At 43.8% G+C, this 72,089-nt stretch overlaps 1 non-coding gene across 1 annotated transcript; it reads left to right on the forward strand.

The window, feature by feature from the left end:
• The first annotated feature begins 31,244 nt into the window (after window positions 1–31,244).
• Window positions 31,245–31,329, forward strand: TRNAQ-UUG (transfer RNA glutamine (anticodon UUG)). Its single transcript has one exon. It is a non-coding gene; the product is annotated as a tRNA-Gln (tRNA).
• The last annotated feature ends 40,760 nt before the right edge of the window (window positions 31,330–72,089 follow it).

The following is a 72,089-nucleotide window of genomic DNA, read 5'->3' on the forward strand; positions in this document are numbered from 1 at the left end:
GGATAAAGAAATTGTGGTTTATATACACAATAGAATACTATGTGGCAATGAGAAAGAATGAAATATGGCCCTTTGTAGTAACATGGATGGAACTGGAGAGTGTTATGCTAAGTGAAATAAGTCCTACAGAGAAAGACAGATACCATATGTTTTCACTCTTATGTGGATCCTGAGAAACTTAACAGAAGACCATGGTGGGGGTGGGGGGAAGAGGTTAGAGAGGGAGGGAGCCAAAGCATAAGAGACTCTTAAAAACTGAGAACAAACTGAGGGTTGATGGGGGGTGGGAGGGAGGGGAGGGTGGGTGATAGGTATTGAGGAGGGAACCTTTTGGGATGAGCACTGGGTGTTGTGTGGAAACCAATTTGGGGTGCCTGGGTGGCGCAGTCGGTTAAGCGTCCGACTTCAGCCAGGTCACGATCTCGCGGTCCGTGAGTTCGAGCCCCGCGTCAGGCTCTGGGCTGATGGCTCGGAGCCTGGAGCCTGTTTCCGATTCTGTGTCTCCCTCTCTCTGTGCCCCTCCCCCGTTCATGCTCTGTCTCTCTCTGTCCCAAAAATAAATAAACGTTGAAAAAAAAATTAAAAAAAAAATAAAGAAACCAATTTGACAATAAATTTCATATTTAAAAAAATAATAAATAAATAAATCTTTAGCAATTAAAAACAGAGAGAAGTCCAAACCCATGGATGTCCAAACCCATGGAACCTGTGGATGTGACCTTACTGGGGAAAAGAGGCTTTGAAGATGCAATTTAGTTAGCAATCTTGAGATGTGGGACCATCCTGGATTACCTGGTGGGCCCTACATTCAATGACAGGTGTCCTTAAGAGAGACAGAAGAGGAATATGGCACAGCAAAGAGGAAAGACCACGCGAACAAGGAGCCAGAGATTGGGGTGAGGGATGCCACAAAGGAGGGAGCAGACACCAGAAACAAGAAGAGGCAAGGAAGAACTCTCCCGAGAGCCTCCAGAGAAAGCACAGCACTTCTGCCTCCAGAGAAGGGAGAGACTGAGTCTCTGGTGTTTGAAGCCACCACGTCTGTGAAGTGTTTTCCAGTAGCCTCAAGAAACTGACACGGGCACGCACACTGGGTTTTTATGCCACTGAATCCTCTGAACGCTTAGTGTTTTCACTGTTACACAGGAGGAAAGTGAAGCATGAAGAGTGAAACAACACTGGTGTCATAACCAGTCAGGAACCGAACTGAGGTTTCAAACAAGGCTGGCCTTGAACAGCGATGCACCAGACCTTCATTGAAATGGGGCTTTGCTCCCGGCCCAGGTGAGGCTCTGGGAGTACAGACCACACAAGATAGGAGATCTACTCGTGAGGGGCTTCCAGGGGAGGTACTACCTTCAAGCCCAAGTCCTTTCCTCTGTACACGTTGTGAAGAGAAACCTCGTAGCACCACCTTACACACCTGTCCATCCTTGCTTCCACATGTCCCAGCAAGTCATCCACGAACAGTCTACCCAGGGTCTGAGACACAGGAAAGGAAGGGGGGGAAGAAGAAAAAGTCAATTGACCAGGAAGGGGTAGTAGCATGGGAGTTGTTCTAGAATGAAGGACACTGGCTTACCTGATACGCACCTGGTTGCCAGTGCTGCCCTTGGGAGTGACAGAGACAGAAAGAAAGCCCCTTCTGTCTTCCCCTGGAATTCCTTCAGACATTTGAGAATAGCTGCTGTGTGCTACCCCTGCGTACTCTTTCTCGGGCTAAATCTATCCATGGCGTACTGCTTTGTGGTTTGTGAAACCTATCACCACCCAGTACCATGTTGAACTTCCACAGTCTAAGGAGGTAGGAATGGTTGTTCTCGCTTTGTAAGAAAGGAAGCAGTTGCATAGATGTTCAGTGACTTTCCAGGTCAGAGACAGGATCCAAACCCAAGTATTCTGAATATGGATTCCCCTGTATCTACGCGTGAAAATTTATGAACAGAGACGCTTTCTATCAGGGAATGCTAGTCCCCTAGTATCTACTCTTGCTTTGGATTTTAGCAGGGCATCGGGCCACTCAAAATAAAAGCAACATTTCCTAGCCTCCCTGGCAGTTAATTATGGCATGTGGCTGAGTTCTAGCAAAGAGACACGTGCAGAAAGTTGCATCCAATTTCCAGAACAAATCCATACATGGAGGAACTGTCTTTTTTATTTCTCTGTCCTTCCCACTCCTGGCTGGAATGCTGATGTGCTGGCAGGACCTGAGCAGCCACGATGGACTACTAGCTGAATGTTGTTTTGAAATGGCAAAATAGCTGCTAGAAATGATCTGGGACCCAGTGATCAAGTAACTGCCTCATCCACCCAGCATTATCTATATTTACCTATATTTACATGGGGGAGGGGGAATGAATTTCTCCCCATTTTGTTTAATTCTGTATTGCCTGGAGGGTTCCGTTATTTATCAGCCAAACCTAATTTTAAGTGATACGGTGCCTAAACTTTCAAGGAAACCAAATAGTTTAAAATCTCTTGGTTTTAAAGGCTCAGGTTGGGGGGGCACCTAGGTTGCTCAGTCGGTTAAGTGTCTGACTTCGGCTCAGGTCATGATCTCTGGGTTTGTGGGTTCAAGCCCTACCTCAAGCTTTGTGCTAACAGCTCAGATCCTAGAGCCTAATTCAGATTCTGTGTCTCCCTCACTCTCCCCACCCCCACTCTGTCTCTCTATCAAAGAAAATAAATAACATTAAAAAAAACTTTTTTAATAAAATAAAAAATAAAAATTCGGGTCATTTGCTGGTTCTTGTAAGTTTCCTAAAACTGCTTCAGTATCTGAAGATTGTGAAGATGGGGGAAGTTAAAATCAGAATTACACCAAAGCCACAGAACAGTTAGGAGGCGTCAGGATTATATTAAGAAAGAATTACCTACATCAATACCAAGGCATCTATTCTTTTAGGTCTTACTACAGGTTGAATTATTGCCTATTATAGAGACCACTTAAACAATTACATTTTTTGTAGCCTGCTTATTTCATCCTTTTCTTGGTACCAGCTTTATAGAGATATAATTCATGTACCATTCAACTCACCCATTTAAAGTGCACAATTCCATGGTTTTTATAGTCACAGAGTTGTTGCGACCATTGCAACAATCAACTCTAGCACATTTTCATCATCCTGGAAAAGAAACCCCCTGCACCATAACAGGCACTCCCCACTCCCCCACCCCTCCTCAGCCGTATGTAATCACTAACCTACTTCCTGTCTGCGTGGACTTGCGCAATCTGGGCATTTCGTGTACAGATCTCTCTTGATGTGCGATGGGGTCATGTTCCGATAAACACATCACAGGTTGAAAATGCATTTGCTACACCTAACGTATCAAGCATCCTAGTTCAGCCTAGCCTACCATAAATGTCCTCAGAAGGCTTCCATTAGCCTACAGTTGGGCAAAACCATCTAACACAAAGCCTATTTTATAACAAAGTGCTGAGCATCTCACATAATTCATCAAATACTGTACTGACACTGAGAAACAGAATGGCAGTCTGGGCGCAGAATGACTGTCAGTGTCCAGGTTGTTGACCCTCGTGATCACATGGCTGACTGGGAGCTGTGGCCGCCTCTGCCCAGCATCAGGAGAAAACCATCCTGATATCACTAGCCTGGGGAAAGATCCAAATTCAAAATTCTAAGTATGGTTTCTACTGAATGCCTATCGCTTTAACACTATCATAAAGCCAGAAAACCCTAAGTCAAACCATCCTAAGTTAGGGACCTTCTATAAATGGAATCGGACAATATGAACTTCTGTGCCTGGCTTCTTTCATGTAGCACAATGTAGTTGCAGATTCATCTATGTTGTCATATGTAACAGTACTTCCTTTTATTGCCAAACAATATTCCACTCTATGGATATACCACATTTTATTTATATAATTGTCAGCTGACGGACATGTGGGTTGATTCCAATCTGGGGCTATGATGAATAATGCTGCTATGAACATTCCTGTGCTATTTCATCCTCAAAGAGTTCTATTACAGGGCTCTTTTTTTAATTTTTAATTTTGTTTTTAATTTGAGAGAGAAAAAGAGAGCATGAGTGGGGGCGGGGGGGAGAAGAAAGAGACAGAGAGAGAATCTTAAGCAGTTTCCATGCTCAGCACAGAGCCCGACACAGGGCTCAATCTCACAACTGAGAGATCATGACCTGAGCCAAAATCTAGAGTCAGACACTCAACTGCCTGAGCCACCCAGGCACCTCCCCAAAAAGCTCTTATTTATATAAACCACATTCTAGCATTCTCTAAGCTACAACTTAACGTTTATTCATTTTTTGATAGAGACAGAGCATGAGTGGGGGAGGGGCAGTGAGAGAGGGAGACCCAGAATCTGAAGCAGGCTCCAGGCTCTGAGCTGTCCACACAGAGCCCGACACGAGGCTCGAACTCCTGGACCGTGAGATCATGACCTGAGCTGAAGTCGGACGCTTAACTGACTGAGCCACCCAGACGCCCCACAACTATTAGTCTTAATTTAATTTTTTGATAATTATTTTAGGACAAAATATGTTTTGTCTGGTAACCTGGTGTTATAATCACAGTACTCTGGGAAAAGCAACCTGTTCTTAGCATCAGAGGTTAACAGCACCAAAGTTACTAACATGTTACTAATAACAATAATAACAGCAGCTACCAGTTGTCGAGATTCTTCTATGTGTTAATTACTTTCCATTCATTCAGTTCAGGCACCTAATTTATCTAATAAATCTCCTATTGCTGATGAATTTGGGCTGTTCCCATTATATAACTAAGGTTAACACTTCAATAACCATTTCATGCAATTTTTTTTCCTTCTTCCTGAAGAATTTTCTCAGGATAAATTCATAATCCTGGTAAAAAGGATAAACCCTCTTCTAGTCCCCATGCTTAATTGCTGTATTGATTTATAAAAGTATTTAGAAATACCTGTTTCAGCACACTTCACCAGGGACAGGTGCTGACTTCCTAAACTTTGACAAATGTTGTCTGTGAAAAACACAAACTCCTCCATAATGCTTTAGTTTGATTATCTTTGATTACTTCTTTGTTGTTTTGTTGAAGAGTAAGGCTGGGATACCTCATGAAGTCTTTGTCAAAAGCTAAAATTAAATGAACACAAACTTTGACCCAAGAGCCTATGAAGCCTGACTGAAGGGGTGATGACATAGTTAAATTAAAGATGATTATTTGGCACAAGAGCGAGCCTCAGTGGAATTACCCAGAAATGGCTGCAAAACTCAATTCAATTCAATGTTTTATCATCATTAATGATTTGGAAGAAAAGAGTAAACAGCACTGAAATTAACTTCACAAATGGCTCTAAACTGAGAGAATTGTAAATAGCAATGAATAATGAGAAATTTCCCAGGGACCAGAAAGGTGAGAACTCACAATATATAAAAGCTAGTCCATACTGGAAAACAAGGCTGCCAGGTCAGGAAAATAGAGCATCCGGTACAAAAGTAAGGAGGTGCCATAGGCCCACATCCACCGGTCACCCACCTAGCACATGACAAGTATCAGGGCCTCTCATATCCCCCAGGTAACTGCCTTTTCAACGCCCTGACCACTCACACATGCTGTTCCTTTTGCCTGAATATATTATCCTCCCTTATTTACCCAACAGACTTCTCCCGGGACTCAGTTCAGACAGAAGTTACCTCTTCTAGCTGACCTCCAAACCAGCCTCCATCCACCTTTCTTTGCATCTCATGGGCATCCTGTGCCTACAGCCTTTTTGGCACTTTTAAGACCACATTTTGGAGTAAAAAAAAAAAGATGGCTACTATGGTATACTAGATTTTTAATCCCTTCCCATAAACACATACAGAACACTTGGGATAGCCAAACTGAAATTCCACAGACAATATCTACAATACAACCAGATGACTAGATATTCTCATCAACACCATAATAAGACCCAGTGAAGACAGACCACTGCCCTTCATCAGCATGTGTATCTGTGTGTAACGTAGGAGAGGGAAGCAGAGCGGCATCTGACAGACTGGGACTGGAAGAACTCTCAAAAGAGCATCCCATATTCCTCAAACACATAAGTCAACTTAAGAATAATAATGGACACTAGGAGAGATTGCCAACATAATCTGTGAGTGAATGCCAGGGGGTTCACGCAACACTGGAAGGGCTGAAACCATCTATGCCGTATCAACACCCCAAATTAACTGGTCGACATAACATGCCCTTTAAAACAAAGTTCCGGGAGCACCTTGGTGGCTCAGTTGGTCAAGAGTCCACCTTCAGCTCAGGTCATGATCTCATGGTTTGTGAGTTTGATTCCTGCATCAGGCTCTGTGCTGACAGCTCAGAGGCCTGGAACCTGCTTCAGATTCTGTGTCTCCCTCTCTCTCTGCCCCTTCCCTGCTTGCATCCTGTCTCTCTCTCTCAAAAATAAATAAACATTTTTAGAAATTTTTCTAAAAAATAAAACAAAGTTCCGGAGTGATGACAACTTCTGTGAATAGAGGTGAAATTAATAGGATGAGGAGACAGGAGAAAGGACAAAGACATCCAGATAAAAATGGAGGAAGGAAAAGGGGCCAGGAGATGTCAGAATTAATAAGGACTTGATTTTTGAACACTTCACAAAACAACAGAAGAGAGAAGTCCAGAGCTAAAGGTAGAAAGTCTTTCCTACCATCCCCACAAAGGGTGCCAGAGAATACATTCATGTAAAAATGACCATCAGGAACAGATTATGCACAAATCCCACACAAAATTATTATGAAAACAGCCACATGAGCACAGAAAAATGTCCTCCCATACCAAGGACAAAAGAATGACCAAAAATTGAATGTTTTTAAAGAAACAGACGAGGGGCACCTTGTTAGCTCAGTTGGTTGAGCGTCTGAGTCTTGATTTTGGCTCAGGTCATGATCCCAGGGTTGTGGGATGCAGCCCCACATTGGGCTCTGCTCTGTGCTGGAGACTACTTAAGATTCTCTCTCTCTCTCTCTCTCTCTCTCAATCTCTCCCCCTCTGGCTTTCTCACCCACTCATGCACTCTTGCTCTCGCTCTCTCTCTAAAATAAAACAAAATTGAAAAGAAAGAGAGAAAGAAAGAGATCAAACTGTTTATAATCTAATATTTCCAATGATCTAACAGAAACCAGAAGTGATCATAGAAGATGTGAACTAACAACATAAGTCAGAATAAGAAATACTAAAAACTGGGATAATACTCAGGAAACCATAGGAACAAAGGCAAAAGAGCATTTTAGAAGTGGAGATTCACACTGAAAAAAAAAAACACAAGAGGAAAAGAAACACAACAGATAATGCCTTAAAAGAAATAGAAGATGTAAAGGAGGAGTTTTTAAAGAAAAAAATAAATAAGGAGAATTGAACAAGAAAGTGACAAATGCAGAAGATAGTCAAAGACAATCCAGTACATGTATAATTAGAGCACTAGAAGAAAAACAACCAAAGAAAAGTAACCGAACAAACTCCAAAACTATAGCTTAAAAAGGCTATCCAAAAATAGTTTTTTTAAATTTGAAACCACAGTTAAAATGCCACATCCTATATCTGGGTACAATCAACCCAGGACAACCAGTATAGAGACATATTCTAATAAATAGCTTGACTTTGAAGGAAAGAACACCTTAGGGCATCCAAGTACAAAAACTAAGTCACTTCCAAGGGAAAGAATATCAGATTGTCATCAAACGTTTTGAAAGTAGTACATACAATATGCCAGAAGACAAGGGGCAAGAGTTGGTATACTCAAAGAAAGAGAAGGTGAATGTTGAGTGAATGAAGCCAGTCCTAAAATACCACACTTGTATGATTCCATTTATTTTAATATCTAAAATAAGCAAATCTACAGAGACAAAAAGTACATGAGTGGTTGCCAGGGCTGCAGGGAGGAATTACTGCTAACAGATACAGGGTTTCTTTTGAAGATGATGACAGAGTTCTTGAAATAGACAGTGGTGGTAGTTTCACAACTTGGTGAATATATTAAAACCATTGAATTGTACACTTCAGAAGAGTAAATGTTATAATATGTGAATTAGATCTCAATAAAGCTGTTAAATTTAAAAAAATGAAAGGAAAGACAATGTGAGCCAAAGATTTTATATCTAGCCAAACTAACCTTCAGGTATAAGTGCTAACAAATGGTTCTCATCAAGAAAGTACTCAAGGAGGAGCACCTGGGTGTCTCCATCGGTTAAACATCCAACTTTGGCTCAGGAAATGATCTCGCAGTCTGTGAGTTTGAGCCCCATGTCGGGCTCTGTGCTGACGGCTCAGAGCCTGGAGCCTGCTTCAGATTCTGTGTCTCTCTCTCTCTCTGCCCCTCATGCATGTGTGCTCTCTCTCTCTCTCTCTGTCTCTCTCAAAAGTAAATAAACATTTTTAAAAAATTTTTTAATAAAAATAAAAATAAAGAAAGTACTCGAGGAGTACTGTTCCCAAGAACTCTTCCAAGCATCCACTTGAGTGTGAGCTTCAGCTTGCCAAAATCACTGGAATATTAAATACATATAAATATAAATAGATAAGTACTTGTACAAATATATGTAGTAGAGCTAAGACTTTTAGAAGGGAGAGTATGCAGAATGCAGTGACTATATGTGTGACAGCATAGCTACCAAAAATGGGTGGGAGAGACAAATAAATAAAAAACAGATTCTCAAATATAGAGAACAAACTGGTGGTTGCCAGAGAGGTGGCGGGTCGGGGATGGGTGAAACAGGTGATGGGGATGAGGACTACACTTAATCATGATGAGCACTGAGTAATGTACAGAATTGCTGAATCATTACATTGTACACCTGAAACTAATGTAACACTGTATGTTAATTATACTTGAATTTTTTTTTCAACGTTTTTTTCTTTTTTTTATTTGTTTATGGGACAGACAGAGACAGAGCATGAACGGGGGAGGGGCAGAGAGAGAGGGAGACACAGAATCGGAAACAGGCTCCAGGCTCCGAGCCATCAGCCCAGAGCCTGACGCGGGGCTCGAACTCATGGACCGTGAGATCGTGACCTGGCTGAAGTCGGACGCTTAACCGACTGCACCACCCAGGCGCCCCTACACTTGAATTTTTTTAAATGGGTGGGCGATGAGGAGAGTGCCTAAGAATTCAGTTAAGCTAGTTGATTTATAATTTTTAACTGGGTATAAGAAGGTTTTACTTGGGGGGAGAGATGAGCAGAGGAAGAAGAGGTTACTCACTGATTTCAATAATGCTCATTGCAAAGAACCAATAGACCATAATTAAGAATGAGGAACTGAAGATATTATGTAAAGCTATTAGTATACAGCTGGAAAAAAAAGAAATGAAGTGTATCTCTATATACCCCTATGGAGTAATCCCAAAATATATGCTTCAGAGAAAATAAGAAAGAAGAAATAGAAAAGCACATATAATATGCTCCTGTTTATTGAAAAAGGGGGGTATACATATTTGCTTCAATTAAAAAATCAATGAAAGATAAACCATAAATTTTTAATGGTTGCCTATAAGGGAGGAAAGGAATAAGGTGAAAGGTACAGAGACAGAAGCTAGACTTACTTGAATATATCTTGTTTTGTAGATTTCATTTGGAGTCACGGATTATTTTATGGAATTGTAAAGTAAAATGAAAAGCAATGACTAAACGTTAAAAATAAAGAAGTTTAACAATATCAAAGATCTCCAAAAGCATATCCAATTGTCAGCAGAGCCACACAGAGAAGAATTATTCCAAATAACTTTAAAGACAGTAATTTTAACTGTAAATCCTTAGTAGACTATACACCAAGATCCACCACATTATTGGAGCAACTACTGGTATTGTTTTTCTGTTCAGGTGTGTAATCACAAAGCAAATTTTTATGATACTCTCATTCTATTATTCCCAATTTTCATGAGATCAATCCCAGAATAGAAGAAATACAAATGTAATAGAGAAAAGATTAAGGGAAAGCTCTATATTCCTGACATTTGATTGTAAGTACCATGAATTCAAGTATTCAAGTATAAATTCATGATGTATATTATCTGTTAAAAATGTCTTAGCACAGTCCACTGAAAACACCTAAAACCCCAATGAAAACCCAACAGCAATGAGCATTCCTAAAGTACAGATTGTACTCTTGAAATTTCATTTACCAGTAGAAGAAATCAGTACTCCTTGGAGAAATGACTGATTCCGGATCTGGAGCAGGAAACACACAAGGCGAGCCTAAAATAGATTGCCATACTAAGATCCTAGAAAACTATCAAATATTACTAATGTCAAAACAGATCAGGAACCAAACTGAAGAGACTCCCCCTGGCCAAAAATAGGACATTTTGAGCTTCAGTGGATTGAAATACATGGAATTTATTTACACCCACGAATAAATAATGATGCTTTAAAAATTTAAACTAATCGGTCACTGTTGGGATGATATAAGAGAACTCAATTTACTATTTTTAAATACCTACTTTCCTTTATTTCTAGGCAGCTAAATAGAATTACAATGTTGCCATTTTATAACTTCTAATTCATTAACAAACGTAGGCATTGATCATCACCAAGATCACAAAAAGAGACACTATTGCCTCCTGATGGAAGAGTCTTGCTAATAATAATAATAATAATAATAATAATAATAATAATAGAACCTGAATCTGATCATTGCCAGTTTATAGGAAGTAGAAAGGACAGAGAGATAGTTTAAAATATAACAGTTGGGTACAATCACTCAAATTCAGACCAGCCACAAAGAACAAAATACATACTTGTAATGGGGTAGGGAAGAAAGAGAGGAAGAAAGAACACATTAGATTTTAAGAGTAAATTACATATCAAACAATCACAAGGTATTGACCTTATTCAAAGAAGTTATTAAAACTGACACTTAGGAAAAATGGAAATTTGACCAATATCTCAGTGTTTGATGGTATTAAAGAATTGCTGTTAAATTTTTAAGATATGAGAATGATATTGTGGAATTTATTTCAAAAATAGTCCTTATTTTGTAAAGCTATATAACTATAACAATTCTGGGAGCAATTACATAATGTCTGAGATTTGCTTCAAGATGATATGGACAAAACACATACATACAAAGAAGTACAAGAATACAGGAAAACCTGGAGAAATCTGAATAAGACAGCAGGTTGTATCAATGTCAATATTCTGGTTGTGATATTGTACTATAGCTTTATAGATATTCCCACTGGGGGAAACAGGGTGAAGCATACACAGATTTCTCTGTGTCATTTTTTTTTAGGTTTTTTAAATGTTTATTTATTTATTTTGAGAGAGAGTGCGCATAGGCAGGGGAGGGGCAGAAAGAGAGGGAGAGAGAGAATCCCAAGCAGGCTCTGCACTGTGTATACACAGCCTGATGCAGGGCTCGATCTCCCAAACCATAAGGAGGTCATGACCTGAGCCAAAATCAAAAGTCAGCCACTTAACTGACCGAGCCACCCAGGCACCCCTCTCTGTGTAATTTTTTATAGCTTTGTGTAAATCTACAATTATCTCAATAAAAGTTCCAATTAAAAAAAAAACACTAATATGGAAGATGTTGGTGGAGGTAGAGACATAGTAAGATTAGTGAGGCTGGCAATGAATTGAGAATTGTTGAAACTGAGTGATAGGTTCAAGGGAGTGCATTATATTATTTTATTCATACTTGTATATGTAATTTTCTATAATCTAGTTTTTGTTTGTTTTTAACGTTTATTTTTGAGAGAGAGAAAGAGGGAGTGTGAGTGGGGGAGCGGCAGAGGGAGGGAGACACTGAATCGAAGCAGGCTCCGAGCTCTGAGCTGTCAGCACAGAGTCCAACATGGGGTTCGAACTCACAAACCGAACTGCAAGATCATGACCGGAGCTGAAGTTGGACACTTAACTGACTGAGCCTCCCAGGCGCCCCTATGATCTAGTTTTTAATGCTCTTTTTTTCATATATCTCCATCTATGTACTTCTGAAGACAGGATTTGTGTATTATGTATCCCGGATTACTTGCGGAGGACTTGGATGAAAATATGTCAGTCAGATAAACTCATGAAGAAATGGATGGAAAACTAGTTATGAATGAGTGTATAACCAGCTGGAAAAATACATAAAACTGGTGAAGCCTTCAGTCCCAGATCTGATGCCAAAGCCTTCTTGTTACCAATCAGTGCCAACCTAAGGACCAAAAAACACCTATATGGTAGACTAAACTGCTTACCAACATCTGATTCCCCACCTTGGCAGCGGATTATAATTCCACGGAAATCAGATTTGTGGTATGACTTCCTCTGGTCAATTAAAGATGATTAAAAAGTCATTTGTGTCATTTGCAGGAAAATCTTCAAGAGACCATTCACCATGTTCCCTCTCTTTGTCGTGGGCAGGGACTCCAACAGAAAGTGGCCGCGCCATTCCAGTGTGTGGGCCCCCTGAGTAACATGAGGAGGAGATACAGCTGGTCAGTGCTGAGTAGGTAGTATGTGCAAAAAGTAAACCTTGGCTGTTCCACACGACCGAGATTTTGGAGCACTTTGTTATTACACCATACAGTAGCATAACCTGATAGAATTACCGGGGTTTGCTTTGTTTTGGTAGAGCAGGAGCAAGGAAGGTAAAATCCGGGCTTGCAGTAGCCCAGAGCAGGTAGTGAGAGTATAAACCAGAGCAGAGGCGACAGAAAGAGAGCCGAGATGCTATAGAGGGAGGATCCACAGGGCTGGGAGGATGCATAGCGGGCATGAGGGAGAGAGACACAAGGATGTGGAATGAATGGCGTCACGGTTACTGAGGAAGGGAGGACTAGGAGTCGAGGGGCAGGCTGTTACTGAAGGGGAAGAGGCAGATGACTTTGGTCTTAACTTGAAAAGGCTCAGGCAAGACGGCGAGTACGTTTTGTACATTCCAGCTGCACAGTAAGCAAGGCAGAATCTCAACACCGACTGCAGGAATGGGAAGACTGGCAATGTGAATAAAGGCCCCCCGCCCCGGCCTCCAAGCTGGGCTGGGCTCGCAAAATCCCTGACAGATGGGCACGTTCCCGCTTCTCAACCTTTGCCAGGAAAGGCGAGTTCCCTGACTTCTCCAGGAACCCGGCAGTGTCTGACAAGGCCAGCGGTCAGCAGGCTTTCCCCTTAGTAAGCAGGCAGCATTCACCCCTGGGGGAGGCAGACCACAAGCATTAATCAATAATCACTTCAATCGGGGCTTTCAAGAATTGGCTTTGGAGGTAGGGTTCCAGAATTTCTGAGCTTTAACCTTGAAATGACCTCTTTCCAGAAGTCTCTTCTTGTCAAAAGTGAAACACACCATGAGAGATCTAAGTAATACATCTTTATTTGGTAGTTTCCCACAGTAGCAGTCTCTTATATACAGAGACTTTATATATATTACATATAAAGCAGGCTTTATGTACATTACCTCACTCATTCATGTAGCCCTCAAATCAACTGTACGAAGTTATAAAATAATGTGATAGAAAACACAGACATGGCATGCTGACCAAGTAAGGCAAATTCTGGAAGTATGGCTTTTCTGTTTGCTGAGCAAGGTGACGGTTGTGGGGATGTAAGCTTGGAAGAACCAGAGGTAAATTATTGTATCTAATCAGAGGACAGGAGGATGCAAGAGACAGAAGAAGAAGGTGGAGGAGCTAGAGGACAATGCCTAGAAGCTGCAGCCCTGAGTAGGAGAAAGAACAGTGCATGCACACGCAGGCACACGCACAAACACACACACACACTTGGTGAGGCGTCTGGAAATATCAAACAACTTGATGTTTGTTGCAGTGCATAGCAGGTGAAACATCTCTGAGTTCCCTCTACAAAATCGTTAATGAAATATACATTGCACACTAATGCTTTGAGAGGAGGATTTTGTTGGGGGGATGGTTATAAAGAGGTAATAATGCCTGCATGAAGGTTAAGGAAAAGCAAAACCAAGGATGCTCAAGGCATTATTCTAAGTGAAATAAACCAAAGATAAATACTGTATGGTATCACTCAGCTGTAGAATAAAAAAAAAAAAAAAAGACAAATTCATAGAAACAGAGTAGAATGGTTGCCAGGGACTGGGGAGGGAGGGTAGAAGAAATGGGAAAATATTGATCAGAGGGTACAAACTTCCAGTTATAAGATGAATAACTTCTGAGGATCTCATGTACAGCATAGTGACTACAATTGATAATACTGTATTGTCTATTGAAATTTGCAAAGAGTGGATCTTAGACATTCTCATTATTAAAAAGGTAATTATTGGGGCGCCTGGGTGGCGCAGTCGGTTAAGCGTCCGACTTCAGCCAGGTCACGATCTCGCGGTCCGTGAGTTCGAGCCCCGCGTCGGGCTCTGGGCTGATGGCTCAGAGCCTGGAGCCTGTTTCCGATTCTGTGTCTCCCTCTCTCTCTGCCCCTTCCCTGTTCATGCTCTGTCTCTCTCTGTCCCAAGAATAAATAAACGTTGAAAAAAAAATTAAAAATAAAAAAAATTTTAAAAAAAGGTAATTATATGAGGCGATGAATATGTTAATTAATTGGGGCAAATATTTCACAATGTATACATATATCTAATCACTTCATTGTACATGTTAAACATATATAATTTTATTTGTCACCTACACCACAATAAAGCTTGGGGGGTAGGAGAAAGGATGCTCATGAGTTCTTTACAGTAACAATGACAGCAACATTCATATTAAGCTAAAAAAAATCCAAAACTCTAAATGGACCCATCAAACTGTGGTACATCCATACAGTGGAATACTACCCAGCAGTAAAAACGAGTAAGCTATTGATCCAATAGCAACAAAGATGCATCTTAAATACATTTTGCTAAGTGAAAGAAGTTCAGACCCAAAAAGCTTAATGATATATGGTTCTATTTATATGATAAAATGAGGGGCACCTGGGTAGCTCAGTCACATAAGCATCCGACTTCGGCTCAGGTCACGATCTCATGGCTGGTGGCTTCGAGCCCTGTGTCGGGCTCTGTGCTGACAGCTTAGAGCTTGGAGCCTGCTTTGGATTCTATATCTCCCTCTCTGTGCTCCTTCCCCGCTTGCACTCTGTCTCTCTATTAAAAATAAGTAAACAGGGGCGCCTGGGTGGCGCAGTCGGTTAAGCGTCCGACTTCAGCCAGGTCACGATCTCGCGGTCCGTGAGTTCGAGCCCCGCGTCAGGCTCTGGGCTGATGGCTCGGAGCCTGGAGCCTGTTTCCGATTCTGTGTCTCCCTCTCTCTCTGCCCCTCCCCCGTTCATGCTCTGTCTCTCTCTGTCCCAAAAATAAATAAAAAACGTTGAAAAAAAAATTAAAAAAAAAAAATAAGTAAACATTAAACAATTTTTAAAAATTATATGATAAAATGGAAAAGGCAAAACTAGAGGGGCAAAAATCAAATGAGTAATGGCCAGGGGTTGGGAGAAGGGGAGGGGTTGACTCTAGTGGAGCACATAGGGGAATTTTTTAGGGTGATAAAGCTGTTCTGTGTGTTCTGAAGTGGTTAAATACATGAATCCACATTTGTCAAAATCCTTACAGAGTAAACTTTATTGTATGTAAAAAATGTTTAAGCAATCAGAATGTCTAGGGATCTCAGGATGGAATGCAGATCATGAAAAATAAATCTATCTGTATAAAGTACACATCACATAACCTTACTGATGGGAAGGAGTTGATGTAGGTAATTTTGATTGCTTACAGTATTTTAACAATTTATATAAATAAGTTGTAGGTAACGAGAACTAGATTTCCTACTGTCTGAGAAAGAAGGTAAAACTCAGAGAGAGAAAGCTAGAATAAACCTTGGGTATAGGCTGGACTTATGACTCATTTCCAAGGAATAAATTATGGAAAGGGGAAAATATAACCCTTAAAATGGAGAACGTGGCAGACCCAACTGGAACCAAGAGATCAAGGTTAACATCGTGAGTCTTAAGTCATATGGATGTCCTGTTTCCTGGACACGAAGGAACAAGGACACTTCCCCTCAGTGGTATTCTTCTCCAAATCCCATAATCCTAGTCTAATCATGAGAAAAAGAAATCCAGAAAAACTAAAATTGAAGGACATCCTATAAAATATTTGACCAGTTCTCTCAAAATTACTAAATTTGGGGGCGCCTGGGTGGCTCAGTCGGTTAAGCGGCCAACTTCAGCTCAGGTCACAATCTCACACTCCGTGAGTTCGAGCCCTGCGTCGGGCTCTGTGCTGACCGCTCAGAGCCTGGAGCCTGTTTCAGATTCTGTGTCTCCCTCTCTCTGACCCTCCCCTATTCATGCTCTGTCTCCCTCTGTCTCAAAAATAAATAAACGTTAAAAAAAATTAAAAAAAAAAATTACTAAATTTGTGAAAAACAAGCACTGAATGAGAAACTGTCACAAATTAGAATAAACTAAGGAGATAAGGTGAATAAACGTAGTGTGGCATCCTGGGTTGGATTTTGGAACATAAAATGGGGTAGGAGTGGAAAAACAGTGCCATCGGAATAAAGTCTATCGTTGAGTTATCAGTAAGGCGCCAATGTCAATGTCTTAGTTTTGACCAGTCCGTCATAGTTATGTAAGATGTTAACATTAGGGGAAGCTGGGTGTAGGGCCCATGGTAACTCTCTACTCTATCTTTGCAACTTTTCTGTAAGTCTAAAATTATTTCAAAAGAATTGGCATGGGCTGGGAGTAGATTATACCACCTCTACCCACACGCTATTGGCTAGAAACTAGCCACACATCCCTAATCAACCCGTATGGGTATCTGGGAACTATAATCAGCCTGGGTGCACAAGAAGGAGAACATAAAACATGATTTTGCAAACACCTAGCACTGTCTCTATCTACCACTCTAAAGGTACAAGGCAGACACAGTAAGCAAGAGAAAATTCACCATCCCAAGCTCCAGCAGCATCTTCCCCCAAACCTTGGGACCCTGACCTTTAACTGCCCACAGAGTAGCCAGCCACATTTTGGGAACAGCTGTGGTGCTGGGAGAAGAGTTTGTGCAGCAGTGTGGGAATGAACACTTCCAGCTCGTGAACCACTTTATGCTTTAAATGTATTGTCACATTTTCTCCTGTCACCAGCCTCCAGTTTTAGAGATGAGGAATCTGAGAGGTTTGGAGGTTCTCACCATATGGACTTACCAAAGGTCTTAGTGGATGTTTGATGAGGCCATGTAGTTAAAAATAAAATAAAACAAAACGAAAAACTTACTGGGACTCTGTTATGGCCTGAATTGAGTCCTTCTTCCCCCAAATTTATATGTTGAAGTCCCAACACCCAGAACTTAGAATGTGGCTGTATTTAGAGATGTAGGTTTTTTTTAAGCTTAGTTTATTTTGAGAGAGAAAGAGAGAGAGCTTGCTCTGGAGAGGGACAGAGAGAGAGAGAGGTAGATAAAGAATCCCAAGCGGGTTCTATGATGTCAGCGCAGAGCCTGATGAGGGGCTCGATCTTAGGAACTGTGAGAGATCATGACCTGAGTTGAAATCAAGAGGCAGACACTCAACTTACTAAACCACCCAAGTGCCTGAGATATGATCTTTAAAGAGATGACTGAGTTAAAAGGAAGCCTTCAGCGTTGTTCCTAATCCAATATAAGCATAGGAAGAGGAAATCTGGACACAGACACATGTGCACAGAGAGGAAAGCCCATGTGAAGATTGCTGTCTACAAGCCAAGGACACAGCCCTCAGAAGAAATCAACCCCACCAATACCAGAATCTTGGATGGTCAGCCCCCTGAACTGTGGGAAAATAATTCTATGGTTAAGCCACTCAGCCTATGGTCCTTTGTTATGGCGACTCCAGCAGATTAACACAGCCTCTCTGTGGTTGTCCCATAGGAAGGAGTGAAGAGTGAGTCTTTTTCTTCTCAGCTGGCTTTTCCCAGGGAAGCAAGGTGCTACCCACTCACTCAGCCCCTAAAGAAACAGGAGATTCATTCTGCCCATCCCCACTACCGACCTCGATCACCTTTCCAGGTCTAGTGTGAAAGGCGAGGCCATGTCCCTCACCAGCTGAGTCACCTCGAGAGAGTGACAACCTCTCAGGACCCCCACTACCCCATCAAGAAAATGAGAAAAATGGGCAATGCCGGCCCAACAAGGTGTTAGTCAAGCTAAATTGGTCTAACGTCTGTGAAAGCTCTAAACACCAGGCCCAGTATACATCCAGTCAAAACATACACAGCATCCCCCATCACTACAACTTGGATATTCTTTTCTCCTGTGAGTCACGGACAAGAGTCAGGATGCAGGAATCACTGACACCTGGGCACACATCCCCAAGTGACCTCAGTTAAGTCAGCCCTCTGAACTCTGCTCGGCTGTAAAATGGAACAGTGGCTCCCTCCCAGGGCTTTTCTGGGGCCCTGACGAGATCGTATGCATAAAGCTCTCAGCGTGGAGGCTGGCCCATCGTTACGCTCATCGCCAAGGTTATTAGAATGTTGAGTTTTGTTTCATTTTCAAATGTCTCTTTTTCCGTTTCCCTGTGACGCTGCTAACATGAGCACAGCTCACATAAACTCGTCTGAGGCTACGGTGCTTTAATCACCAGTCGGACCAGTCTGCGGATGGGCAAACGTGGGGCCTCATCGACGTTCCTTGGGCTGTGTTTTTAAAGCAGCCTTTTATTGGCTTCTGGGGAATGGATACCTCCTAACAAATCTTTGTTTTAGAGATGGCTCTACTTAAAAGGGCAAAAAAATGTTCAAGGAAGGAGTATTATATTCTTGTTCTCAGACATTGTTCTGGAAAAGGAACAGAAAGTACTCCCAACAGGTCGGCATCAATACAATTCTATATTTAATCGTGTGGTTTGCTTTTGTGAATTCTTTATTAGCCGGTCATTAAGAGCATAATCGCTGATTGGAATCGGTGCTCAGGGAGGAATTTTCTTGCCTCCTGCTTTTGAATCTTAATTGTAAGGCAGATGGAATGAGTTTGTGTACTGACCTGGGAATGAGCCTGAAGACATCTTTTCGGCGGCGTCAAAAACAAACAAACCAGCCCACGCGCCGCCTGGCTCAGAACCGAACAACCTGGAAGGTGGTTGGAAAAGGGGGAACTGGAGACAGACCCCTCTGGAGCTGAACTCTGCTTCCAGAGGCCAAGAAATGTGAAGTGTGGATTGACCGCCAGAGACAAGGGCGAAGGAGGCTGAAGATTTTCAAGCTTGTACTGAGCCCCTAGAAAGCACCCCACGCTAGGCGCTTCATGGCATACCAACCACACAGCCCTGGGAAAGTTCCCTATTCTCCCTGAGCCTGTTTCCCTCGCTGTAGAATGGAAATAATAATGCCTACTTACTAGAACTGTCATGAGATTTAATGAGCTAATGTCTAGTAATGCGGCTGTGCAGTAAAAAGTACTGCAGATAATATTTATTAAGTGTTTACGAGGTGCCGAGTGCTTCCCATGGCTTGTCTCATTCAACACACACAATCCTATCATTCAAAATTTCTTATTTTAAAAGAAAAGAAACTTTAGACTTCAGGGAGTGGAGAAGCGTGCCTTGCCCTCAGATCCGGCAAATGTAGGCTAGAACCAGGCTTCACGTTCAAGTTATTGATTACAGTCTCAAGTCTTAATTAACCCGATAGCGTGGTCAGTGGCAGAGGCAGGGACATCTGGATTCACTGATAATTAAGCCACAATCCTGGCCCCTAAATAGCTTGCAGACTGACAGGGGAGCCGGACACTGTAAACACATAAATGACTTAACAATGCATTAAGTACTGGAACGGAGTCACAGACAAGATGCTGTGAATATGTAAAGGATACAGGAGCTTATCAGCCTGTTAGAGCTAGAACAGAATCACCGAAGAGGAAATATTGAAGCTAAAGAGCTCGCCAGGCAGAGAAAAACAGGAGAGGTGGGGGCAGAAAACAAAACCAAAACCAAAAATACCTTCAAAACAAGGTATGAAGTCACAAGATCATGAAAGAACCTGTTTTGTCCAGGCCATGATGACAAGTCCAGTGTGCCTTTACTTGATGGTGCATGCATAGGGCAAGCAGTTAGTCATGCACAGAAAGGTCCACAGAGGCCAGTGATGAAGGGCCTGATGGATAGCAAGTGATGGAGTTGATCCTTGTAGAAACCAAGACATGAATGGCGGTTGAGGCAGGGCAAAAACTTATCAAATTGTGTTTTTTTAGGAAAAACTCTCCTAGCAGTGGCTGGCATAGTTGAGACAGTCCCTGAGAAGATGAAAAAACTCTGAGAATTAGATCAGGAACTGATGAGTGAGCGACAATTAGGACCATAGTGTCTGCAAACCGTAGCTTACAGACCAGGCAGGATGGGCTCTGTGATCTAAAAATGAAATACACGTTCCAGAGATGGAGAAGCGTGTCTGCTTGGAGGTCAGATACAGCAATGGAGGAGGCCTTGACATGAGAAATGAAGGAAGGGGCAAGTCAGATAAAACCTTTTGCCTGGGAAAATAAGGATGCATTCAGACATTTGACAAAGTCTCACTAAGCTACTTATTAAATTGTAGGCACTGGAAGCACAAAGATGAACAAATCACCATAGTTCCTGATCTTAAGGAGCACACAGTCAATACATGTGAAGAACACTGAGTGCAGGAGGTGTCCAAGGGTCACATGGGAAAGACCTTGGTCAACATGCCCAGGGGCTCTCCACCTTCCTGCAGAGCAAACATGGATGACGAGCAAGGTGACCTAGCGGTTACTACCCAAGGAGGCAGGGCACTCCCAGAGCATCACTGAGACCGGGTGAAACACGATTCAATAAAGGCTGACCAGGACATAAGAAAGGATTCTTTTTCCCTTCAAGATGAAAACAATGGAGATGCCACTGACCAAAACTGGTGACCTAAGTGACAACGGAGCAGCTTTCTATATTAGCATTTTAATAAGATAGAATCACCTGGCACCATTTTAGGAACATAGGATGTGGAGTTTTGCCAACTTGGCTTCCATGTCAGACTCCCAAGTGGGCCATCTGAGCGACCTTGATTGGTTGCTGTATCTTTCTCCTGCTTGCATGGTCTCTTTATCTGAAGAATGTGGACAGTAACACCTTCCACTTAGGTTTGTGGTGAAACATACATGAGGGAACATTATAAAATGCGTATTGAAGGGCCTGGAATACAGCATGTGAATGTCAGAGTCTCTGCAGCACATCCAGTACATATATATCTCTCCTCCCCATCTAACTTTCTAAACAAGGAGAGAAGTAAAAAGCAAGAGCAAAATAGAGGCCAAATATCAACTTTATTACTGATCATCTACTGCTATATAACAAACCACCTTAAAATTTAGGAGCTCGAAAACAATATTTATTGTGCTCATAAAGCTGCCATTTGGACAGGGCTACATTTTGGACTCCCTGTCTCTGCTCTACTAGCATTGGTTGGAGCAGCTCAAAGGTCCAGGGCTAGAATCATCTGAAGGCTCTGTCACTCGCATGCCTGGCAGATGGGCATGTGACCCCCTGGCACCTGGGACCTGTGACCAGGACAAGGATACATGTCCTCTCCATATGCTGGCTGGGTTCCATGAGCAGGCATCCCCGGAGGACCAGGTGGAAGCGATACTGCCCCCACCTTGGACTCCACCAATGACTCAGCCTTGGAATTCACGCGGCATCATTTCTGCCATTTTCATAGTCCTGCCCAGATTTAAGGAGGGAACATGGAGACTCTTGGTGGAAGAGTATCGAGATTATGTTTGAAGAAGGAGGGGTGGGATGGGATATATATTGGTGCAGCCGTCGTTGGCTAACCCACTGATAGAAGCTAACCAGTCAGACTAAGTTACGGAGGAAGGTCTAATAAAGCATCTATTTATAGGCACCTGGGTGGCTCAGTCGGTTAAGCGTCCGACTTCAGCTCAGGTCATGATCTTGCTGTTTGTAAGTTCAGGCCCCACATCAGGCTCTGTGCTGACAGCTCAGAGCCTGGAGCCTGCTTTGGATTCTCTCTCTGCCCCTTCCCTGCTCAAGCTTGCTTGCTCTCTCTCGCTCTCTCTCTCTCAAAAATACGTAAACATTAATAAAGCATCTATTTACAAGGGTATGGGGAAGAATTTAGGAAAAGCAACTAGACCTGCATACAGTGGGAGCTGCCACTATGCTTAAGCTCTAAGGCATAAGGGGAGGGAGTGACTGCCTGAGAGAGTCACATACTTTAGTTAAGGAGTGCAGCTGACCAATGACAGCCTGCAGGGAGAGAGCCATGGGAATAAATGCCCCAGCCTTACCCTCTGCCTTCCAGACCTCCCCGGTCTGAGACCAGGGCTACACGTATTTTCTGAGACCGGGGCGAGCACGTATTTTCGAATGCAGCAAAGAACAGAGAAGGTAGGATCTGGAGGGGTAAACAAAAGTCATCAAGCACAAAGTCCATGTTGGAATATCTGGGGGTTTTGGTGCGACTGCTAAATGGATCCATCATCTTCCGGCCTCCTGATCCTGAACTACAACCAGCCCATTGGGAAGAAGTTTGCATCTGCATTTACTGGGGTCATTGCCTCCTGTTGGTCATGTGGAAGAGGAGGATAAGGCCAAACCAGCCCCCTTTGTTACTTGAGTCCAAACAGAAATGTGGACGGATCACCACCCCCCCAAAGCACATACACCCCAGACAATTTACTGCACCACTCTGGAGGTGGGAAGCATAAGAAATGCAGGGGTTGCTGTTTTTGTAATAGGAAAAGTCCATACCAAGAACATGGGAGGATTCCCCCCTACCAGGGCTCAGCCGTGTTCCTCCTTTTGTTTACCTGCCCCCTGCCTTCCACTGAAAAGGAAACCCGGGCTGTGTGAGTGCAGTGCGTAGCATAGAAGAAGAGATTTTTGTCTATATTAAGCCAGCGGCATCATCCATCAATTTCAGGCACATCAAACAGACCAATTTAAAACAAAAGACTTTTCATTGGATTTCTGCATTTCCCATGTACACAAATAATACGAGAGGAGACAAGCAATGCCCGAGCATTTCAATCTTACTCCTTCCAGATCTTAACAAAACCTGACATTCTTCAGGGCAACTTTTCAAACAAACAGCCAGGGATGGACAGGAGGCAAATGCTTTGTGCAAACACCAATAATTCTCATTCTATCCCCTTACATATTGACATGTTCTAGCTGTAATCTTTTTATTTATTTATTTTTTTTCTTAACCTGTTCTGCTTTGGGAGAAAGTGAAAAGCCTCAGGAGGCAATTTAAGTGACAGAAAGAGTAGAGGCTTAGTAGTGGCCCCCCAGGACCTGCCCCAGATCTCCCAGGCACTGTTGACCACGCCCTCTTTTCACTGCCCCCACGCCATGAATTAATTACACGTGGCATTTCCTTGTTCATGTGCTCTACCCTTCCACCCTCCTTAAAGGTAGAGACAGCTTCTTGCAGGTGGAAACTATGTCTTTCTCAGTGCTACATAGCTGAGTACCTGGCTCATGAAACATGAGGGGTGTGACACCAGCTCTGGAGATAATTGTAACACTCTTCCCCTTCTCCAGTGATACATGCTCAACAGATTCGATGTGTTGAGATTGCTGTACAACCTGTAATCCCGTTACTACATCGTACTGGTTAGTCCCAGTGCTGGGAGACACAGTGGTCAGGACCCCGAGGCTCCACCGTGAGACCAGAACAGTCTATTTCAAATCCCAGAAATACAGCCCAGAGGTTAAAAGCGGGACGGCCTCAGTTCATATCCCAGCTGAACTCATTACTAGCTGTGTGATTTGGGTGAGGTCACTTCCCTTCTCTGTGTGCCTCAGTTTCGTCATTTGGAAAATTGGGAGTATAACAGAACCTACCACCTAGAGTGGCTTGAGAATCAAATGAGCCAAAACCTAAAACTTTTGGAACAGTGCCCGGCATATGGTAAACACTATATTAACATTAGCTACTATTAATAAGCATTGTGATTTTCATTCTTAATGTTACTAGCCCGTCTCTGGCTATTGCCACAGTCTCCTGAAATCCCAGAAGTGGAGAGAATCTTAGAGGTTCTGCGTTCCCACCTCCTGCCAGCGCACCTCTGATGGGTGGGTGGCCGACCACAGAGGGAATTAACATGTTTCAAACACCTACTATGTGCTGCTACATGTCTAGCCCACTGCATCACACTCTCGTCTCAATAAACTTCGGTGAGAAAGATATGGCTCTTCCTCCATTTTACAGAGGGGGAATGGAAGTTCGAAGGGAAAGCTGTGTCTGGTCACACAGCTAGGAAAAGCAGGAGGCGGATTCCAACCGGGATCGCCTAAACCCCTCCTTCACAATTTGTTGCAATTTGTTAGCTCGAGTCCTGCCCTGCGCTCCAGTCACCGTGTGAGTGCTAGCCTTCTCTCTGCAACCAGACTCAGCACCTGCCATTTCCTCCTGCACCATCCCCTCCACCCACACCCATTTAATAAGTGTAAAAATACTTTCACTGAATCATTTATTCATAATTCTCCAGACGCCCACCATATGTCAGTCACTACCATGTGTGCTGTGGGTGCAACAATGAGTAATCCGTAGTCCCTGACCATGGAGTCTAGGGGAGTCTTGGGAACTCTGTGCTTCTCATGCCAGGTAGATATCAATTAGGCCATTTAATTGATTGAGACAGCGGAAGAGATAGACAGCCACAGTCAATGTCTTAGACTGAGTTTCTTCTGGAAAGCAGGGCCTGAGTCAAGGACTTGCATGCAGGTAATTTGTTTTGCAAAGGGAGCCTAGGAACAGGAGTGGGAGAATGGATAGTGAATCATGGAAGGGGGGAAAGCCAATGTGAGGGCATGATGTATAACACCAACTTGGTCACCACCATGGGCAACTGGGATGCTACTTCCCCTGGGACCTTCAGAGCCACCGTCCAGAGTGCATCTCAGAATGAGGGGCGCCTAGGTGGCTCAGTCAGTTTGGTGTCTGACTCTTGACTTTGGCTCAGGTCATGATCCCAGGGTCGTGGGATCCAGCCCCGTTACAGGCTCCACATGTGGAGCCTGCTTGGGATTCTCTCTCTCTCTCTCTCTCTCTCTCTCTCTCTCTCTCCCTCTGCCCCTCTCCCCAGCTCACATTTTCTCTCTCTCTCTAAAAAAAAAAAAAAAAAAAAAAGAATTGCGTACTAACATGTAAGAGCAGCTCTTATCTTCTATGGCTCAAGGGTTCATCATGAGGCCTTAAGTGCCTTGCACTTCCAGACAGCACATGCTGGAGCCCCAAGCAGTTTCCCTGCAAACATCCACTGCTAAAAATGCAAAGATGCCCCAGGGCAGAACATGTGGCAACTGCATTCACTTGGACAGAGGACGTTACTTCTGAACAGACTGGAACAAAGGAACAAGCAACATCAGCACCACATTAGAAGTTAGTATAAATACAAATTCTCATACCCCAGCCCAGACTTAACTGACTCAGACACTCAGGGAGTGGGCTCAGCTATCTGTTTTACCTCCAGGTGATCCTGGCGCACACACAGACCGAAGAATCTCTGGCCTATGGAACTTTGGGTCAGGATGCAAGAGGAGTCTAATCCAGTTAATACGCTCATCTAGAATTCTAGCAACTGAAAGGTCCAATAACTTCAGGTCTCGAAGTAGAAATCTGCAGGTGGCCTTCCACTCACCTCCCAAGTCTGACACTGCCTCCCTCCCTACAACACCTATTGTCTATGGCCACTGTCGTGCAAACCAGACCATGCGGTCACAAGCCTACAATATTTATGATTTAGCCCTTTAAGAAAACTTTTGCCAACTCCTAAAATAGACTCCAAAAATATACCTACGCAGATATGGTCATAACTGACTTCTGACAAAGTTGCAAAGGCAATTCAAATGATAGTCTTTGCGGCAGTTTGGGAATGAATGGGCATCTATACGCAAGAAAATAAACTTCAACCTATATCTTGCACCTCATACAAAAATTAATTCAAAACAAGAAACAGAGACATGAGTGGAAAACACAATCATATAAAACACTTGGAAGAAAACATCAGAGAAAACAATTGTGGCCTTTGATTAAGCAAAAGTTCATAGACACAGTAGTGAAAGCATGATCCATAAAATAATAAATGGATCAATTATGCTTCCTTAAAACCTTTGGTCTGAGGGTGCCTGGGTGGCTCAGTCGGTTGAGTGTCTGACTCTTGATTTTGGCTCAAGTCACAATCCTACAGTCATGGGATCTAGCCCCACATCGGGCTCTGTGCTGAGTATGGAGCCTGCTTAAGATTCTCTCTCTCTCTTTCTCTCTCTCTCTCTCTCTTCCCCTTTGCCGCTCTCCTCTACTCACTCTCTCTTTCTCTCTCTCTCGCTCTCAAATAAAAAAATAAATAAAAAAACTTTGGTCTGCAGAAAGCAATGTTCAGAGAATGAAGCACAAGCTGAAGAATAGAAGAAAACACTTTGCAAATCGCTTTTCAACAACAAAAAAGAGCTTCTAGTTAGAATATATAAAGAATGTCAAAACTCAACAATAAGAACACAAACAACCCAAGTTTTGAAACGGACAAAAGAATGGAGCAGATACTTCACCAAAGAAGATATGTGGATGGCAGAGAAGAACAGGAAAAGATATTCAATGTCGTAAATCATTAGGAAAATGCAAATTAAAATCGTGAGATATGCCCACACATCTATTAGAATGGCTAATTTTTTCTTAGAAAATGTTACATCTGACATGACTAAGTGCTTATAGGACAGGTGGCAACTGGGTTTCTTGTGCATTGCAGTCGGGAATGGAAAATGCCGCAACCCCTCTAGAAAATACCTTGGCAATTTCTTAGAGAGCTTAAACATACACACAACTGCATGACCAAGAAATCACACTCCTTATATGGACCTTGGAGGAATGAAGACCTGTGTGTGAATGTTAGTCAAAACCCTGTGTGTGAATGTTAGTCAAAACCAGCCAGTGGGACGCCTGGGTAGCTCAGTCGGTTAAGCAACCAACTCTGGACTTTAGCTCAAGGCATGATCTCACATTCCGTGAGTTCAAGCTCTGTGTCAGGCTCTATGCTGGCAGGATGGAGCCCGCTTGGGAGTCTGCCTCCCTCGCTCTCTGCCCCTCCTCCACTTGCGCTCTCTCTCTCTCAAAATAAATTTTAAAAAATCACCCCCAAAACTGAAAATAACAAAAATGTCCTTCAGTAAGTAAATGGATAAATAAACTGTGGTACATTCATACAATGAAACGCTACTCATCCATAAAAGGAACAAACTATCGATAGTCACAGCAACGTGGATGAATCTCAAAAGCAGTATGCTGAGTGAAGAAAGTCAATTTCAAAAGATTATGTACTGTATGATAATATATGACATTCTAGAAAAGACCAAACTATAGTGGTTGCCAAAGGCTAGGGGTGGGAAGGATGAGATTATAAAGGAACACTGTGAGGCTGATTTTTGAAATGGTGGTGTCAGAATTCCGTGTCAGAATAGTGAAGATGTTTACAAAAATCTACGCATGTATTAAAACTCATAGAATCATACGCCAAAATAAAATGAGTTGTGTTATATAGCAATGAAAAACAAGCATCCAAGAGCACAGAAGGCAGGCTCTGGGGTCACTTGAGCCGTTTGGTTCCCTTACTGGCTCTTACTGGCTGTGTGACCTTCAGTGGGTCACTTAACCTCTCTTTGCCTCAGCTTCCCGAATTGTAGAATGGAGATAATATTTCCTACCTCATAAACTTTTTGTGAGGATCAGTTGAGAAAATCATATAAAGAAAGCACCCAGACACAGCTTGGCATATGAAAGAAATGTAATAATAATAATAAATGCTTACTCTCGTTGGAGTGCCTGGGTGACTCAGTCGGTTAAGTGTCCGACTTCAGCTCAGGTCATGATCTCACAGTTTGTGGGTTCAAGCCCTGGGTGGGGCTCCATGCTGACAGCTCGGAGCCTGGAGCCTGCTTCAGCTTCTGTGTCTCCCTCTCTCTCTCTGCCCCTCCCCTGCTCATGCTCTGTGTCTCTCTCTCAAAAATAAAAACTAAAACATTAAAAAAAGTTTTTAAATGTTTACTCTCATTAAGGTTAGTCCAGCTGTTACACTGAATGGATTTTATTTTATCATTCAAAAACTGATCTCTTCAGGGGGCTTGAACAGTAATTCTCGCTTAATTCAGAATATCCTATTTCATATAGCAACTCTTCCATCCGTACCAGATTCAGAAGGATTTTATGAATTTTTGTGATTTATCCTTGTAAGACCATGAGATCATCCCTCCGTATTAAACTGTCCATCGCCCAGGTTGTGAGGCTTTCTCCAAGTCTAAGAGTTTAAGATAGTTTATGGGAAGAAGTCAGGACCCAAAATTAGAGTCCAGAAATGGAGAGACGCCTCTTCTAACACTGTGTAGTTGATATTCCTTCCATCTAGCCTTGAATCCCATTACTTTGATGGAGTGAATCATGATGCTTAACACTGAACAAGTGACTCACCCTCTGTTCCCCCACCATGGAATCTTCTCAGTCATTCTTTCCTTTCCTGTCCTGGGGTTCTTGCAATAATCCCTCTTTTATACCGCTTCTATTCTCCTGCCCAGAGCTTTCCACCAAACCCAACTCCCTGAGTAGATGATGGCCTTTGATATGTCATTTCAGTCTTCAATGGCCCCGAGATTCTCTTTCCCCTTCACAAATCATCATTAGGTTTCTTTAGCACATTTTCCACTGGAGATAATTGTTGTGACATGTCCTCGATCCCTTTCTAATGAGAGTGGAGCGTAACCCAGGGCTTTTCAAAATTTGAACAAAAGGACTTCACCTCAATCATACATAATACAGTCATAGCCAGCTGTCAGTTCAATAGCTTAACAAACGTATATTGAACATCGTTTGTGCCATGTGTGGTGGGAACAAACATGACTAAAAATGGCCCCATGGAGCCACAGGGATTTTCATAAACTGCTGGTGAGCATGTAAATTGGAACAACACTCGAGAAAACAGCGTGCCATTATTATCAAAGCTGAAGATGTATCCTATGACCCAGCAATTCCACTCCTGGGTATATATCCTAGAGAAACCTATGTGCACGTGCTCCAAGAATTGTATACGAACGTCACAGAGCATTCTTCCAACAGCCCCAAACCAGAAACAACCCAAGTGCTTATCGGCACTTGAATGGGTAAACACATTGCCGTATATTCACAGGATGGAACATGGAAATGAAAATAAGGACAGCTACACACAACCACGTAGGTGAATCTCACCCTGGTGAACACAGGAAGCCAGACATAAAAGTACGATTCGATTTATATACAGTTCAAAAAATGCACAGCTACCGTGGTATAGATGGCAGATAAAAGATAAGTTCCGAAATGGGCACCATCAAGTCCGGAGATAATGGGTGCTTCTAGCAGGAAAGTGAGAGAGTCATCACGGACATTTTTGGGATATCGGTAATCTTTTACTTCTTAACCTGGAAGATGAGAATTCAAACGAGCAAACAGGAGGTGAGTCTGCCGTGGCTTTTCCTCTGGTGGTGCCCAGCGGGTGCACACAGCAGCCAAACCCAGCAAGTGAGCACCCAGGTGAACACAGACGGCTCCAGGAGCAGCTTCCGGTCGTGACTCCAGGCGCAGGACAGGGCACATTTTCCCCTCTCTCCGTTCGCAGATCTAGACCCCAAGCAATCCTGTGATGTCAGTGCCAGAGGCCCAGCAGGAGGCTACGGGGACCAAAACGCTGAGGGGGGGGGCCTGGCTCAGCTCAGTGCAGCAAACACCCATTTGAGTTTTTATATTTTTAATTTTTTTTAATGTTTATGTGAGAGAGAGAGAGAGAGAGAGAGAGAGAGAGAGAGAGAGAGACGGATCGTAACCAGGGGGAGGGGGGTTGTGCAGAGAGAGAGGGAGACACAGAATCCAAAGCAGGCTCCAGGCTCCCAGCTGTCAGCACAGAGCCCAAGGCCAGGCTTGAACTCACCAGTCAACCAACTGATCCACCCCGGCGTCCCTCTCCATTTGTGTTTTATAAATGCACTTTTTAAACTCTATTTATTTATTTATTGAGAGAGAGAGACAGAATCCGAGCAGTGTAGGAGCAGAGAGAGAGGGAGACACAGAATCTGAAGCAGGCTCCACGCTCTGAGCTGTCAGCACAGAGCCTAACATGAGGCTCAAACCCACAAACTGTGAGATTATGACCTGAGCCCAAGTCAGAGACTTAACCAACAGAGCTGCCCAGACGCCCCTGCACTTTTTTAGTTTAGAATAGTTTTCAACTTACAGACAGCCCTGAGGACAGTGTGGAGAATCCCCATGCACCCCAGAGGCAGTTTTCCTATTGTTAGCATCTTACATTTGTCTCTATTTCTCTGTCTTCCTGCAGCTTGGCCCCAGATACAGGCATAGCTGCTAAGTGCTTAGCAAGGTAAGCTAACTAAAGCCCCAACTTTCTAGCCAAAGGAAGGAAAAGGGGAGCCCCAGGAAAATAAACGAGAAGCACCGGAGACATAAAGCAGACACAGGGGCTCAAGAGAGAGGACCCCCCACCCCACCCCGGAAAGTGGTTGATGAATTCGTGTGCTCACACCCAAGCTGTGCCTGCATGGGGTCGGAGTCAATTCAGCATACCTAACACTGAGACCTGGACTCACAGATGTACCCTGACCCATGTCTCTAGACTGACCACCGGGTGGCGCAGCGGTGGCCAGATCTAAATAGCTGGACAGAGGTTTGAAAAACAAACTCCCGCTGGAGCCAGGGTTCACAAAAGGGAGGTTGGAACTTGCTACCTGAATCTAACCCATTGATTTCCTGCTCAAGCAAAACAATTTCCATAAGAGTTAGTTAAATAAGGACCAGAGTTGCATAATATGCAACCCAAATGTTCAGAATCTAACTCAAAATCAGTCAGTATACAAGCACCAGAAAGCTCTTAGCTCCCTTGGGAAGAAACAGTTAACAGACAACACAGGTATTGGAATTAGTTGACAAAGGCTTTAAAGCAGTCATTATACAAATGCTCCAACAGGCAATCATAAACCATCTTGAAACAAATGGAAAATGGAGAATCTCAATAAAGAAATAGAAGATCTATCAAAAAATCAAATAGAAACTTAAAAGTAGCTAACTGAAATTTTTTTTTAAAGAATTCCCTTGGATGGGCTCCATTGCAGAATGGAGATGACAGAGCAAATATTCAGCAAACTTGATATTTTAATAAAAATGATCCAATCTGAAGAACAGAGAGGGAAAAAAAACATTACATAAGTGGACCATTATAGACCTGTGGCACTATTACAAAAGGTCTAATATTTGTGTTATCTGAGTCCAAAGGGGGAAGATAGAGAGTGTGACGCTGAACACCTTTAAAAAATAAAGACTGAGGGGTGCCTGGGTGGCTCAGTCGGTTAAGTGTCTGACTTTGGCTCAGGTCACGACCTCATGGTTCGTGGGTTCGAGCCCCACTTCAGGCTCTGTGCTGACAGCTTGGAGCCTGGAGCCTGCTTTGGATTCTGTATCTCCCTCTTTATCTGCCCCTCCCCTGCTCTCTCTCTCTCTCTCTCTCTCTCTCTCTCTCTCAAAAATAAATAAACATTTTAAAAATTAAAAAAAAAAAAAAGGCTGAAAACTTTCCCCACGTTTGGCAAAACTATATAAAGCTACAGGGTAAAAGTGTTCAGTGATACCCAAACAGGATATACCCAAGGAAATACACATACAAAGACACATCACAGACAAATTACAAAAACTAAAGATAAAGAAAAAATTCCTGACAGCAGCCAGAGAAAAAGAATGCATTACTTAAAGACAAGCAAATATTCAAATGACTATGAATTTCTCATCAGAAATCATGGAGGCCAGAAAAAAGGACTCTAATGTTTTTTTGTTGTTGTTGTTGTTGTTTTTTAATTTTTTTTTCAACGTTTTATTTATTTTTGGGACAGAGAGAGACAGAGCATGAACGGGGGAGGGGCAGAGAGAGAGGGAGACACAGAATCGGAAACAGGCTCCAGGCTCTGAGCCATCAGCCCAGAGCCCGACGCGGGGCTCGAACTCACGGACCGCGAGATCGTGACGTGGCTGAAGTCGGACGCTTAACCGACTGCGCCACCCAGGCGCCCCGACTCTAATGTTTTTTAGTGCTGAAAGAGAAAAATCGTCCATCTAGAATTCTGTATGTAGTGATCTATAACAGAACAAAGTTAAAATAAAGGCATTCTCGGATGAAGATAAACAGAGAATTTCTTGACAATGCACCTGTAAGATACACCTGCTTTTAAGGAATTTCTAAAGCGATTTCTCCTGGCATGAATGTACATGAAACCAGAAGAAGACGAAATATTGTCAGAATGAAGGAAGAACAAAAGACATAGAAAATATCAGGATAAAATAATAGGCAATTCTCTCCTCTTGAGTTTTTTAAAATGGATTTCACAGTTGAAAGTAAAGGGCATTTTCTGGTGGAGTTTTAAATGAATTCAGAAGCAATACGTAAGACAGATACAAAGGTGGGGGAGTAAAGGCACCTAAAGGATGGTAAGTTTTCTATATGTGTCTTGTTTATAAGTAGATTACAAGAAAAGAAGTATGTATATTGACATCCCTTTGTTGAATACTGAAGTAACTATAAAAGAGATATAGTCAAAATCTAAATATATAATTAAAATAAAACACTAAAACTATTAAAATAACCCAATAAAGGGCAGGGAAAGGGAAACTGAGAAAACCAAAGGAAACAAAAGGAGAAATAAAATGATAGATCTAAATAAAAACGTAACAGTAAATATAGTAAATTTTATTTGCTATAGTAAATATTACTACATTTTATAGTAAATTTTAAATATAGTAAATTTTCTAAGCACACTAAATAAAAGAGATTTTCAGAATGGGCAAAAACATATGCCCCAACTATAGGCTGTGTATAAGAAACTCACTTTGACTATAGTAATATAGCTAAGTTAAAAGGGGGAAAAATGAAAAATGACATATCACACAGACACTAATATTTATATATTTTTCAACATTTATTTTTTTGAGAGACAGAGAGAGACAGAGTGGGAGTGAAGGAGGCACAAAGAGAGAGGGAGGCACAGAATCCAAAGCAGGCTCCAGGCTCTGAGCTGTCAGCACGGAGCCCAACACGGGGCTCCAACTCACACACTGCGAGACCACGACCTGAGCTGAAGTCGGACGCTTAACCGACTGAGCCCCCAGGCACCCCTCATAGAGACACTAATAAAAAGGAAGCCGCAAGGGCTATTCTAAATAGACTTCAAAGCAAAGAAAACTACCAGGCCCGAAGAGGAACAAAACATAATGGTAAAAAGGTCAATACGGCAAGAAAACATAATAGTCCAAAATGTGTATGCAACCTAACAACGATTTTCAAAGCACACAAAGCAAAACTGAAAAACTGAAAGGAGAAATGCATAAATCCACAAATACGGTTTCAGATCTTAACCCTCCTCTTTCAGCTACATATAGAACTAACACACAAGAAATTAGCAAGGACGTCAACCAACTGTATTGAACTGATATTTATTAATTATGAGTGTTGTGTGCTTTCCACACAACAACATCCGAATACACATTCTCTTTAAGCACGCGTGGAATATTTACCACAATAGACCATATTCTAAGCCATAAGACAAGCCTAACAAGCTTAAAAGAGTTGAAACCATACAGAACATGTTACTGGACTCCAATGAAGTTAAACAATAACAGGAAGTCTGCAATACCTCAATACCACTTGTGTTTTAACAACATACTTTTCAATAATCAGTGGGTCAACCAGGAAGTCTTAAGGGAAACATACACTGAACTGAAGAAAAATTTGCCAAATCTGTCAGCTGCCGCTAAAGTGCATAAAGTGCATAAAGGAAAAATTATAATATTAAATGCTTATTAGAAAAGGAGAAAGGTCCCAAAGCAATAAGCTAAGTTTCCACCTTAAGGATTAGAAAAAAATAAAAGAGCAAAATAAAAGTAAGCAGAAGGAAGAAAATAATAAATGTAATGAAGAACGGACAAAGTGCTTGAAAAACCGTAAACTACCCAAGGTGAAATAGATAACCCGTAGCAGGATTCTCACAGAGTCCTGACACTGAGGCTTTTCTTTCCAGGAAGTGACTTTATTCCTGTTGGCACAGCTCAGTTGGGGTTGTACCCAAAGAACTGAGCCCTGAACGCCATGTGGCATAGTTTTTTTTATATATTTTTTACTGTTTTGTCTCCCATATATGGTAACACACAAACATGCAGTCTGATTAAGTGGTCTCATTGTTACAAGGTCAGGAGGGATGTTGTCACATATAGCCAGGTTGCCTACAGGTTTGTCTGTTTTTTTCTTTCCTTAGGGAGGGGACCCTACCACAAACACGCACAGACTTTTAACTATTAAGGAAATTCAATTGCGGGCATCTGGGTAGCACAGTTGGTTAAGCGTCCAACTCTTGATCTGGGCTCAGGTCATGTTCTCACTGCTTGTGAGTTCAAGCCCCACATCAGGCTCTACGCTGATGGTGCAGAGCCTGCTTGCGATTCTGTCTCTCCTTTTGTCCCTCCCCAGCTCCTGCTCCCTCATGTTCTCTCTCTCTCTCTCTCTCTCTCTCTGAAAATAAATAAATAAACTTACATATATAAATAATTTTTTTTAAAAAGTAAATTTAATTCAGAGCATAAAGTCTTCCAAAAAATAAATCTCCATGTCCAAATGGTTTCACTGGAAAATTCTCCCAAACGTCGAAGGAATACATAACACCAATTCTGTACAACCTCTTGCAGATATTATAAGCAGAGGAAACACTTTCCAACTCATTTTATGAGACCACATTCCCCTGATATGAGGGGAGAGTTCGGGGCTGGCGGTTGGAAGCTGGCAGAGCAATAGCAAATAGCAGTGCATGTAAAAATGCAATGGCTGAGATGCCCCAAGCAGAATGCATCTAGTAGAAAGAATTGGGGACCCAGGAGAGAACGCTGGGAAACCACCAGGGACTGGCAGGGCAGAAGGATGTCCGTGAAGGAGACCAAGAAGAAATGGTCAGAGTTGAGACCAAGAGAAGTAACAGCTTCAAAAAGAAATGAGGGGTCAATAGTATCAAATGAACTGGTGTGGTTCAGACAAGAATAAAGGTGCCCACAGTTAAGAAAAAGTGTAGGCTCCCTAAAAGGGAACCATTGTGCACTGATGGTGGGATCATAAATTGGTTCAGTCACTATGGAGAACAGTGTGGAGGTTCCTCCAAATATTAAAAATAGAACTACCATTTATGATCCAGCAACCCCACTTCTGGGTATACATCCGAAGGAAATTAAAATAGGATATGGAAGACATCTATGCCCTGCAATGTTTTTTGCAGTATTATTCACAATAGCCAAGATTTGGAAACAACTTAAATGATCATCAATGTATGAATGCATAAGAAGATGTGATGCATACACACATACACACACACACACACACACACACACACACACACACACACAATGAAATACTATTTAGCCATGAGATAGAAGGAAATCCTTCCATTTATAACAACATAAATATGGACCTTGAGGGCATTATGCAGCATGATACAAGACAGAAAAAGACAAATACTGTATGATACCCCATATATATGGAATCTAAAAAGAATCCATCTGGAAAAAACAAGAAAGTAGAATGGTAGTTACCAAGGACTGGTAGGTGGGGAATAGGAGAAATGCTTAGGGGTACATACTTGTAACTAATGGATACATACATGAGTCCTGGAGATCTGATACACAGTATCAGATTATAGAAAACTGTAGGGAAAGGTCATCAAGAAGACGTGACCGGCAGTTGACCTGTTATGGCAAGGGGATCAGAGGCTCTTCACCCCCATCCCTGTCCTTGGAATGTGGGTTCTGCTTGCCTTTACTCCCCCAGAGGCTATTCCAAGGACATAGCTTTGAGATAATGTTTCTATTTACTAAAATTGCCACCTAACAACTTAGAATGGCCTATCTCTTTCTTCTCTCTCTGCCCTCCCAGTTCAGGGGGCCAATTTCCATTACACCCAGGAAGCTCCTGAGGAGGTTACTAACGGACATGAAAACTGTACTATAAACATTAGACTTGCTAAAAAAAATAGATCTTAATTGCTCCCACCTCTAGAAGAAATGATCATTGATTGTGTGACACCACAGAAATGTTAGCTAGCTCTACAAGGGCAGTCACGTTGCACTATAAATGTATCAAATCAATATGTTGTAACCCTCACACTTAACAATATTATATGTCAATTACAGTTGACCCTTGAACAGCATGGTTTGAACTGCACTGGTCCACTTATGCACGAATTTTTTTCCATAAAGATAGTATGGTACTTTAAATGCTATGATTTCCTTAATAACATTTTCTTTGCTCCAGCTTACTCCATTACAAGAATACAGTACATAATATATAAAACATACAAAAATATGTGTTAATCAACTAGTTATGCTATCGGTAAGGCTTCCAGTCAACTATTAGCAGACTATTTAGTAGTTACGTTTGGGGGAATGAAAAGTTACACTCAGATTTTCAGCTGTGTGGGGAGGTCAGTGCCTCTAACCCCCTCATTGTTCACTTGTAAATTGTAAAGTAATAAATAATCAGCTTTAGAAAGAGCATTAGTTCCCAAGTCCATCCTACTGGGCTCAAACCCTGGTTTCACTACTTAACTCAGATAAGTTACTTAACCTTCTATGCTTCAATGCCTTTATCTGTAAAATGGGCCAATGATAATCCCTGCTTCGAAGATTGCTGTGAAAGAAAAATGAGGTAATGGGAGTGAAACATTAGCACATAGAAAGTGCTCAGCAAATATTACCTGCTAATACTTCAGCACCTTACCTGCCAACTTGCCTAGCAAGAATCAGACCTAAAGTATGTGGAGGAAAAAATGAAGCAAATAACAGCCCCTTACCTCAGGTGGTCTCGTTGCAAACACGTCACTCTTGTCTTGGTAGTGAACTCTGCTGTCAATAAAGCCTCAGTCCTTCTCTGAAAATTCTCAGCACAGTGAATCCCTAATTATAGGCATCATCTTATTTTCTGATTGTTCCAAGTCAATAAGCCTTATCTTCCACATATAATTAAAAGGCAGCACGGTATTTATATAGGATCGGTAGTCCAGTTCTCCAAAGGCAATGTTTGCAGCCCTTGGCTCAGCCACCAAAGGGCTGTGTGAATCTCGGGCAATTCCATCGACGTCCCCGAGCCTCAGTTCCTGGTCGCCACTGACATGCTTCCTTCTTAACGTAATGGGTGCAACGGCTTGAGCAGTCCACTGACAGCAGAGTCTTGACCTTCCTCAATATTCCCGAGCATCGCAAATAGGCAGCTGTGTCTAAAATTCCAAGCCTGAAACAAGTGAAGATTTTGAAGATCAGCAGGCCAACGTGGATGACCGAGAGAGAGTGACCACATTGCTCTCTGGTTTTTCAGATTCCCTTTCAACCTCTGCTCCATACTTCCAAGTGATGGAGATCTCACTGGTCATCAAGACCAAGCCCCAAGAGCCTGGTTCCACCTTTGACCAGCTCTCACCACCCAAAAGACGCCTTAGTACGTGGAAGCAGAAGAATCCGGGGAGTCAGGGCACCTGGGTGCCCAGCCAAGTCCTGACGCTAATGAACTATGAGATCACAGACAAGGTAACTCCTCTCTGTTGGTACCCGTTTTCTCATCCAAAAAAATGAGAGTGTTGGCCTGGGCCCTGAGAAGTTTGCTTCTAGCTCTCAGATCCTTCATCCTAAAATGAAAGGGACAGAGAAGTCTTCCTGAAATTCAGTGAGAGAAACTTACTGGAGGAATCACCTAAGCATGAAAATAACAACAGAGTTAACCCCTAGTTCTCCAGAGTCTCTGGGAACCACCCATGAGCATGTTAAGTTTGCAACCAAAGTACATTGTTGCTTTTTAGCAAGGAATCCACCCCCCCCCCCCTTCTTTCTCTCTTGGGTTGGCATTTAATGTCCACAGAAGAGTAGGTTTTATTTATTCTATTTTTTTTTTAATTTTTTTAAATGTTTACTTATTTTTGAGAGAGAGAGAGAGCACGAGCAGGGGAGGGGCAGAGAGAGAGAGAGAGAGAGACAGAATCCAAAGCAGCCTCCAGGCTTTGAGCTGTCAGCACAGAGCCTGATGCAGAGCTCCAACCACCAAATCATGAGATCATGACCTAAGCCGAAGTCGGAAGCTTAGCCGATTGAGCCACCCAGGTGACCCAGAGGGTAGGTTTTAAAGCTACAGTGGCAGAAATGCAGTATGATGGTGACAAGAGGAGCTTATTCTCAAAACTGCTTGTTGTTCAAGGGCACAGAAGGAAATCAACCCACTATCATTTCCCAATTATTTTTCCTGAAGCTCATTAAGGCTTTCTCAATTCATAATCAATACATTAAAGTCCCTCTGTTTTATAAAAACAGTTCATCAATATTTTATGGTTTTAATAATTTATGTTTTATTACAGAAGCAGATGGAACCCTACAGCACACATGTTCTCTAGAGACGGCAGAGGAGAGAGAAAACCTGAGTTGCAGATTCCAGACTTAACTAATCAGCCTTTCCGGGCCTCTGCCTCCAATTTGGAAGTTTTTGCATGGTGGGTGGGTGATGACCCACTTGACTATGAACTTCATGAAGGAAGGGATCAGTTCTGATTATTTCTTCACCATCTTACCATGTGTCAGCCACTATGCTAACTATTTAACAGACACTCCCTCATCTACTCCCCCCACCCCGCCCCCACCAAATAGCCATAGTGGAAAAGTATGATTGTCCCCACCACACAGATGAAGAAACTGAGGCTCAGAATTAGCAAGTAACTTGGCCAAGCCTGCACAGCCAGGAAATGCCAGTGCAGGGTTTGAAATGAGGTCATCTGACTCCAGCATCCATGCAGTTTGACACCTCTGCCATACAATGGTCAACATTCCTTCGTTTGGAAATATTACTTATTGAGCATCGACTTCTGTAAGCAGTGGGGATGCTGAGATGAACTGCACAGGCCGACCTGAACACGTGGGGCTAATGCACTGGTGGGGTTAGACCACATACAAGCAACGGTTTTTAAAAATCCAAAGAACTCGGAACTTCCACCAGATTCCATCTAATTCCCCCCTTGTGGCAACGCTTCCTGCAGCCCATTTCACTAACCAGGTTGTGGCATGACTTGGTCATCTTTGCTGGGCTCACGTGGTCCAGAGCAGAGATCTGGACTGGATGGTGGAGAGACCAGCTTCCAAACATGTGCTCCAGCGGGGTACATGTTTTGAGGACCTATCCCCTGGGAATGTGTTTTCCCAGCGCACTGGTGAGTGGTCTCCTGGGTGTTAATGTTTTCCCAGTGGCTGTTATTCTTAGGGGGCCTGTGGTTTATCAGGACAGCTAGCTTCTTTCAAAACACACAAAGGAACCTCAGGCTGGTGGAAACATTTTGCTTCAGTTTCCAAGGTGGAGACCAAATGTATAAAGGCTCCTGTCACTATAACTTCATTGTCTGCAATGCATCTGTTTCCCACATCAAGTTATTAAACCTGGGCTTTATGTTTCTTTCAGTGCCTAACACAGTGTTTGGCATGCATTAGGTGCTCCATAAATTAATGAAAAGAATCATTGTTTGAGTTCAAAGCTGGGGCACATTTACTTCCTGTGCAACCTTGAGCAATTTACTTAACTCTCTGTGTCTCAGTTTCCCCATACATAAAATAGGGCATTGAATAGTACCTATTTCTTTTGTTTTCTTTTTTTTTTTAATGTTTATTTATTTTGAGAGAAAGAGCATAAGCCAGAGAGAGGCAGAAAGAGGGAGAGAGAGAATCCCAAGCAGGCTCCACACAACATCAGGCTCTATCTCACAAACCATGAGAACATGACCTGAGCCGAAATCAAGAGTTAGACACACAACCGACTGAGCCACCCAGGACCCCAATTTCACAGAGCTTTTATGAGGAATAATTGAGTTAATAGGAAGCCATCAGTAGAATGCATGACGCTTGATAAACACAAAATAAATGACAGTTTCCTGTTTTTCACAGTATCTATAACAGCAAAGACCATTTTCCAGATGAATGTAATTTCCCGTGCATATTTTCCCAGTGAGTATTTGTTCAATGCAGGGTATGTTTCTGTAGGTAATTTTTAATACTAGGTGCGATCTTTCCCTCCAGACATTTTTCTGCGCATATTTTTTGAGTGGTCATTTCTCCTAGTGAATGTTTTCCTGGTAGGCATTTTTCCTAGAAAGGCTCTTTCTCCAGAGGTTATATCTCCTCCCCGTTTTTTTTTTGCAATTATTTTTTCCAGTGGATACTTTGCCTAGTGAGTATTTTCATGGTGAGCATTTTCATAATACAGTTTTCCCAGAGAATATTTTTCCTAAGGAGCATTTTTGGGGAGAATTTTTCCTGTTGGATATTTTCACTAAGCAGTATATGTTTTCATCAGATATTATCTCAGAATGAAGTGTGTTTCCAGTAGTTATTTTTCCAAATAGGCACTTTTCCCTAGAAGTTACATGTTTTTCTGTGAGTGTTTCCCCAAAGAAGTATGATCCCATTAGGAACTGGATTATGTCCTCAGATTCATAAATTGGAAGCTCTAACCCTCAATGTGATTGTATTTGCAGATGGGGCCTTTAAGAAGGTGATTAGGGCTTGATGTAGTCATTAGGGTCCAATAGGATTAGTGTCCTTCTAAGAAGAGAGACAGTCACCAGAAGGGTGTAAACACCAGTGGAAAAGCCATGTGAGGACACATCAGGAAGGGGACAATCTGCAAGCCATGGAGAGAGGCCTCAAGAAAAACCAACTCTTCTGATATTTTGATCTTCTGGAGACTTCCGTCCTCCAGCCCTGTGAGAAAAAATAATTTGTTTTTTAAGCCCCCACCCCCAGTATTTTTTATGGCAGCCCAGGCACACTCTTGTAACTCCAGGACTTTGTATCTTTGTGGCTGGAGCCGAAACAGTGGCAGCCTCTTTGCTTCAGGCCACTTCTGCTGGTCCCTCAAAGGTATCTCTTGTTCACCCCACATTGAACACTAAGTCCTAACTCAACACAATTAGAAGGTCTATACTGGCCTGTGGCTCCCTTTAGTGCTGGCGAAGGAATATATTGTCCTTAATCTGATTTATTTCTCAGCCTGAAGCTCCCCATAACTCCAGTCCTGCAAAACCAGCCCAGTAACAAGTGCCCTGTTACCATCCACGCAGCCCTGAGGTTGTACCACAAAGCGATGCAGACACGTAAAGATCCTGAGGAGTGTGGAAGAGGTGGCTTAGGTCCCTTTGCCTGTATAACCTTAGGGGAGGGACACCCCGAGGGTTTATCCCTTCTGATCTGAATGTGTTTCCAGAGATGTGGAGAAGCGTTTGGAGACTCTCTTCACCAGAGAGCTTTCCCTGCTGATGGCCATAGCCATCATAGTTGGGAAAGGCCACCTTACACATTCGAATGTCAGACTTTGGGTAATCATATATTAATTCCATGTAGGCATAGGGACAAATTCTGGGCACCACAGACCAGAAGAGCCAGAGAGCCAGGCTAGCTCATACTTGAAAGATACTTCACCATCAGCCCCCACCCCCCTCCGGGACCCCAGGAGCAAGGACCTGGGATCACCACTCACACCCAGCCTTTCACACTGCCTGATAGATTGCATTCCTTTTACACAGAACGCACCAAAATCCCTTTCCTCCCTTCTTATGTTTTTTTCAGTAACAAAAATAATCAAACACAGATCCGTGCTGGGGCGCCTGGGTAGGTCAGTCGATTAAGCGTCCAATTTCGGCTCAGGTCGTCATCTCACAGTGCGTGGGTTGGAGCCCCGTGTGGGCCTCTGTGCTGACAGCTCAGAGCCTGGAGCGATTCTGTGTCTCCGTCTCTCTCTGCCCCTCCCCCATTCGCACTTTGTCTCCGTCTCTCTCAAAATAATAACTAAACTTTAAATTTTTTTTAAATAAATAAATAAAAGACTCAAGTCCTTAAATTAAAGGAGTAAATATCTGCTATATGGAGTTTGCAGGATCAACTAATTGGGGGAGGGATGATTGGCAGGTAGCAGCCATCTGCCCTGTACCTTCTCTACCTTTCCTGCACCTGGTGGATGTTCTAGAAACAAAGTCATCTTGCAGGATGCCGCAGGGCGCCCGGGAGGGATCCTGCAGATACCAAACAAAGCTCAAGATGTGCTCCCCTCTACTCAAGTCAGCATAAGACAGTTTGTAGAGTGAAATTTCCCATGTGTAGGAGAAAGAAAAATGCCCCCATCAAACATGCAAGCGGCTGTAGGCGTCCGTGTCTTTTCTGCTGCGTTACTCCAATGAGGCTCTGCCTCTTACCACCTATTTGGTTCTGGTGGATGTGACTGGTGCTCACTGACCTCCACATTCTCCTCTTCAAGGGCACATGGCCACACAGCATTCCCCAGCCATGGCCACAAAACGAGGTTCTGGACAACGGAATGGGAGCAGAAGTGATGTGTCCAACTGCTAAGTTCAGCCCATAAAAACCTCCTTGGGGTGACTCTCACACCTCCTTCTGCAGCTGAGCAGTGACCGTCTCTGGGGACTTGTAGCTGGAAGAAGCCACGGTGTGGAAGGCACCTGGCTTCCCCGAGGGACTGGAGGGAACAGAGCCCCTGCCCGTCCATGCTGGACTGTGATATGAGTGAAAATTTAAACTCTATTGTAGCAAGCCTCTAAAATTGGGGGAGTAATTAGCCTACAGTGAACCATTTACTGGCCCTCTCTAAGCCTCAGTTTCTGGACTAGGAGAATAAGGAGACCATGTGCTATCTGAGATTACTGGTCATGAAAACCTCTGCAGGTCTCTGCCTTTTTCAGAATTTGGTCCCAGGTCTTTGGACATAAAGGAAAAAAAAGTGCATTTATCCACCAAGTGGGCTCTTAGTGTTCTATATGTTATGCTCAGAACACATCCATTTCTTTTAATAATAGAACAGCAGATCCATCCATAACTGGCTCATTCCTGAGACAGGGTTTCAATTGACTGAGCCTCCAAGCGTTTGAATTCCATAACATAAAATCAGTCAGCAATGGACTGGATTTAACTAATTTCAGTTTGTGGGAAGGCTCCTGATTTAAATGTAATTTCTTTCTTTTTCCCCCACTCTAACCCAGCTCCAAGCCTACTGTACCCTACAGAATGACTATCATTCCACATTTTCCAGCCAAGAGAGCTCTCGGGGGCTTGTCCACCTTGAGGGAACAAACTCTTGCCTTGATTTCCTGTTTGGGAACTTTGGAGGCATTCCTGGAGGCTAATATTCAGGGTCAGTGATGAAGTCTTTCCAAGTTCCATGATACTGGCTTTGAGTGAGACCCACCAGGGTAGGTGAGTTTTATTTGTTGGACGATGCTCACTGATCTTCCTAATGGTCCGTCCCACTGTTTCCCTGCTTTCCCCTAGAGTTTACTCTCAACACAGTAGCCTGTATGATCCTGTTAAAATGCAAGTTAGATCAGGTCACTCCTCTACTTGCAGAATTCCAAAGAATTTCATCTTGCTCAAAGTAAAAGCCGAAGTCTTTATTAACCTGGCCCATGAGGCCCTACATTTTATGGTCTGACCACATTTTCTTCTCATCTCTCACGGCTCTCTCCACCCCAGCCACATGTACCTCCTTGCTGTGACTCAAACACCCTAAGCAGACACCTGCCTCAGGGCCTTTGCACTTGCTGCTTCTGCTTCCTGGAATATTTTCCCCTAGATATCTTTTTATCCTCCCACATTTTCTTAGCTCTTTGTTCCATTAGAGAGCTCTTCTCTGAAAATTCTATTTATGATTATAACTCCCTTCACCAATGGGACTCCCTAGCCCACCTTCCAGATTTTATTTTTCCCTATAGCCCTTTTCTCTTTCTAGCATACTCTAGCTGTCATACCTAGCTTTTTTCTATTGTCTTCCCAGCCCTTCCTGAATACGAACTCCATGAGACCACATCATTGTTCTTTCACCGCATTCCCCCAGCACCTAGAAGATTGAATGGCACATAGCAAATGTTCAATAAATACTTGTTGAATAAAAGTAAAATTTTATTCTGCCCTCGAATTTATCAAATCATACTAGAGGCTCCTTATATTTAACATATTTCATTATTTTCCTTGGACAGATGTCAATTATTGTTGTTCTTACTGTAACTCTAGTGTAAGTTCAATTTGGTCACCCATGTTCCATAGACAATGGAATGGCACTGCCCTACTGAGAAAAGTCAGCCGGGCAGGACAAAGAGGGCGGTGACAGGTGCTGAGGTGTTGGGACCCCATTTCCTCAGAGCTGGAGATACCTGGGCCACAGTAGAGGTTGCTGACCCAAGATATGTGGACCCCAAAGTTTCAGGCCTATAAATCATCTGAAACCATAGGCAAAAGTATGTCCGTGTGTGTATGTGTGTGTGAGTGTACATGTGTGAGTGTGTACGTGTGTGTAAGAGCGTGTATAGAGTATGTATATGTGTGGGTGGACGTGTGGTGTGTAAGAGTGTGAGTATGTGCATACGTGTGTAACTGTGTATGTACGGGTGGATGTGAGGTGTTTAAGGGTATGTGGGGGGTGTATGTATGGGTTGACGTGGAGTGTGTATGTGCATAAGTGTGTAAGAGTGTATTTGGAGTGCGTGTGTATGTGCGGGTGGATGTGGAATGTATGTGTGTGTGGAGTGTGAGGTGTGTGCAAAAGTATGGGGGGATGAGTGTGTGGGTGGATGTGGGATGTGTATATGTGTGAGTGTGAAAGGTTGTATGTGGAGTGTGGAGGTGGGGTTATGCATATGTGAGTGTGTAAGTGTGTAAGAGTGTGTGTGGAGTGTTGTGTATCACTATGGAGAATGTGTGGAGTGGTATGTGTGTGGTTGTGTAGATGTGGGATGCATACATGTGTGAGTGTGTGTAAGTGTATGAGTGTGTGAGTGTGTGGGTGGGCAGATGTGTGTGCAGCGTGAGTGTGTATAAGTAAGTAAGAGTGTGTGTGGAGGGTATGAGTGGATGGGTGTGGAGTGGGTGTGAGTGGGTGGATGAGGTGTGTGTGTGTGTGTAAGAGTGTGTGTGAGCAGGTGGGTGTGAGTGGGTGTGAGCGGGTGGGTGTGAGCGGGTGGGTGTGGAGTGGGTATGAGCGGGTGGATGAGGAGTCTGTGTGTGTAAGAGTGTGTGTGAGCAGGTGGGTGTGAGTGGGTATGAGCGGGTGGGTGTGGAGCGGGTGGGAGCGGGTGGGTGTGGAGTGTGCGTGTGTTTGTGCGAGTGAAGCATCCGTGTACGCTCCCCGGTTCTTTTCACGACGCCCACAAGGGCCGACCCCCACCGCCGGGCTGTAGGATGACCACCGGAAGTCCCTGCCCGGGAGCAGCTCGCATTCTGGGGAGAGAAGACGCGTGAGGCCCACGCCTATTTTCTATAAGTAACAAAGCTAAGAGGCCAGAGAGTAAGCAGGCTGCCAGGGAGCCCTCGCGGGTAGCTTGGGCTGGAAGGTCTCTTCGCGAAGGTGGACCTTGAGTGGATATCTGAATACAGTAAGGGAATGGGAAGTGCAGTCGTCTGGGGCACAGTGTTCCGGACGGAGAGAAGAGCTAATGCAAAGGCCCTGAGATGAGATATTAGCATGTTCACGAGACGGGGAGGATGCCAGTGCCGCGGGAGTGTGGTGAGCAGCGGGGAAGATGGCAGGACAGGAGGACACAGAGAGAGATTAAGATGCATGTAGCATCTTGCTGAGCGATGTGTTGGCTTGGTATTTGATTAAGCTGTGAGGATAATGGGATTCCAGCAGCCAGGTGTGAGCAAAGATCCAGCACGATCCGACTCGGGCTTTTAAAGGCTCGCCTGGTGCAGAGCAGACTGAAGGGGGCAGCGTGGAGCAGGGAGACAACAGGGAAGGAGTGCAGAGACCCACGTGAATGGATGGCCTGGACCTAAGTGGCAGTGGAGGAGGTGAAACGTGGGGATGCTGACTGATACATGCAGACACGTGGACGTGTTTCTGGAGAGACAGTCTCTGCTGGCCATCAGTGTCTCCTGACCTCCCCGCATGCATTCCTCCTTCCTCTGGCGAAAATACATCCGCTTCACATTTGGCCAACTACCCTGCCTTGATGGACACAGTGGAGATGGAAACGTCCTGCAAAGTTCCCAGACTCTCCTGGCTGAGAGGCCAGCCCTGGATCTCAGCTAGGCAGCAAAGGTCTCTTCCTGGAAAACTGTGTCTTTATTCAAATGATGTAGTTCTGAAACTAGGATATATCCACCCTGACAGGGTTCCCCTGAAGGGACTGCCCATGCGTCCTGCTGGCCAGACCCTAAGGCTTCCTTGGTCCCTTTCTTTTCCACTGACTGGAAGTTCCACTCTTTCCTTTTTTGTACCATCCCATTATACACACACACACATACACACACACACACACACACACACATGAACATATATACACCTATATGTATGAATATATACATACATGTACATATACACATTCATATATAGACCATATGTTATTATATATGATTGATTATATCACTCTATGCTGTGTATGCTATGTTATGCTATGTACATTAGCCAAAGTTTCTGTTCTCATCAACCAAATAACCTTAAGCAACACAGAGTCCTTAGCTGTACTCAGATTGTCGAAAGGGTCCAGTATCTCCAAAGATTCACCAATAGTTTTCAGAGCCTTGTGAATCAAACTGTGGTCTGCAAACGAGCATCACCAAAATCACGGAATCCTACACCCCACCCCAGACCTACTAAATCAGAATCTGCACTGGCACAAAATCCCCAGGTGATTCCTGTGCCCGCGAGAGCTTGGAAGCTCCAAGAGTCAGTATGACATGGGAAGAAGCTATCAGAGAGGGATTCAGGGAACCTGGGTCCTAGATTTGGTTCTGGCACCAAAGAGTCACATGATGTTGCCAACTCTCTTCCCTTCAAGTCTTCTGCATTTTGTTTTCTCGCTTCTTGCAAAAAAAAAAAAATAAATAAAGTGGATCCATGACTAGCTGTTTGCTGTGATGACTCTTTGTACACACCCACATTCCAGCAAGAGACACGGAACATTATAACCGGTTCAATGTCTGCATCCTCCACCATCTGGAGGAGTGGGCAGCTTTATTCATTCACTGAGAAAGGTTTGTGGACTCCATTCCATGTGACAGGCACCTGCAGTGTTCTGGGATGATTACCTGTGCCGGACCCAGCCCAGTGTCAGTGTTCAGTAAATGTTTTCAAACAAATGATTTCATTAAAGGATTCCTTTAGAAATAAGTGAATGCGTCAAATGTACAGTGTAAGTTACTTTTTAATTATTATTGTCTCTCTATAGAGATCCTTCTCCGGTTCCAACAGCCTAGGAATCTATGGAGTGAGTCATTTATCAGCTGAAGGGTTAGCAGGATGGATCATATCTTCTGGAAATCCCAAACCCTCACCTGATGCTTCTCTTAAGTAGATGCCATTAGCAGGTTACTCCAACCCACCCAAAGAGACCTTCTTAGAATACAATTGGTAGGCAATTCACCTGCCTGGGAAAACAGGTGCTAACTTCTTTGTAGCTAAGCTGTTGGGGGGGGGGGGGGGGAAAAAACAACCATTTCCATAGCAACAGAGATGCACAATTTAAAGGACATAGTGTCTCGCTTAAATCTATTTATAAAGAATGTGTAGGAAATACAATTAAGGAAACAGCAGATGAAGTCCTCAGTCTCTGACTTAATTGTCTGTCTTCTGTCACTCAGCACTCAAGAAAAATGAGCTATGAGAGGGTCCAGGGGTCAGCGGCCAAGGAGGACGCACCACAAGGAGCATGTGGCTTTCCCGCGTTGCTGCAGAGAGCCCAACCCCTTCACAACCCGGTATTCCCAACCCCATTGCAGGAGCTCCCACTGCCAGAGGCTAGCTTCAGTTTTTAGGGCGGGCCAGAGATGTAGGTTAGGAAGTCATCTCCTTCAGGGCTGCTTTCAGTGTCCCTGTGGCTTACTAGGCTGCACAAGTCTTTTCTGGGACCTGAAACTCCCAGCATGAGACTCCCAAAGCTGCATTTATAACCCCTGCTTCCTCTCTAAAATTCATCACGCTATTTGGTGCTACAGGGGTGCCCCTCACTCAACATTTCCAAAGCCAGTCATCTGTCTGGCTGCTGACTTCTGTCCCACCACCGTCTCTGGCATCCAGGACGCACATCCCTAAATCGTGCCCACTTTTTCTTCTCATTGTCTCTTGCAACTTGTCCACCATCGTGACCCAAAGACTGCACAAAATGCAGCCCAGCCGGGCTGGATGCAGGGCTCCCGGGGACAGTTCTGGGCTCTTTTCCAGGCCACATGGCCTCTCCCACCACACACCCTAGTCCCTGGGCTCCAGCCCCCAGGAGTGTCCAACTAAAATCTAGTGTGCAGAGCAGAACCCTGGCCACACACCTCCTGAACTTGCTGGCCCAGCCCTGAAGATCCAGATGCTGGAGTAGCTCGTGTTGATGTTCCCTGTGCAGCTTCTCAGAATGGGTTTCAGTTTTCACCAACTCTGCGGGAGCTGGGAGCTGCAGCCTCCTCTCCACGGACACCTCTGTCTACAAGTACGCAGGGTGTGCCTGACTGGCAGTGGTGACTGGCGACCCCCTCCTCTGACCTCTCATGCTCCACGTCAACCTCAGACACGCATGCAAACTGGAAAGAGGAAAAGGCCACCCCTGAGCATGAATGCATTTCTCTAACGAGGCGAACCTGTTAGGGCCACGTGCAATCCACATGGACTCCTAAACCGACTAAGATGTGCCTCGCCTTGTCACATGAGTTGATGATGACCCAGCATGTCAAAATAAACAGAAAATCAAAACAAAAGCACAAGAATACATAGTGCCTTGCTTGTTCAGCTAAACTTCCTGGGCCATTTCTCCAGCACCTTCCTCCCTTCCGCAAAAGAACACATCTTCATTTTTCTGGAGCATCTAACATTTTTCTGTGACACAGGTGCTGCTGGGCAAAGTTTACCCTTACACCAAGGTTCTCAAGCAAAGTCCATGCTCCTTCCAAGGCTCCAGCTCCTTCCCCCAAGGAGCCAGGCACATTCCCTTGGGACGTGCTGCTCCCTCCCTGGGTTTCTGGATCTCTCTTCCCCCAAATCCTTATTTGTTTGGCTCCTTTTTTTTTTTTTTTTATGTTTATTCATCTTTGAGAGACAGAGAGAGACAGAGCATGAGCGGGGAAGGGGCAGAGGGAAGGGGAGACACAGAATCTGAAGCAGGCTCCAGGCTCTGAGCTGTCAGCACAGAGCCCGAAGTGGGGCTTGAACCCACAAACCGTGAGATCATGACCTGAGCCGAAATCGGACGCTCCACCAATGGAGCCACCCAGGCACCCCTGTTTGGCTCCTTCTTACCCTTCAGTTCTCGGCCCCGAGCAACCTTCCTGGACCACCCTATCTGAAGGAGCCTCAGCCAGGGTCATCCTGTCACTGTTTCCTTCCTCCATGGCATTCATCACTGCCTGCAATGATTCCACTCACTTGTGACTCCACTGATTTTCTGTGTCCTCCACTTGGATCTAGATTTACTGAAGCAGACACCCTGTGTCAATTCTGCAGCCTTAGTGCGTACTCAGAGTCTGGCACATAGTAGGAGACCAGCAAGTTAGTTTGTTGAATTATTGAATAATCTTTGTTTACACCTTCCTAGCGTGTGGTTAGCCAAATAATCACCCTAAGAGAGGACAGTAGATCTCATGGGATTCTGTGAGCTCTCAGGTAACAACCTGGGGTGGGGCTCTTCCGGAAGACCTGCTACTGTAGACCAAGGGTAGATGCCCTGCACCTGAGAAGAAAAGTCAATGGATAACAAGGGATGGAAAGATACGTAATAAAATTCAGTGCAAAATGCTGAAGAAAACTTTAAAAGATATGAAGCACGACAGAATGCTTCAGAATTCAGGCAGAACCTCGGTCCTGAGCTCCCATTGGTTAAATACTCAATAGATGTTAGCTATTACTGCATACTGCCTGGTGCAATCAGGAGTGTGAACCAGAACAGGATACCTGCTTGCTACAAGGGTGAATGTATTAGCCCGTTCAGGCTGCCATGACAGAATACTCTATACTGGGGGGCTTAAACAACAGGAATCTGTTTCCTCGCAGTCCTAGAGGCTGGAAGTTCAACATCAGGGTTGGAAAGATGGGTTTCTTCTGAGGGCTCTCTCCTTGGCTCATAGATGGGCATCTTCCAGTGTTTTTGCTTGGTCTTCTCCATGTGTGTATCTGTGTCCCAATCTCCTCCTCTTGTAAGGACACCAATCCTATTGGATGAGAGCCCAGCCCACCCTAATGTCCTCACTTTACTTTAATTACCCCTGTAAAGGTCTTATCTCCAATTACAGTCACACCCTGAGGTAATGGGGGTTGGGACTCCCACAAGTAAGTCTGGGGGGAGACACAATTAAAGCCATAACAGTTAATGAGATTTCCAACATAATACTGTGTATGCAAAATTCTTTAAAATGATGCCTGATACATTCTCTTTAAAAAAAAAAATTCTAATGTTTATTTTTTTGAGAGAGAGAGAGACAGAGTGTGAACAGGGGAGGGGCAGAGAGAGAGGGAGACATAGAATCTGAAGCAGGCTCCAGACTCTGAGCCATCAGCACAGAGCCTGACATGGGGCTTGAACTCACAAACCCTGAGATCATGACCTGAGCCAAAGTTGTACACCCAACTGACTGAGCCACCTAGGTGCCCTGATGCCGGATACATTCTAAAATTGCTCTATAAATGTTGTTATTATGATCATTATCTGTAATTTTAATAGATTTCATCTCTATATCTTTGCCTGGCATGTAGGGTTCAATAAATATGAGTTATTTTATTAGTTTATTCTAGAAATATTGATCATCATCTACTGATGTTAGCCATTATTCTAGGGTGTGGAGTAGAGCTGTGAAGAAGATGGATAAGAGACCTGTCCTCATGGAATTTATTATATTATTATTAGTAGTAGTAGTAGTATTTCCAAGGCCTTTCATAATTAGCCAGTCACATAACTTTACTTAAAAAAAAAAAAAAAAGCTGTGATTTAGCAAATGTGAATCCATGTTAGCACCAAGAGATTTACTTTTCCTAAATGTTGGTAAACCATCTGTTTGTTATCTGCCCTGGGACTTGATGGAATTAAAGTTTAGTGCTTTAGGGTGCCAGCTGTCTACGTCATCATATGCCAGGACAGAACAATCCCGTGACCCCTCCTCCACATCTCCACCACCTCTGGGCTCCTCTCCAGGATCACCCACCTTGGTCTTGAGACCAGCTGACATTCCTTCCAGTGCTCTGGGATTTGGTCTGTCAGGACATGTGATGTCATTTAAAGCACTTCCCGCCCTCTCTGCTCACAGGTGCCCTCTGTGTGCTCACATGTGTGCAGCTCCAATTCCACCTTCAAGCTACTTAATCACCCTCACCAGTTCATAACCCCAATCGGGCAGGACCCTTTTCATTTAGAAGCTAAAGGTGAGGCCTTCAGGAGATGATGGCATTTGGGTAAGGGGGGGTGTAGGACCGCTCTCATGGGATTACTGTTATTACAAAGAGGAAGAAGGACAGAGTTCTAACACTTTCCTCAAGTGCTGGCCTTCTCTTTTTCCTGTTCTTTGCTTCAAATAAAATCCTGACACCACCATTTTTGTGTGGTTCAGGATACCTGTGGAACTCCTACCCATTGAGAACTGTCCTTATACACTGATACTGTATTTCTGATTTTGACCACCATCTTTTAAAAACCTGAGCCCCTCAGATATCTTCTCTGGGTTTCTTAAGATACAGCTTTTCTCTCTCGTTGTATTTATTTATGATGATACAAAGTCCAATTGTTCTTTTTAAGAACAATATTCTTATATTATATCAATATTCTTATATCAATATCTTATATATTCTAATATTCGTATATTCTTGGGACACCTGGGTGGCTCAGTGAGTTAAGCTTCTGACTCTTGTATTCAGCTTAGGTCATGATCCCAGGGTCATGGGATCGAGTCCCATGGCAGGCTCTATGCTAAGTGTGGAGCCTACTTAAGATTCTCTCTCTTTCTCTCTGCCCCCATTCTGCACTCTTTCTCTCTCTCTCAAAAAAAGCCTATTTAAGAATTTATACATTCTTTCAACAATTATTTATCAAGCATCTACTATATGCAAGCTACCTATTGTAGATCCTAACAGTATACCAGGTAACAGGAGAGACACTATCAATATGCTCCCAGACCCTCTACTTCAGTGAGGTGGGGCATGATATGGGTATAATATAGGTTTTATTTTTTAAATGTCTTATCCTAGTTTTGAGGCCCTGGCTAGAGGATGGTCAGTCCCGTTCTTGAGTAGTTGATTAAGTTCACACCCCTCACCCACCTCTCTTGTAGGGCTCACACTCTGGGTCACTGTCCATCAGCTCTAACCACCCCAGGGCCACACACCACACAACCAGAGATAGCCTTTATGGCCCACAACCTCCTGAAATTATTCAAATCAGCCTATCCTAAACGTACTTATCCTGCCATACCCTTTCCTTCTTGCAGAACCCACAATAAAGCCTCTTTCTACAGATACCTCCTGTGAACCTCATCACCCACCCTATGCTTCAGCTGAGTGTCTCTGAAGAGTATGCTATTTCTTCCCAGGGAGCCAAGATTAAGAAAATGGTACAACTCTTTCTAGTTTCTCTCTCTTGATGTGTGTCTGGCCTCACTATGCATCAACCAAGATAAAAACAATAAAACAGTGTGCTGGTTGAATCCCTGATTCTTGATATCTAGGTGTAATTGCCTCAAATTCCCATTGTCATGACCTAGACGAGCCCTCAGATACAATGGAATTTCTGCTAATTCGTTGTGGTTTGGATTCCTGCATTTCTACATAGTATCTGTGTTCCAAGCCCAAGTCTCCTTGACAAAAAGCTCACCTTCTTCTTCTAAAAGAAATACACTCACAACTAGTGTTTGTAAAATTGTACTGAAGTCTCCGTGGGCTTTTGGCAGATATGGACATGGTTGCCTGGGGAGAGTACAGCAAGAGAAGAGAAGATCTAGAATGACACTCTGAGGAGCTCTGACATTTCAAGGCTGGGTAGAGCAGGATATGGCTAAGGAAGACTGAGTTAAGGCTTCCAGGGAGGTGAGAGAAAGAGCAGCAGAGGAAGCATCCCAAGAGCCAAAGGAAAGGGAAGGTCTTGTCAATAGGTCTTGAACTTCCATGAGACCAAGAAACCTGAATGTTGAAAAGCATTCCTTGGATTTAGCCATGTGGGGATCTGTGGAGATCTTCTCATGAGGTATTTCAGTAGAGTGGTGAAGACAGATAAGAGTAAGCTGAGGACTATGTGGGAGGTGAGAAGGCAAATGCATGCATCTCCCTGAAGGATCTTGACTAAGAACGGAAGAATGTGGTGAGAGATGCTACAGCAGCCCCAGATTCCAGCCCACAGCTCGGTGTCACACTCAAGTGGCATAGAGGTGAATCTTCCAGCATGGCCATCAGAATGGCTATATGGATGAGATGGAGGGAGTACTCCTGGGCCCATATGGCCTGCAACTGTGGCCAAGCGATACCAGGAACATCAATGTGCTCCAATTAGAGGACTCTGAGTTTCCAAGGGGAATGTCAGAGCAGCCACCTAGAGGTGGAGCAGAGAGACTGCAGAATCAGATAACCAAGCCCCCAGGAGTGCCAGCACTCGTGTCGACCTACAGAAACAAATGGCACCAAACCCACACACACAATGATGCAAGCGTGTCAAAGAACACAGCAGCCAACTGGAGCCAACTGACTCCATGGCCAGAGCTGGAGCCACTTAAGCAACAAAATTAATAAAGTACTATTGGATTATAACCCAAACTATAAAATAAATATCCATGAATAAATAAATAAATCTATCTATCTATCTATCTATCTATCTATCTATCTATCTATCTCCTGTGCAGATGGAGCATTACTTTTCATTCCATGATTGTGAGCTGTGCATAGTGACTTCCTTCCAAAGAGGACAGTATGGAAAGGAAGGGATACATTTGTGGTGGAGAAGCCTGACATATACTACCTTGGCCAGATGGTCAATGTCAACACTAACAGTGATAAGTCATATCAAAACTATGTACCTTTGATTTCATGTGAGAAAAATGGAACTTTACCTCTGCGATCTTCCCCCCATTCACACCCACACCCATAGCCCCAGTCTAATCATGAGAAAAACACCAGACAAATCGCAACTGAGAGACATTCTACAAAATATCTGACCAGTACTGCTCCAAGTTGTCAAGTGATTAAAAGCAAGAGAGCTCTGAGAAAATGTCACAACCAAAAGGTGCCTAAGGAGACATGACAACCGAATTGCAGTGTCCTGGATAGGGTCCTGGAACAGAAAGAGGAAAAACTAAGGAAATCTGAATAAAGTGTGGACTTTACTTAATAATCACGTATCAGGGTTGGTTCATTAATTGTGACAAATGTACCATACTAATGTAACTCGTTAATAATAGAGCAAACAGTGTGCAGCATATGGGAACTCTCTGTATTATCCTCACAATAATTCTGTAAATCGAAAACTGTTCTAAAATAAAAAGTTTATTAAAAACACAAAACAGACAGCATCAGATGTAGTGTGCTTCAGGGCTCCACACACCCCTGGAGATACTCCACTCTGCAACAATTAGCAGGAAGGATCCTGAGGATTTGAAAGGAATTCAAAGACCCTGTCTTTCTCCCACTGCCTCCTTAAAGTCACCTGAGACACACTCCCCTTTCCATTCAGATTCTAACATGCAGAGAAACAGGAGAAAAACAGCACTCTGCAAATCAGGGAATTATCAAAGCCAAAGAAAAAGCTTAAAGCACTGGACTTTGATTACTGGGTTGGACCCACCCGATGGGGTAGAAAATGGGGACAATCAGAATAGCCTTCTGAAATAAAGAGGCTCCATTTATGTTGTGCAACTGAATGTATTGTGAGTAAATGTGCAACTCCTTTAACCTTGAGGTATGTTCAGGATTCTTAGTCCATGTGTGGCATACACTTGCCCCCACAGGCTGATTACAACTCCTTAAACCAAAAATAGCATAAGGTCATCTGTGGCTGCTGCCAGGATGCCAAGACACAAGAATGTGTAGAGACCCCGTGTAAGCAAATCCACATAAGAAAGGGAGGATGTGGGGAGGAAGGGTCTCCTGACTCGGTAGAGGTCCTTGTCGTGCATAATGGTCTACTACCCGAATTCCCTCCACTCTGGTTGTGCAGACCATACTGCAGCAAGCTGGAATGAAGAAATCCACACCTGCTGGCGGGTCATCCTTTGGGGACTCTCACCCAGAGATCCCAACTGTGTTGGGATCACTTTCCTCAGAGTGGAAGAAACTGAGAGATCAGCATTGAACGTTCCTAGTGCATCCTATAATGCCCTCAGAAATGATGCCATTAGTTTTTCTCTATTTCGCCATGTTCAGATAGGAAATTTGACCACCCCCTGTTCTCTACTTTGGGAGATGGAGGGGCAAGGAGGTGATGAAGATCAGGGAGGTTATTTAACATGCAGCCAATTTTAGACAAAAGGCTGGGGGTCCAAACTAAGCAATGTTGTGAGGTATTACAGAGACTTAAATAAGCAAGTATATAACACCAGACTAAGGTAGCAGGGCCTGCAAGACAGGAACCATGCCTCACTAGGGAACACCAGATAAGAAAATGCAACCAGTGGCAGGCAACCCACTCCCTTGCTCATGATCGGGAAGCTTTATTCCAAGTATAGAAAGTGAGTGAATCCAGGGGAACCCACAAACTCTATCTGGAACCCCGTGGCTCCCATCCTTCTCACCCACCTTCTGACTCTGAATCAGTAGATCTGGGATGGAGCCCATTAATGCGAATTTCTAGCAAGCTTCCAGGTGGTGCTGACTGCTGAACCGAGGGCCACACAGTGTATTGTACTAATATGGGAAAAGCTAACTACATAAAGCAATGAGCAGAGCACAGGCATTTATTCTTGTGCATCTCTTTTCCCAGTTCAGTGTGTGTGCTTCCTCTCTGCCTGGACAGGAGCATCCACGTTACCTGAAAGTGTAAGGTTGCTTGAGAAAGAATGAAAAGAACAGCAAGTTGTAACCTGTAGGAGATTCATGAGTAAAAGATTCTCCCATCCTGTCCACTGCAAAGTCACTCTTCAAGACTCTGCCCCCAGGATCTGCCTTCCCGACTTCAGAGAGAAGCTTTGACTTAAACTGGTGAATTTGTTAAATGAGGGGGAGGGGTGGGATCAAACAAGGACTGAATTAAACACAAACGTTGAAAATCTGGGTCCCACTGAACAGATGTAAGAGTTAGTTCCCTTGCCCTACCCTAGTTAGGAGGTCGGTTAAAAAGCAAGCCTTCAGAAAGCTGTTCTCATGGTGCCTGAGGTATAAATTCATAATATCCATTGAAGGAGTGAACCATAATCTCCTCTGTTATACATTTCTTCTAAAGTAGTTGCTTGCCTCCCAATCTCACGTAATCACTTATTGAACACTTACTGAGGACCATGTACACTGGGAACAGAGACAAAGGACAAGGCTCTACACTCAAAAGCTCACAGCCTAATGAGGAAGACAGACAAAACAATGGTCTGTGGTGGTACAGCTTGATGGGTGCTATTGTAAGAGGTGTTTGCAGAGAGAGATCTCAACCCATGTTGAGAGTTTTACCAAAGGCTTTCTGGAGGAACTGATACCTGAACCAAGATCTGAAGGACAAGAAAGAGCTGGCCTATGTTATGGACTGAATTCATATGTTGAAGCCCTAACCTCCAGTGTGATGTTACTTGGAGGTGGGGCCTCTGGGAGGTAGTTAGAGTTAGATGAGGTCATGAGGGTGGGGCTTTAGGATGCTGAGATTAGTGGCTTTGTATACAAAGGGAAGAGAAGGAGATGGCTGGCCTCTGGATCTGTGAGAAATGAATGCCTGTTGGTTAAGCCCCCAATCTATGGTATTTTGTGGTAGCAGCCCAGGAAGACCAACACAGACTAATAATAAAGAACAAGACGGGCATTCCAAGGAGCAAGAGCAGCCCCAGCAGAGCCCCAGAGGATTGTGAGAGTTAGCCTTGTCCTGGGAGCTACAAGAGCTTCCAGATGCCTGAATCCCAGGGCTCCCTTATTGCTGATACTACAAGGAAGGTAACAGTGAGAATGACAATTAGAAGTTCAAAGCAAGATACCAAAGAGCAAGAATGCACACTACCAACTGTGATTAGTACGGGCATTCAAGGAAGGACAAGTTCAGTGAACGCCGAGCAGGGAGGACTTCTTGGAAGGGGTGTGGCAGCAGAGGGGATGGGCCTAAGGCGCAGGATGGAATCCCATCCAATCCCACTTTGCATTCCATTGTAAAATGAGCGTGGCTAATTCTCTTCTCTCATCCCCTCTGCAGAAAGTTGCTTTCCACAGAAAACTGCTTAGGGACATGTATTTGCTTGAGGCAGATTGGAGAGGCCATGACTTTGGTAAATGTGCATGGAGCTCATTCAAATTGGATGGATTAAAGAACATTTTGGCCAAAGGATTCTCCAAAGCTTTTGCCTGGCTGGCTACATAGAGGCAACTCTGCTGATCGTCTGACTCCCTTCTGCGTGCTGGGCTGTACATCTATGGCAACCTTGTAGGGCACTTACCCAGCAAAAAATAAAATTATGCATCGAACTGGAGGCGTGATGTGCAGGAGAGAGACAACAGCGTCTCTAGTAAACCACTTAGCATCACCATCCTCAGCCACTTGGGGCCGGAAAGGATGGTGTGTTTGAAGGGCGGTGTTTTAAAAAACGTGTTCCAAGCACATACAGAAATGGTTTTTTTCTAACAATTAAGAAACACTTTCAGATACTTTGCTGTGGTGGGGTATTTCAGAAACATTTGTGTCTTTAAATGCCAGATTCCTCAGACTGGTTATTGCAGAAGTATGAAAAGAGCAAAAAACTCCTATTTGAAGAAATTTGTTTCAGAATGCACTCAAGCAGTAGTGATTTGGCTTGGGGAATTTTTCATTCTCTTTCAACCTCTTAAAGATACGTACAAGTGCCTTCAGACCTTCGAGGATCTTAATGACTGGCCCCCTACTTACCTCTATATTTTCTTCTCTTAAAACTCTTCAGTTGACCTCCTACCCTAAAATATTGTCTAAATGTCAATACTTAGCCAAATGTTTCATGCTGGTGGGTGCCTTTGTCTCTGTGCTATTCCCTCTGCTTAGAATGAATTTGCATGGTGAACCCCTTCCTACATCCTTTGAAATCAATAGAGACACAAGGAAGTCATGGAAGACATCCTCCAGACCCCCCAAGGTAAAAAGTGACTCATTTTCTCTCTTCCGCAGTCACACCTTTGAGTTTGGTCCCTACTCTTGGCCACTGGGGCAGTATGGATGAGCCTCTGCTCTTCTCATTACTTTGTAAAAATGAAGAGTCAGAAACAGCTTCAAACATGACCCTTGGTTCCTCACCCACCCCAGAAACATACAGCTTCCCCAGCCCTGCCTCCTGCTTATTCTAAAACTCTCTCATGCTTAAGTGGGTATGTTCCTTATCTGGTAAGCATGTATGTTCTGTGTATGTTCTCTGGATGGACACATAGGCACATGGAGGCACATATAATATCTGACAGTCATGGAGTGCTTTATGCAATGGGCTTAAGAAGCGAAAATTTTCTTATTCTCAGTCTTTATAGGCCTGGGCTTATGGAGGCAGGGTGAATCAAAGGAAAGCCTCATATTGGCCAACTCGCCAAAGATGAGGCTTGAATTCTAGGCATTCTGATGAGCACTAAATAGAGTCTGACACAAAGTTCTATAGGAACACAGAGGGTGGAGCTGCTGGTCTTGCCTGGCGAACAAAGAGGGCTTCCCAAAGGAAGTGCCCAGTGCCATCATTGCATCCTTACCAGTGCAGCCCAGAAAGCAAGGCAAAGTCTTGTTCGTGATGTCTGGTTGGATGTGGATGAACGGTTTTTTTGATGCTTAAAGATGACAAATGATACACGTACCATGTGGATTTGGCCAAAATTCGAATAACCCGAGTCTATGATATACCATTCCATTTGCTTACTTGATGAACACCATTCTGCCTTCATTGAGAGAGGGTCATTCGCCTAGATGTTTTCAAATATTAATTCATTTGAGCCTCATAACAATTCTATGAAATAGGTACTATGTGATTTTTTAGGTCCATAGGACAGAAGAAACTAATGCATGGAAAAGTTGGATAATTTACTCAAGGTTATAGAACCAGCCAAGGGGAAGATTTGAACCCAGGGAGCATGGGGCTAGAGCCCATGCACTTAGATACTACTGTATGCTGCATCCAGTGCAGATACAGTGAGAAAACATAAGCTCAAGGAAGCTTACAGCCTGGCACATAATAGGAGCTAAATATTGAACACTTTTGAATAATGGATGATAGAAACAATAGAAAGAGCAGATCACTTATTTGGTTGCACTAATCACACTATTGTATACACCTGCTTACATATTTGTCTTCCTGTGAAACACTGAGATTCTTAAAGACAAGAAGGGGATCTTAGTCACTTCAGAATCTTCTGAGGTCCAACACACGCCTATACTTGCTCAGTGAAGAGACATGTATTTAGTGCTTTGAAACTAGATATCACACAGTAGAAGATCCACAAATGGTGCTATAATGCTGCTGTAATAATTGGGAAGAATTATTTTCTTTTTTTTTTTTAAGTTTATTTATTTATTTTGAGAGACAAAGAGAGCAGGGAATGGGCAGAGAGAGAATCCTAAGCAGGCTCCGCACTGTCAACGCATAGCCCAATGCGGGATTCCATCTTGCGAAATGTGAGACCTTGACCTAACCTGAAATCAAGAGTTAGGCACCCAGGTGCCCCAGCACAATTCTTTTCTTTTCTTTTTTGTTTTTTTAATGTTTATTTACTTTTGAGAGAGAGAGACAGAGACAACACTAGCAGGGCAGGGGTAGAGAGATGGAGACGCAGAATCCAAAACAGGCTCCAGGCTCTGAGCTGTCAGCATGGAGCCCGATGCAGGGCTTGAACCCATGGACTGTGAGATCATGACCTGAGCCAAAGTCGGACGCTTAATCGACTGAGCCACCCAGGCGCCCCAGGAGAATTTTTTTCTAATCAAAGATGATCGGCACATCAGCCATAGGTCTATCTATACCTGTGTCTGGCCATCCTCACAACGGGGTAATTCCCTCTAAGAAAGCCAGCTTTTCACAACAGAGAAGTTGACAGAGAAGCCAGGTTACATGTGTTATGAAGAAATAAAACAGAGCTTCCCCTTCGTATTGATTCCCCTGTGATGGACTTCAAATTCATCCTATTTTTGAAATGTTAACTGGCACTCACTTTTTCAAGGACAGCTCTGTGATTTAACATGAGCATGTCCACAAATCAATCAACTCACGTTATGCACATATATCTCGCAGGGATGCCCACAAGAAAGGGCACAGAGCACTCTTGTCAGATATTTCATAATTCTTTTGACAAAATTATGCAATGGCTACCCTTTCAATCATAATTAGTGACATTATCCAATGGAGTATGGTACAGAAGAGTGGAGAAGAAATGAATTTGAAAATTGGACCCACATGGGCTCAAATTCTAGTCTGTCTCTTCTAGTTGTATGCCCTGGAACATGTGACTCGACCTTTCTATCCTTACCTGCGGAAAAAAAAAAATGGAAACGATAATGTCCATCTGTAAGGGGCCTTGTGAGATGCATATGCCAAATAGCAGATACATAATAGCTCTGATATAAAAATTGTTTTCTTTACTTCTTTCCCATGACCCTTGGTATTCATAAAAATATCATCATCTCCATACTACCAATAAGAAACACCTAAGCTAGAAAAGATATGTCTCGCCAATGTCTTGACCCTCTGAGTCAACCACACAAGGAGTCTGGTTATCTAGGGTATTCAGAGTGAATAGCAATTAAAATATGATGATAGGAGGGACTGCCCCCCAATCCCGGGTTTTCTTGGGGCGTTTTAGTTAGTGAGTTCTTTGAAAACGCAACAAAAGGAATTCCCATTATGCTATTTCGTGGGGTGAGTGATGCAATCTCTAGCCACTTACATATAAAACGTGCGTATGTGCACATACTCAGTATATTCTAGTTTTAAGAATGTACACCCTAGAGTCAGACTACTTTAATTAAAACTGAGGCTTCAACATGTATCAGCTGTGTGTCCTTAGGAGCTATATCTAACTTCTTCATGCCTTGACTCTGTCATTTGTAAAAGGAAGATAAGAATAATATCCATTTCTTAGAGTTTTCTGGGGGATTGAATGAAATAATGCATGGAAAGCACTTAGATCAGTGCCTACCATGTCGAAAGTGCCCGAGGAATTATACATATCCAAGTATCAACAGGGTTATCTGGGTAACAGGATGATGGTTGATTCTCACTGCCTCATATTGTCATGCATTTTCTGAATCTTCTGCAGTGTTAGTCATTTTTGCTTTCACACATATCCAAACCTTAATGCTGTTTCAATTTGAGAAACTTTTTTTTTTTTTTTTAACGAGCAGCCCTCAAGTCAAAGGGTGGGAGAGAATAGAGCCAATGGGTGGAATCCAGAAACAACAACTGAACATCGGGAGGTGAAGTCTAGAGCGATTCTTAGGGGGAAAGTAACTGCAAGAGCTTCTTAATAGGTGGCCTGAAATTGCAGCCCAATGGGGTGAAAAAAAATCTTTAGAGTAGGGTCCGGACTCAAAAACCTGCAGGGGTTCCTGTAGACAGCATGAATGGGTGAAGCTGGCAGGGTAAAATCAATACTAGAGGGGTGTCGGGTGGGGGAATGGGCTAAATGGGCGAGGGGCATTAAGGAGGGCACTTGTTGGGATGAGCACTGGGGGTTACATGTAAGTGATGCATCGCTAAATTCCGTTCCTGAAAATATGATTACACTATATGTTAACTAATATGGATTTAAATTAAAAAAAATAATAGTAATAAAATTTAAAAAACATACCTCAATAAAGCTGGAAAAGCATCAAAAAAATAGTAGTGGCAGGCACTCCAGAGAACTGGATAGTACGTGACTCATTCTAACAGGGCAGTCACCACTGACTGTGGCTTGTTGCAGCCATACTATGCTTCTAGATCTTGTGATTTGGGGAGAGAACTCAAAAATCTGGAATTTTATGTAAAGTACCCCAAATTTTAAGTGTTGCAAACTACTTTAATTTTTTTTTTTTAATATCGAAAGCTAAACAAATATGTCAGGAAGCCATCAGCTTGCAACCCATGCATTAGAGAGCTTGTCTCCATCCTAAAGAATTGGTAGAGGAAGCAGAGAAAGTTCATATAAAACGCAACAGGGGGCAGGAGAGATGCCCAATGGGTGGCAAAATAGAAGGAGCAGAAACACCTGGGTTCTTGATGACACTGGTAAGACAACAAACCAATCCTGGCACTACCTGTCTCCTGTCTGGTTAAAGATAAAAACGATAAATGTTTAATGACTTCATCCACTATCAGCCAGGTTTTCTGCTTTTGCAGCCAAATGCACCCTCCCATACACACAAAGCAAAAGAAGGTCAATCTTGAGAACAATCCAGACAGAAAGGTGAAGGTGTGGATAAGCAATGCCTCAAAAAAAATCTATTTGCTCACTTAGTCATTTTACAAATATTTATGGTGGAACCACGCTGTGCCAAGCACTGGGCCAGACACTGAGGGTTTCAGGGATAAATCAGATTCAACCTCTAGGAGCTCACAAATGGAGGCATTTGCAGCTTATTTTCATGGACCAAAAAGAAAAAGAGAATGAGCTTAAAAGACTAGGCCATGTGAATGGGCTGCCTACAGGTGCAATCCAGAGGATGGTTTCATGCCAGGTGGGGCAAAGAAATAGACCTATAGACAATCCTTTGGCTGGCTGCCAAGAACATGGAACCTGTGCACCAATGTCAAGGACAGGGTGTTCAAACATGGCCCCCATGCCATTTTTATAAGGCATTTTCATCTGGCTGCTATCCGGGAAAGCCCTGGCCCTCGTCTCCTTGCCACTTTCTTGTACTGTCCAATTTCACAGCATAATTTACAGCTCTTCCTGCTCAGATCCTCCCTGGGACTGGGGAAAAATAGACAAGCAGAGTAGATGGCCCAGAGAGAACCTGGGGAGACCAGGGCGATCTGGGAGGAGAAAACTGGCTGGGCATCGCTCTGCTGCACAGAAATGAGTGCGTTGTCTCCATCCTCTGTCTGTCCTCCCTGTGATGTCTCCCCACTATGTTCTTCCCATGTAGACACTGAGCCAGCTGTGGGGAAGGCTGAGGCTGGTCCAACAGTCTCAGAAAGTCAAATAAATTAAAAGGCAAGGACTAGTTGTGTCCTATTGGAAAGAACATCTTTCCCTCCTGTTTCTAAGTTCCCATGCTCAGAAACAAGAAGTGGTCAAGTGCACAAAGGAATAAAAGAATTTCTTCCCAAAAGAGCCCCATTTCCTTCTGCAAAGGCCCTGTCCAATTAATCTGAAGGAAGGGGGGGTGGGTTTGCCTTTCTTCCTTGAACCACGATTTGCCAGATGTGGTTGAGTCTGGGCCGCAGGTCATTAATCTAAGCCTCAAGAATATTCTTGTTACGGTCTCCTGTAAGGCTCAAAGACATAAAGTTGCAGAACTGGAAGTGAATTTAAACACCATCTGGCCTTATGCCTCCTCTGCCCCATCTGACACTTCAATCCACCCTGCCAAATCATTTAGCCACTCAACAGACTTCCCTTGAACACCTACTGTGCACCAGGCACTGAGACTATTCTCAGTGGACAAAACAGGCAAAGGCCATCACCCTCATGGAGCTCACACTTGAATTCCATGTGGTTGTCCTTCATCTGAATAAGAAAATGAGATCTTGCAACCTCTGGGGCCAGAACAGCCCTTCCTGGGACAGGTCTGACTTCTCCAAGGGTCTTCCCTCCATTGAATCAAAATATCCATAAAAGTCTTTCCCTTCACATGCTAGGTGTTATATCTCTTTCACACCCCCTTTACAGCTAACAATCTCCTCATCACCCCTTCAAAATCCAGCAGAAATGCCACCTTCTCCATGGGGTCTTCTCCACTCCATCAGGGAATGTAAGTCCATACTCCCCGTGTTCCTGAAGGACTTTGTTATTGTTCACAGCTCTGCTTTGGCACTTACCAGGCTGAAGCCTAGGCCTGCCTCCAGTGCTGTGTCTGTCCTCATTCCCCTAGCAAAAGTCACTGAAGGGCAAAGCCTGAGTCTTCCTATCTCTACGCACAGTATCAAGCACAGAGACTAGCATCTAGCAGGTGCCGGGGCATTGATTGATTAAATGAATGAATGACCAAAATATGCCCAGTTCTTTAGCAGATTTGTTATTCTGAGGTAAGTAGCCTTCAGATATTCAGTAGCTACCTCTTTTGAAAATGTTTATTTATTTATTTTGAGAGAGAGAGAGAAAGAGAGAGTGGGGGAAGGGCAGAGAGCGAGGGAGAGAAAGAATCCCAAGCAGGATCCACACTGTCAGTGCAGAGCATGATGTGGGGCTTGAGCTCATGAACTGTGAGATCATGACCTGAGCTAAAATCAAAAGTCAGAAGCTTAACCAACTGAGCCACCCAGGCACCCCTCAGTAGCTACCCCTTAAGTGCCTACTGCATGCTGGGCACAGTTTGAGGCCTGGAGCCCAGGCCTTGAATGAAGCAAGAGAGATAAGAAGCCAGTACAGAAGTAAAGAAACAAGAGACTTTAGATAGTGGGAGTGCCATGAAAGAAATAACACAAGGAGTTGAAGAGAGAGCCACTGGGGTTTCTTATAGATAAGCACTCAGGGTGGTCTCTCTGAAGAGGTGACATATGAGCTGAGACCTGAATGACCACAGGAGCTGGTGGGATAGATCCGTGGGCAAGGCTATGCCAGGCAGCATTGAGTGGAAGGGCTCTCAGGAAAAGCAGGCTTGTCACGTTGTAAGTACAGCAAGGGGACCAGGACCTGGGGTGGAGGAAATGAGCCCAGAGACTCTCCAAGGGTCAGCTTATTAGCACCTCATGAGCATGGTAGGGACACCGAAGAGTTTTACACAGAACAGTGACATACTCTGCCTTAAGTCCTTGAGAGATCACTGTGACCGAGGAGAGAAAACAGGTTTCTGAAGCCATAACGACAGTCGGCACAGGAAACCCAGGGAGAAGGCCATTGCATTAGTTAGTCCAAGTGTGAGTTGATGGCAGCTGGTCCAGGATGTACTGGTGGTGACGGAGAGGAGGTGAGATTCAGAAGCTATGTTGGAGGGAGAGCCTACAGAATCTGCTGGGTGCAATCAGGACGGAGGGTAGGAGAAAGATGGGAGCAAGGGTGGGTGGTGGTTGTTGGCTCAGATGGATTTCTAAATGAGTAACCTTTCCAGTACCCCAATGCTTACAGAGAGGACACCCCCATTTTGCCCACAGCAGCGAAGATGCTCCGGAGTGAAACCTGCCAGCACACCTGGCTCCTTCCTCCTAGTCCCCAAGCCGCCCTCGCTTGCCTCCTGCACCTTTTCCTTTTCTAAAGCCCTGACGAGCCTACGAGTCACTGCTATTGATTTCTCCAGCAAAATGTAATTTGGGGGAAGCCGGTTTACTTTTTTCTTTTTTTTGAAGCATCATTTGTACACAGCAAGTGCTACACAACGGGGTGATGGCTTCCCTGGAAAGCTGTCCCATCTCAGGCATGGTAAGGATCTGTGCAAGCCAGCAGCACAGGGAGAGTGTTGCACACTGTACCATTTTAATAAAGTATTGATTTCGGACAGGATTTCAGGTCTTGGAGGGAAGTGGCTTGAGCCAATGCATGTCTCTTTGCCTCGTGTTTGCCAAAGCCCTTAGAGGAGGTCGAGAGCCTCATTACTACAAGAACCCATTGCAGACCACACACCATTGAATCCTTAGCCAGCCTCTGAAATTGATTTCTTGCACTTTATTTTCATGGCTTAAGTAACAGACGGAGGGTGATGGCAGCTGGTTGACCTAAATCCAAAGATGGAAAACACACCGCACCTCCTGAGCATCCATTCTTTCCTTTCCCCTCACTGGTCCACGTTTGGCCAGAGTTGAACCTGCCCAGGTTTTCAGACCAATTGTGCCTTCAGTGTATACATAGCATCCATTTGTTTTTCTCATTCAAACACAATGTATTTATTGAATGCCTCCAAACACTCTAGGGTTGCAGCCATGAGCGAGATAGAGCCAAGGTCCCTACTCTCATGGAATGCCCAATCTAGTAGGGAACGAGACTGAAATGACAAATAAGATGGTTTCACAGTGTATTAAGGAAAATATGACAGACGACAGAGTGACTCTGGGGCAGGGTCTGTAACATTTTCTAGAAAGAGTCAGAGAGTAAATATTTTTGGCTTTGTAGGCCATACGGTCTCGGTCACAACTACTCACCTGTTAGAGGATTAAATCAGCCACAGATGATATGTAAAGGAATGAAGGATGGAACAGGTGGCAGGCCTGTGGACTATGGTTTGCCAACCCCTGCTCTAAGGCAATGTGGGAGGAATATTTAAAAGGGTGCACTGAAATAGGGTGATATTTCAGCTGAAGTCTGCATGGTGAGAAGGAACTTGCCACCTAAAGATTAAAAGGGAAGGCATTCTGGACCAGGGAATAGCAAGTGCAAAGCCCGGAGTCATGACTATTTCGGGAACAGAAATGCCCATCCATGTGGTGGGGCAAAAGGAAGACAAGGGTCACGGGCAGGCAGGGATTGGTCAGCAATGGTCCATTATCCAATTGCACATGGCAGGTGTTCAATTAATAAATTTGGCCCTATCAAAGGAAATTGAAGGAGCTCAAGGTTATTACCCAAATAATTTAGACAAAGCTCCACACTCGTCACTCAACTCTGTGTGCACCAGTTCTAGCCACGAAAATCTTACTTTACCTCTGTGATCAAATTCGCACCGAGAACCTCATTTCCATCATTTATGTTTCAACCTTGTCTCCTATTAAGGAACCCACCTGAGCCCAAATCCTGCCTCTATAACCTAGCTTGAGACCCCAGATCTTTCAAAACCAAGGATTGACTTTAACTTAAGGGATTCTTGCCTCTGCTCCCCTAAAAGAGAGGGCCCTGTCATGTGCTAGCTGCTGCCAAGCAGACACTTGATATGGCAGTCACTAGACTAGATGTATTTGCAAATATTCTAGTTCTCTTACTTCCAGGGACTTTCACAACCCCTGAGAGCTGTATGATCAGTGACATACTTTAACCAATGAACTGTAAACAGATAACTGAGTAACTTCCAGGTAGAAGCTTTATGAGCCAACGTACAAATTGCCACATCTCTCTCTCCAGCACCACAAAGGTACGGCATTTGTCAAAAGGAAGCCCCCTTCTCATCTGTGTTGGACATAAAATGTTAACAGAAATAAACTTGTGTTGTGCTGAGGCACCAAGAGTCTGTGGTTATGACTGCAACACAATTATGCCCCATCCTGACCAATACAGAGATTAGTACTCGAAAGTAAGGGATGGCCGTAATGAAGAACTAAAGTACATTATACTGATACAGAAGATGGACAGTGGGTGACTCAGGATATCCAAAATTAAGTCAAGAGAGCAAGTCAGGGGAACATGGAAACACAGCAAATCTAGGAAATCTAACTACTAAAGAGTTGTAGATATGGCTGTTGGCTCACGGGAGCTACTACAGTTTAATGCTGGCCTCTAGAAGCTCACATCTGTGGACAGCTCAGCTAAGTAAACAAGTAAGGACAATACTTTGTGTAACAAGTGCCACGATGGAGAAGTCATAGGAACAAAGTCATAAGAATAAGAGAAAGTGAAAGTGGCATTAGTAGTGCCTTTAGTTATACAGCAATAGTAAGGTTAGTTGGCCAGGCTACATTTAGTAGCTTGTGTAGAGTCTGTGTAGGTAGGGATTTGTCTGCCTGATTCTCTGCTGTATCCCTAGATCCCTAGTAGGCACTGGTGAGTAGATGTTGCATAGATTTTTGCCGAATGAAGAAATTTTGAATCTCAGATAAGGCGGTAAAAGAGTATTTCAGTCAGAGGCAAGTGCATATGCCAAGCCACGAAGCTTAACTTTATAATCTCAGGATTCCACTTACCTGGATAATGTGATATAGCCCAGGATAAGGAGGCTAAGAGAGACATGGCAGAAGGAGTCAGGATGATCTTGGAGAAATAACCTGGGACTCTGATTTGCAGCCATTTAGTCAAGGTCAAATACCCACAGGGACAAGGAAGAAAATGTGAGTGTGTGAGGCCATAGGTTGTTAAGACAATATGTGCTGGTAGAAACCTGGCCAACTTGATGAACTGTCGGGTGCATCTTCCTCGTAAAGGCTTTCAGTTTGGGATGATTAAAAATATTGTGATGGCCTCACGCAACATGTCTGGAGGCCGTAGGCCGGTTGTAAGGCACCGATTTTCAAATCCTGCCAAGGGAGACATTCAGAAGACAACCGGGGTTTCAAGAAAAAGAGTGCAAGTCCCCAATCATTATCCATAATCTCAAAATTCTAAAAGCTGACAGCTGAAGGCTTTTCATGGGTTTGGCCCAAACTCATCTGGCAGCAAACACTGACTGAACTTACACGAGGCTATTCACAGTCTTCATTTTTCCCTCTTCATGTGAATATTCATACATTTCACTTGATGTGTTTGATTACAGGGTACTGCCCTAGAGTTCACTGCTAGACCTACATGATATGCTGTAGCTTGTTTTTCTTAACTCCAAAAGCTTCCAAATTTTTGGAAGACTCAAAGTTTTGGATCAAGGATTATGGGTTTCTGACATGATCAGATGCATAATCTTTTGGTGGAAAACTCTGGAAGCTGAGCTAAGGGTAGGCTGAAGGAAGGAGAAAAGAGAGCTGGTTAAGGAGCTATAGGCAAACCGGTGGTAAAAACGATGGAGAATTGCTCCAGGATGGATCCGCTGGAGACAGAGGGGCTTGGGGGACAGCTCCCAGTCGGAACAACACAAATCAGTGCCCGATTGGAGGTGGGAGGTAAGAGAGGAAGGAATCCAGGATGAGTCTCATGCCTCCAGCTTGTCAGAGTGGACAGATGGTGAGCCATCCACCACAAGAGAAAATCCAGAATGATTAGAGTGAAGGGAATTGAAACTATAAATGCCAATTTGGACCTGTGCATGTGAAGTTCTTCGGCACCCTGTGGTTGGAGATGCGCAGCAGGGAGTTGGAAATGTGGATCTGGGTCCCGGGTAAGAAGGTGGTGACAGAGTATAAATTTGGGAGGTGTCATGGTTCAAAATTTATTTATTTATTTTGAAAGATGCAGGACATGAGTGGGGGAGGAGTAGAGAGAGAGAGGGAGAGAGAGAGAGAATCCCAAGTAGGCTCTGCACTGTCAGCGTAGAGCCCAGGGCAGGGCTTGATCCCATGAACTGTGAGATCATGACCTGATCTGAAATCAAGAGTCAGACACTTAACCAATTGAACCACCCAGGCACCCCAAAGAGATTTCATGATTTAAATAGTGTCCCACAAAAAGGTATGTCCAAGTTCTAACCCTCGGTAACCATGAGTGTGGATTTGTTTGTGGATATAACTAATTTCAGAATCTTGAAATGAGATCATCCTGAACTAAGAGTCCTAAATCCAATGACTATTGTCCAAATAAGAGAAAGGAAAGGGAGGTTTGAAACCCAGAGAGAACACAGAGGAAATTAGAAATGAGAGTGATTGCCAACGATGCCAGAGCCACTTGAGACTAAGAGAGAGGAATGCAATGGGTTCCCACCCCCTCCTCAGAGCTGCCACCAGGAACCAGCCCTACTGACACCTTGATTTTGGACTTCTACCCCCAGGACTGTGAGAGAATAAATTTCTGTTATTTTAAGCCCCCCAGTGTGTGGTAGTTTGTTGCAACAGTCCTAGGAGATGAACACAGGAGGCTTCAGCCATTCAAGGAATTTTAAGCCCCAGGATATGGCAAGGAAGGAGAGAGGTGGACCCAAGACAGAAATCAAGTGAGACCAACATGGCATTGAAAATATGGCGTCAGAATGGTGAGTAAGGGCAATCAGAGAGGTAAGACGAGAACTATGAGGGTGGAAGCTCGAAAGGGCATGAGCTTCAGCAGGAAGGTGTGCTCCTCAGTGTCAGATTTTGCAGAGAAGACATATAGACTGAAGGCTGAGAAGAGAATACCAAATTTAGCAATAAGGGCATTGGTGACTTTGAGTTGGAGAAGTTCCAGTAAACTAAGCAATAAGTAATCTGTGAGAAATGTGAAGTCAGTAGAGAATTCTTTCAAGAAGTTTGGCAATTGTGAAGGGAAGAAGGTGGCCACGCCGGCAGCAGCTTGGAAGCATTTAAATTCAACGGGGCGCCTGGGTGGCGCAGTCGGTTAAGCGTCCGACTTCAGCCAGGTCACGATCTCGCGGTCCGTGAGTTCGAGTCCCGCGTCAGGCTCTGGGCTGATGGCTCGGAGCCTGGAGCCTGTTTCCGGTTCTGTGTCTCCCTCTCTCTCTGCCCCTCCCCCGTTCATGCTCTGTCTCTCTCTGTCCCAAAAATAAATAAATGTTGAAAGAAAAAAATTAAAATAAATAAATAAATAAATAAATAAATAAATAAATAAATAAATTCAAGAAAAAGCGTCTGCAGGCTAGGGACCATGAACATGTCCAGAGGCTGTTGTGGGAACTAGCACTGGGCAAGGCTGGCAATGTAGAAGAGAGCAGAGACAATGAAGGGACTAAGACATCTGAGAGAGACTTAAATGCAACATTTGGGATATGGAGTCCAGGGGACTTCTTAATAGAGAGCTGCTGTGGGGAAGCAGGTGCCCAGTGGGAAACATCTCCCAGCCTCCCTTGCAGCCTGATGGGGACATGTGATCAGTTCTCACCAATGGTGTGGAGAAGAAGTGGTACGTCCCCTCCAAGCCAAGGTGGGTGAGGAGTGGGTATGCCTTCTCTACCCCTTTTCCCCTCACCTCCAACTGGATGCAGAGGACGTCATAGCCCTTAGGGATGGTGGCACCACAAAGCTGAGAAAGCCTGGGTTCCTGAATCACCACCCGGAGGAAAGCCTTCTGTTAATAGGAAAAGTCACAATGGACTCCCATAAGTGGGAAAGAAAGATTGTCCCAAGTCATGGAAATATGGGAGTTTGTTTGTTTTAGCAGCTAGGTGACTATAATACAATCTGCATATTATATGTGTCCAGAACTTACACTGCTGGCTTCCTGCAACCTGCCAGAGCTCTCAGCTGCTACCAGACTAACCCATTAAAGATCATCTGCCTGACAGTATAACACCTCTCCTACCCTAACTGAAAGTCTCTCATTCATTCAACGTAAATGGTTAAGCTCCTACCACGTGTAGTACCCCGAGCAGGAGACAGGGATTTGGCCATACGCGTGATAAGGTAGCTTACATTTTTAATGGGGCACGCAGAAACTAAACAGACATGTAAACATGTAATTTAATATTAGGTAGGAATATATGATGTACTTTGAAAACATGAAGCAAAATAAAGGCATAGAAGTAAATTGAATAAACAGAATAGAGGGATGGATGGGCTGGGGTGCAACTTTAATTGAGTTAGTCCAGGAAGGTTGCCTTGAGGATAAGACGTTGACGCTGAGATTTATGCAAAGGGACCAAGCAAAGCTAAGAAAAAGCTGAAGGAAAGGCAAGCCGGACAGAGGGAGCAACTCATGCAAAAGCCCGGAGAAAGGAATGTGCTTGGCATTTTGGAGGGCAGCGAGAGGGCCAGTGTGGCCTCAGCAGAGTGGGCAAGGTGGAGGGGGCGTGACAGAGGTAAGGCAGAGAAGTGAATCGCGAGTCAGACTGCCTTGGGTCTTGGGGAGGAATCTGAGTCCTTTTCTAGGAAATTGGGAGCATAGACCCTGTCTCCCAGGCAGACAGGCAGGCAGGCAGGCAGGCAGGCAGGACTTCTCCCACCATTTCCCAAGAGCTTGCCTGTTTCCTCCCCGCACACCTGTCTGGCTTCCAGGACCCAGCTCCTGCCCCTCTGTTCCTCCCCCTGTTAACTCGCTCAGAGCTCTCCTGGACACGGAGCAGCCAGACTGCAGGGTGCCTTTGCCAAGGAGAAGCAAGGTAGAGGAAGCGGCTTTTTCCATGAGAGGTGACTCCTCTGCAGAGAAAATGAAGTTCATGGGCATACTGGGAGAGAAGCAGCACCCACGAGGCAGTGAGCACTAAGTCTATATTTGAGC

Source organism: Herpailurus yagouaroundi, unplaced genomic scaffold (genome assembly GCF_014898765.1).
Source record: "Herpailurus yagouaroundi ecotype Mexico unplaced genomic scaffold, PumYag 182, whole genome shotgun sequence".
NCBI lineage: Eukaryota > Metazoa > Chordata > Mammalia > Carnivora > Felidae > Herpailurus > Herpailurus yagouaroundi.